We start from the raw sequence: 72,089 nt of genomic DNA, 5'->3' as shown, positions 1-72,089 counted from the left end.
ACGTCTCTGATCCCAGCAGGATACTATGTACTTGATTCCCTTAGATGATCTCACCCACAACTAAGAGTTACTACGACCCAAAGTCAAAGACTTTAATAAACAAATCTGTATCACACAGAAAAGTCTACGGTAATAGATAAATCCGTCTCCCACGAATATACCTACAAGTTTTATTCCGTATTTTGATAAATCAAGGTGAACAGGAACCAATTGATAAACCGGACTTATATTCCCGAAGAACAGCCTAGTATTATCAATCACCTCACAATAATCTTAATCGACGCAGCGAAAAAGATATTACGGAATCACAAACGATGAGACGAAGTGTTTGTGATTTCTTTTATATCTTGCCTATCGGAGATATAAATCTCAAGTCAATTATTACAATTGTACTCGTACGATAGAAACAACAAGATCAAATCACACAACTTCAAGAAAGTAATATCGGTCTGGATTCACAATCCCAATGAAGTCTTTAAGTCGTTAACCTGGTTTAGAAAAAGAAACCAAAGGTTAAAGGAAAATCGACTCTAGCTTAACACAACTAGTATCACACAGAAGGTGTGGGGATTAGGTTTCCCAGTTGCTAGAGTTCTTCCTTATATAGTCTTTCAAATCAGGGTTTGCAATCAATGTTAGCTTGGTAACAAAGCATTCAATATTCACCATTAGATGAAAACCTAATTAGATTCAAGCTAATATCTTTCCACCGTTAGATCGAAAACTAGCTTGTTACACACAAATGAAATGCACGTTTCTAGACTTGTGTAACCGTACCCAAACTTGTACATTTGTTGGTTCAACAATAGTCAACCAAATGGTTAGCCATATGATCACTTTCATATCAACCATATTCTGCTTCACCATAACTAGTTCAAGCGACTCAAATGAACTAGTTAGAGAGTTGTTCAATTGCAAGGAAATATTATGTAACTACGCAAGGCACAATTGAAGCAAAAACGATTTGATTCACTCGAATCGGTTCATGAACTATATATCCACTGTTTGCAATTTTCATTCCTTAGTTTATATAAGAATAAGTTCACAAACATCGTTTTTAGATATAACCTACTCAAGTTCGCGGACTGGGTTCGCGGACTTCAGTTCCCGGACGGAGTTCACAAACTCCAGCAGAATTTCTCGGGTCGAGAACTTCCGCCAGTTCACGCCACTATTCCGGTTCTCTTGATCAACAAAGCTCGCAAACTTCGGTTCAAGGAATAAGGACTTATACATATATGTGTTTCCACAACAATGCTTATATCCTCCAATGGTTATATAATCTAAACTCTCATTTCAATCATTGAAACATTCTTAGAGGACGTTGATATTCTATAGTTATTATTCACAAACTATTTTTCGTCAAAGTAAGCAATTTTCAAAGTGATTGAAACTTGTCATAACTTTCTTCACTAGGTAAAGATGAACTTGGATAAAGCGAAAGCTTACCAACACATATTTGAGAAATAGATAGGCGAGATAAACTCGACTCGAAATAGCAAATGTGTATAATCTAAGTATATATAGCAAAACGACTTTTGTCTCAAGATAAGAGATAAATAGAATTTTGAGTGATAGATAAGATCAAGTCTCCACATACCTTTTAGTCGATGAAGATCTACCGGTTCCTTGAGTAGTCCTTCGTCTTGTATGATGATTGTCGTGGAGTTCTTGAGCTCAACTACACTTTCTATCCTAGTCCGAATCCTTAGCTATAGTGGACTAGAAATCAAGACTTATGGTTTTTATCACTAACATTGGCAAACATGCCTGAGATAGCAACACATGCGAGTTCGACCGAGCAATGCTCTAACAATCTCCCCCTTTGTCAATTTTAGTGACAAAACTATCAATACACATGGAATGCAAAAAATAAATAAATAAACTTTTGTAGATCATATTCCATATGTCTAATCTTCAACATTACTCGAAATCTTCGTCACTTCCAAGTACTCGAATGATCCCCAAAGGTTGTAAGTTCAGCATCATCGTTGTTGAACATCCGTATCTATAACAACGAGAAAAAAAGAGTTCTCAATCATTGTTATACAATGTCATAGTATCATTACATATCGTCAAAGTTCAATTGTATCACAACTTCAACAACAATACTATGGTGATATGTATCACTCCCCCTTAGTCAATACTCCATCTCACATGGAAACCACTCCCCCTTACATAATGATCCGAAAACCATATGTATTTTTAGTGTGAACTACATATTAATTCTCCCCCTTTTTGTCAATAAAATTGGCAAAGGTACAAGAACGAGATTCTAATGAAATTTCTGAAAGAGATATTTCTTGACCAAAAGAAAGAAAAATATCAACTTATTTAGATACAATCATAAAGCCAAAGCTAAATGCATTCATCAAGGAGTTTATTAAGATACAAGATAACCCATATAATATTACACATCCACACTCCCCACAAAGATTTGGCAATTAAGCACAAGTTCAATTAAGAACTCTCCCCCATAAAATGCCATTTCCGAAAGATCAACAAGAGCGACCTTAATTTCAAAAGAAAAGAATGATTTATTTGGACATAACAAATCACATACAAGTATGAATTTGAATCCAAAATACTCAATTAAATTAAACACAAGAGAACCCATGATTAATTTAATCGAAAAATGCTCAACATAAGTGAACTTATGGAGACTCAAAAATATACAATTAGATTAATCACAAGAGAACCCATAATTAATCAAATCGAAATACACAACCAAACTAATCACAAAAGTAATCAATTTTTTTGGTCATGCTCGTCATAAGAAAACTTACGGAGCAACAACTAAATAACAAAAAAAGATGATTAATTTAGTTGAATATGCTCGACATAAAGTACCTCACGGAACAAAAACTAAGCTAATCATAAAAATAATCAACTTGGCCATTTTAGTGCTCAACATAAGACACTTTACGGAGCCTCACAATAATACATAAAATATGGATCAGGGAAGATCAATATTGCGGAATACACAAGGATTCATTCTATTTTCCATCACTATTCGCATAACGACATTCAATAGACATAATCCTTGGAAACAAAAGATTTTAACCTATCTTCCATCAATAATTGACACAATAGGCTTAACTTTTGTATTTGTAAAAAGTATATTCATTCTTTTATCAATACATGCATATCGACATACGAAAGACTTTACTTTTGACAAGGTAATTTGTACTTCTTGTGGATTCAACACAAATAGCATTTTTTATTGAAAGAAATAATCATCCGAGACTATTGTGTCATAAAACGTTATTACATCACAAAGACATAAACTTCAAATCCAACAAGAGAAGTTTAAACAGATAATCCAAAAACAGAAATAGAGATACTGGATATCAGTCACTCCATCCATAATGATCTCTTTCAATCTCATAGAATATATCCAGAAACTCTGGAACAACATTTCCAGCAAAGTCTACTTTCTCTCGAAGAACCACATTTTCCTCCCGTAGTTCAGCAAGTTCCTGTCGAAGGCGAGTCAAATCTTCAGCAGTTGGAGTCCTAGGAGATCTTGAGGCTACCCTGACTGTAGAGGGCCTCATTTTCTCAATGATTGACATACATAACACAGCTGGTCCTCCAAGGTCAGAACCAAAATCAGGAACATTAAAGTTAGCACAAATTCTAGAAATGAGACAAGGGAAACCTGGTGTCTTTCATGTGTTGTGTCTGACACTTATCATCTGATCAATGATGATTCCACAAAAGTCAATATTTCTCTCTTCAACAATGTAGTAGATGAACTCAGTAAGTCCCCTGGTCCAAGAGTTGATGTCTGATGAGCACACAAGTATGACGCATTTTCACCCATAAATACATTAGCAGGGACTCATTTTATCACTAATAAACTTGTTTGTAGGTGTTTTTGGGAAATACACATTTTTGGAAAAATCATCTCGAAAAGTTGTTAAAAGCACCTCCGGAGGGCATTTGATATTCGGACTCTACTGTTGGTTAATGGGCACCTCAATTACTAAGGGGAACCTTATTTGATAAGGGGCACCTTCTATTCACACTCCAGCACTCAGGATAAGGGGCTGTCCCATCTTCTTTGTTTAAAAACTCATATTGGCGGGAAAAATGAACTATCGTCTGCAACATTTTTCTGGATTGATTTTGACCGGGATTTTCTCGAATTTATTCACGGAAATTAGTTGGATTTACCATGTTTGGTCGAAACAGGATGGGGACGTGTGATTATGGGAGATACGTGAACTGTAAAAGAGGATTTTATTCTCTGGATTATATTCTATTGATTGAAAGAGATTTCTTTGCCAACTCAGAGACGTGTGGAAGTGTAGAACATAGAAGAAGATATATCGGGAATTCTTGTTGGCTTTGGAAGATTAAAGGGAAGTAGATAAACAGGAGATATTATGTTTTAATGAAAGGTGTTCTTTTGGGAAGTTGGCGTATAGCTGCTTTGTGTTTAACGTCATCAGAGACGAGTAATCAACGTGCTTGGAAGAATTCAACGAAAACAGACGCCTGAGAATCGAAGGAAGATGAAAGAACATGAAATTATTCCCGTATCTCTCTATGAAAGGAAAGAGGATTACTGTGAGTTATTGCGCCTGATTTTCTTATCCTGTAGAGTATAAAAGAGTTTGTGGAATCGAATAAAGGATTATCGAGTGATAGGGGTGAAGAACAGAGGGTTGCAGAGCAGATTTATCTGCTGCTGCAGAGAAGAAGAAGAAGAATTTATAACGTCCACAGACTGTCGCAGAAAACTGTCGTTTATAAACAGTACTCGTAACAGTCAGTTTGGCACGCTTATTTTGAATTTGCAACAACTCTTGTAACGGTGACTTCTGTAATGCCAATACAACGTTGCAGATTCATTATATTATTAGTTTTCTTTAATAAAAACACCATTTGAGCTATGAATTATATTTTTTAGTGTGTTTTCATCATGAGAATCTAAACCCCGACACTGGTCAACGGAGGAATCTGAATTTCTTACATGGGTGAATTTATTTTATTTTCTGTATGACTTTTGCACTAATTAAAATAGAATTATGATTTGAATTAATTAGTTATTATTTTATTTGATGGGTCATGCTTTCTTAGATGTTTGATGTCCCATGTTTACGATTTATAACTAATATTTTGAGAATCTACCTTGGAAAAAATAAGAGTCAATGTTATTTTATTATTGAGCGATAATTGTTGAGAATAAATAATTGAGCCCATGTTATGAACTCGGTGGAATCCTAGACCCAGTAACTCTCACTCTAATTTATTTATTCATTAAATCCTTAAATTTAATCTTCACAAGTCTTAGAGTTCGAATCTTATTTACTACAACAACTTTGAAATCATTTCAATTTTTGAGGACGACGCTTTTTCTGAGGAGACGATGGCTTAGATGACGCTTTTCAAATTATCAGGGACTTTTTGAGGATGATGGCTTTTTCTGAGGAGACGTCACCTAAGATGACACTGGCGGAATATAAGCGTAGAAATTCAAATTATCAGGCAACCTCATCTGAGATGACGCTTGGGGAATATATGCATAGGCAACGATATGGAGTTTTTGCTCCACATATGGTAAGTGATGAATCTCCTCAAATGATATATGAGAAGTATTACAAACACACACCACCTAGTTTGGAACAAAGACTGGGAATTCTGAAATGCCAAAAATTATTTAATGATGATGATGATCAGTCTTGTAGTGATTCTCTGTTCCAAAAAGAATTTGTAGATGACCCTGTGGATGATTGTGTAGATGATTTTCCTAATTCCATAGATGAATCTATCTCACAAGATAATTTACCGAACTTAGAGGTTGTTTCTAGTCCCCTAGACTTCCAAAAGTTACCTAATTTAGGGTTAGAATTGTATGCTTCTAAAATTTTGTTGGAATACTTTGCATCTAAATACCCAGAGGATTTGCCTATTTCTAATACCGTGCATGAGCCAATTGAAAATTTTCCCGTCCCAATAGTATCCCCATATTATGTTATTTACACACTTCCTTGTGTTGTAAAAACTTGGTTTGGAGGTAAGTCTCTGTTTTTGATAGTTTCAGTGTTTCTGCATCGTTATAACATAAGTGTGAAGCTGTCATTTGTAAATGTTGTATTTTGGGTTGATCCCCAAATTTTCAGGTTGTTAGTTCATGGGGATCCCTTTTGTATATTCCAGTAGGTGTATTTTTATTTTATTTTGTATATTTTCCTTTACTTTTTGCATCTTATGAATTTCCCATCTTAAGTTTTGCGTTGGATGACTCAATTACATTGAGGACAATGTAATGTTTAAGTGTGGGGGAGTGGTTAACTTTTTACTTTACTTTTATCAGGAACCAGCTGTTGAGCGGGTCGGGAAAAAAAAAGACAAAAAAATTTATTATAATTGTTAGGCTTATGATCAGCTGTGTAGCGGGTCTATTTTCATGTATTTTCTTATTATGACCAGCTGTGTAGCAGGTTTGTTTTCATGTATTTTCTTATTATGACCAGCTGTGTAGCGGGTCTTAAAAAAAAAAGAATGATCAGTTGTATGGAGGGTCTATAAAAAAATATATATTATGATTGTTAGAGTTATGACCAGTTGTGTAGCGGGTCTTTTTCTTTTCTTTTTTGCATGTGATGACCAGCTGTGTAGCGGGTCTAAAAAAAATAATAATAAAAAAATGATATGACCAGCTGTATAGCGGGTCTTTCTTTCTCTCTTATTATATGACTAGCTGTGTAGCGGGTCAATTTTCTGTTTTGCTCGTGGACTAGAAAAATGTAAGTGTGGGGGAATTTGATAAGCACACAAGTGTGACGCATTTTCACCCATAAATACATTAGTCGGGACTCATTTTATCACTAATAAACTTTTTTGTAGGTGCTTTTGGGCAATAGATATTTTTGGAAAAATCGGCTCGAAAAGTTGTTAAAAGCGCCTCCGGAGGGCATTTGTTATTCGGACTCTCACTGTTGGTTAAGGGGCACCTCAATTACTAAGGGGCACCTTATTTGATAAGGGGCACCTTCTTTACTAATCAGCACCTATTGCTATTCACACTCCAGCACTCAGGATAAGGGGCTGTCTCATCTTCTTTGTTTGAAAACTCATATTGGCGGGAAAAATGAACTATCGTCTGCAACATTTTTCTGGATTGATTTTGACCGGGATTTTCTCGGATTTATTCATGGAAATTAGTTGGATTTACCCTGTTTGGTCGAAACAGGATGGGGGCGTGGCTTAGAAACGTAAAGGAAGAAGATTTCTCGTGATAAATACTTGATATTCTGGCTTTGATTATGGGAGATACGTGAACTGTAAAGGAAGATTTTATTCTCTGGATTATATTCTATTGATTGAAAGAGATTTCTTTGCCAACTCAGAGACGTGTGGAAGTGTAGAACATAGAAGAAGATATATCGGGAATTCTTGTTGGCTTTGGAAGATTAAAGGGAAGAAGATAAACCGGAGATATTATGTTTTAATGAAAGGTGTTCTTTTGGGAAGTTGGCGTATAGCTGTTGTGTGTTTAACGTCATCACAGACGAGTAATCGACGTGCTTGGAAGAATTCAACGAAAACAGACGCCTGGGAATCGAAGGAAGATGGAAGAACATGAAATTATTCCCGTATCTCTCTATGAAAGGAAAGAAGATTACCGTGAGTTGTTGCGCCTGATTTTCTTATCCTGTAGAATATAAAAGAGTCTGTGGAGTCGAATAGAGGATTATTGAGTGATAGGGGTGAAGAACAGAGGGTTGCAGAGCAGATTTCCCTGCTGCTACAGAGAAGAAGAAGAAGAATTTATAACGTCCACAGACTGTCGCAGAGAACTGTCGTTTATAAACAGTACTCGTAACAGTCAGTTTGACATGCTTATTTTGAATTTGCAACAACTCTGGTAATGGTGACTTCTGTAACGCCAATACAGCGTTGCAGATTCATTTTATTATTAGTTTTATTTAATAAAAACACCATTTGAGCTATGAATTATATTTTTGCGTGTGTTTTCATCATGAGAAGCTAAACCCCGACACTGGGTCGACGGAGGAATCTGAATTTCATACATGGGTGAAATTATTTTATTTTATATATGACTTTTGCACTAATTAAAATAGAATTATGATTTGAATTAATTAGTTATTATTTTATTTGATGGGTCATGCTTGCTTAGATGTTTGATGTCCCATGCTTACGATGTATAACTAATATTTTGAGAATCTACCTTGGAAAAAATAAGAGTCAATGTTATTTTATTTATTGAGCGATAATTGTTGGGAATAAATAATTGAGCCTTATGTTATGATCTCGGTGGAATCTTAGACCTAGTAACTCTCGCTCTAATTTATTTTATTCATTAAATCCTTAAATTTAATCTTCACAAGTCTTAGAGTTCGAATCTTATTTACTACAACAACTTTGAAATCATATCACTGTCGCAAGTGCTAGGCATCATATTTGCCACAATAAGTTTAGCCGCAACTTTGAGAAACAATCATGCTCCTCTTACATAAACCTTACCATCATTTCGCGAGAGGTCTTTATCAATTAACCTGTTTGACAACACTTTTAGAGGAAGTCTAACAAACTCAGGAGGGGGATATCTATCACCACCAAGAGGTACATTAAGCAGGTCAGAGATAACAACACGATTCACAGTAAAAATGGTGCCTTTTACCATGGTTTTGAATGAGCAGAGAGCAGTGTCTTCATCATGAATATTAGCATAAAATTGAGCAACCATATCAACACGAATACTCGCTAAAGGCCTATGAATAATTCCCCAATCATGCTTATTGAAGAAACCTACCAGACCCGGAACATTTATTTTAGATGCATCATAGTACCTTTCACGAATGGGTGTTTTGTTTTTGAACACCAGGTACAGTTCACGAGCAGTAGGGTTGAAAAAACTAGCACCGATACTAGGGTCAAAGAAAGATTCATCTCTAGTTTGTTGGCTTGAGCTTCCTACATGCCTAGTTCTTATTCTACTCATGATTGCAAAAGTTACAAGAACAAATTAGAAAACTTACTTGGTTCGCGAACTGTTTCTAATGGTAAGGACGCAAACTGTTGAAAACCGCAAAAACCATTCGTAACCCAATGTACACGAGCTTCTCCTGATTTCAAAACTACCAACAAACTTCGAAATGATTAGGGAACGTGAATTAGATGGAGCAAGGGAACGAGAACTGTTAGAGTATCTCTTGCGTTTTTCGAACTGAAGGAACTAGAGAAAAAGGTGGAGTGAACGAGGAGATTTTCTTTCCCTTTTTGTGTGTCATGGAACAACTCTGACACATTTCGGAACGACACTCGTTCGTGAAGCGGTTCTAGGCTCCTCGTATGTGAACCACACGTGTGTCAGAGAAGGACTTGTTTGGTGCAAGTTAGGAGCGATAGCTCACACGTATTTGTATCAAGAGATTTTTTTTTTGTAATAACAAAAATGAGTCTCGCACACCATGACACCATGAGCGCGTTTCTTTCCAACAACACTTAATTCTTGCATTATTGGAGAACCACCAATGAATTGTTTCTATAAGTTTTTCAATGAACATCCAGAGAGTACAATAAGACTTGTGTTTATGATTTCTTATTTTTAACCTTATGAGAAACAATTTCTTCAGATAATTTTTAGTATTGCAGAGGAAAACTCTTTTGACAAGAGACATCCTTACCTTATTATGAAAAACAATACATTTATCTGGATAGAGTGTGTTATAATTCGAACAACAAATCAACCCACTTTTTGAGATGATGCATTCAGAAACCTGAGTTTTAAACTCCTCTTGTAAATCGTTTAGTTTGTTAAAACTAGATGAATTACACAGAGAAGAAGTATTACACTCACTGATTAGGATATCAATATCAACCTCAACATGAGAATCATTCATCATGACTTGATTTAGCCTGTCAAGAGATGCTTGTTCTTTCAGGAGAAATAAATCATCATCAGAAGAAAGGCTTTCAAGTTTCTTTTCTAGACCTGAAAACACTTCAAGGGATTTTAAACCTGGCGGAGGTTTAGATAGAATTTCTTTTACAGATTTAATTAAATCAGTCATGGAAGAGAATTCTGGAATCCCTGGATCTGGTGGTGCATTTATTGAGATAACACTTCCATCCATAGAGTCAGATTGCTACAAACACAGACTTGTAAGGTCTTTAACATGTTTGCCTGCTCTGATACCAATTGAAAAAGTGGGGGTACAACAACCACACCCAATATTTTTCTTAGCAATCTGTATGGACAAACTCCAATATACTTTCTAGAGAATCAACTAGACAGTCAGACTCAATCTAGATAAGAAGTATATCAAATAGTTTATATTTCAATCTGTTGATTTGATATATACTCAAGAAAATAGAAATTTGCGAGTCTTTATCAAATACTAGAGAGATAACTTGGATGGTACCAAAGACCAATATCCAAGTGTCAATCAATTTAAATCAACAACCAAAAGGTCGGATATTCTAATTGATTGAACAACGCACAACCTATGATATTTCAATTATATAACAAAATATAATGCGGAAAATAAATAACACAGACACCGGAATTTTGTTAACGAGGAAACCGCAAATGCAGAAAAACCCCGGGACCTAGTCCAGATTGAACATACATTGTATTAAGCCGCTACAGAAACTAGCCTACTCCAAACTTCGGTCTGGACTGTAGTTGAACCCCAATCACACTGATCCAAGGTACATTTATGCTCATAGGTCTCTGATCTCAGCAGGATACTACGTACTTGATTCCCTTAGCTGATCTCACCCACAACTAAGAGTTGCTACGAACCAAAGTCGAAGAATTTAATAAACAAATCTGTATCACACAGAAAAGTCTACGGTAATAGATAAATCCGTCTCCCACGAATATACCTTCGAGTTTTGTTCCGTCTTTTGATAAATCAAGGTGAACAAGAACCAATTGATAACCCAGACTTATATTCCCGAATAACAACCTAGTATTATCAATCACCTCACAATAATCTTAATCGACGCAGCGAAAAATATATTGCGGAATCACAAACGATGAGACTAAGTGTTTGTGATTTCTTTTATATCTTTCCTATCGGAGATATCAATCTCAAGCCAATTATTACAATTGTACTCGTACGATAGAAACAACAAGATCAGATCACACAACTACAAGAAAGTAATATCGGTCTGGATTCAAAATGCCAATGAAGTCTTTAAGTCGTTAACCTGGTTTAGAAGAAGAAACCAAAGGTTAAAGGAGAATCGACTCTAGCTTAGCAAAACTAGTATCACACAGAAGGTGTGGGGATTAGGTTTCCCAGTTGCTAGAGTTCTCCCTTATATAGTCTTTCAAATCAGGATTTGTAATCAATGTTAGCTTGGTAACAAAGCATTCAATATTCACCGTTAGATGAAAACCTGATTAGATTCAAGCTAATATATTTCAACCGTTAGATCGAAAACTAGCTTGTTACACACAAATGAAATGAATGTTTCTAGGCTTGTGTAACCGTACCCAAACTTGTACATTTGTTGGTTCAACAATAGTCAACCAAATGGTTAGCCATATGATCACTTTCATATCAACCATATTCTTCTTAACCATAACTAGTTCAAGCGACTCAAATGAACTAGTTAGAGAGTTGTTCAATTGCAAGGAAATCTTATGTAACTACGCAAGACACAATTGAAGCAAAAACGATTTGATTCTCATAAATCGGTTCATGAACTATATATCCAATGTTTGCAATTTGCATTCCTTAGTTTATATAAGAATAAGTTCACAAACATCATTTTTAGATATAACCTACTCAAGTTCGAGGACTGGGTTCACAGAATTTAGTTCCCGGACGGAGTTCACAAACTCCAGCAGAATTTTCAGGTCGAGAACTTCCGCCAGTTCGCGGACTTGGCTCACGCCACAATTCCGGTTCTCTTGATCAACAAAGCTCGCAAACTTCGGTTCAAGGAATAAGGACTTATACATATATGTGTTTCCACAACAATGCTTATATCCTCCAATGGTTATATAATCTAAACTCTCATTTGAATCATTGAAACATTCTTAGAGGACGTTGATATTCTATAGTTATTATTCACAAACTATTTTTCGTCAAAGTAAGTAATTTTCAAAGTGATTGAAACTTGTCATGACTTTCATCACTAGGTAAAGATGAACTTGGCTAAAGCGAAAGCTTACCAACACATATTTCAAGAAATAGATAGGCGAGATAAACTCGACTCGAAATAGCAAATGTGTATAATCTAAGTATATATAGCAAAACGACTTTTGTCTCAAGATAGGAGATAAATAGACTTTTGAGTGATAGATAAGTTCAAGTCTCCACATACCTTTTAGTCGATGAAGATCCATCGGTTCCTTGAGTAGTCCTTAGTCTTGTATGATGATTGCCATGGAGTTCTTGATCTCAACTACACTTTCTATCCTAGTCCGAGACCTTAGCTATAGTAGACTAGAAATCAAGACTTATGGTTTTTATCACTAACATTGACAAACATGCCTGAGATAGCAACACATGCGAGTTCGACCGAGCAATGCTCTAACAATCTCCCCCTTTGTCAATTTTAGTGACAAAACTATCAATACATATGGAATACAAAAAATAAATAAATAAACTTTTGTAACTCCTATTCCACATGTCTAATCTTCAACATTACTCGAAATCTTCGTCACTTCCAAGTACTCCAATGATCCCAAAGGTTGTAAGTTCAGCATCATTGTTGTTGAAAATCCGTATCTATAACAACGAGAAAACAAGAGTTCTCAATCATTGTTATACAATGTCATAGTATCATTACATAGCGTCAAAGTTCAATTGTATCACAACTTCAACAACAATACTATGGTGATATGTATCACTCCCCCTTAGTCAATACTCCATATCACATGGAAACCACTCCCCCTTACATAATGATCCGAAAACCATATGTATTTGTAGTGTGAACTACATATTAATTCTCCCCCTTTTTGTCAATAAAATTGGCAAAGGTACAAGAACAGGATCCTAATGAAATTTCTGAAAGAGATATTTCTTGACCAAAAGAAAACAAATTATCAACTTATTTAGATACAATCATAAATCCAAAGCTAAATGTATTCATTAAGGAGTTTATTAAGATACAAGATAACCCCGATAATATTCCACATCCGCACTGCCCACAAAGATTTGGCAATTAAGCACAAGTTCAATTAAGAACTCTCCCCCATAAAATGTCATTCCCGAAAGAACAACAAGAGCGACCTTAATTTCAAAAGAAAAGAATGATTTATTTGGACATAACAAATCACATACAAGTATGAACTTGAATCCAAAATACTCAATTAAATTAACCACAAGAGAACCCATGATTAATTTAATCGAAAAATGCTCAACATAAGTGAACTTATGTAGACTCAAAAAATATACAATTAGATTAATCACAAGAGAACTCATAATTAATTTAATCGAAATACACAACCAAACTAATCACAAAAGTAATCAATTTATTTGGTCATGCTCGTCATAAGAAAACTTACGGAGCAACAACTGAATAACCAAACAAGATGATTAATTTAGTTGAATATGCTCGACATAAAGTACCTCACGGAACAACAACTAAGCTAATCATAAAAATAATCAACTTGGCCGTTTTAGTGCTCAACATAAGACACTTTACGGATCCTCACAATAATACATAAAATATGGATCAAGGAAGATCAATACTGCGGAATACACAAGGATTCATTCTATTTTCCATCACTATTCGCATAACGACATTTAATAGACATAATCCTTGCAAACAAAAGATTTTAACCTATCTCCCATCAATAATTGACACAATAGGCTTAACTTTTGTATTTGTAAAAAGTATATTCATTCTTTTATCAATACATGCATATCGACATACGAAAGACTTTACTTTTGACAAGGTAATTTGTACTTCTTGTGGATTCAACACAAAGAGCATTTTTGATTGAAAGACATAATCATCCGAGACTATTGTGTCATAAAACGTTATTACATCACAAAGACATAAACTTTAAATCCAACAAGAGAAGTTTAAACAGATAATCTAAAAACAGAAATAGAGATACTAGATATCAGTCACTCCATCCATAATAATCTCTTTCAATCTCATAGAATTTCTCCAGAAACTCTGGAACAACATTTCCAGCAAAGTCTACTTGTTCTTGAAGAACCACATTTTCCTCCCGTAGTTCAACAAGTTCCTATCGAAGGCGAGTCAGTTCTTCAGCAGTTGGAGTCCTAAAAGCTCTTGAGGCTACCCTGACTGTAAAGGGCCTCATTTTCTCAATGCTTGACATACATAACACAGCTGGTCCTCCAAGGTCAGAACCAAAATCAGGAACATTAAAGTTAACACAAATTTTAGAAATCAGACAAGGGAAACCTGGTGTCTTTCATGTGTTGTGTCTGACACTTATCATCTGATCAATGATGATTCCACAGAAGTCAATATTTCTCTCTTCAACAATGTAGTAGATGAACTCAGTAAGTCCCCTGGTCCAAGAGTTGTTGTCTTATGAGCACACAAGTGTGACGCATTTTCACCCATAAATACATTAGCAGGGACTCATTTTATCACTAATAAACTTGTTTGTAGGTGTTTTTGGGCAATAGACATTTTTGGAAGAATCATCTCGAAAAGTTGTTAAAAGCAACTCCGGAGGGCATTTGTTATTCGGACTCTCACTGTTGGTTAAGGGGAACCTCAATTACTAAGGGGTACCTTCTTTACTAATCAGCACCTATTGCTATTTACACTCCAGCACTCAGGATAAGGGGCTGTCCCATCTTCTTTTTTTGAAAACTCATATTGGTGGGAAAAATGAACTATCGTCTGCAACATTTTTCTGGATTGATTTTGACCGGGATTTTCTCAAATTTATTCACGGAAATTAGTTAGATTTACCCTGTTTGGTCGAAACAGGTTGGGGACGTGGCTTAGAAACGTAAAGGAAGAAGATTTCTCGTGATAAATACTTGATATTCTGGCTTTGATTATGGGAGATACGTGAACTGTAAAAGAAGATTTTATTCTCTGGATTATATTCTATTGATTTAAAGAGATTTCTTTTCCAACTCAGAGACGTGTGGAAGTGTAGAACATAGAAGAAGATATATCGGGAATTCTTGTTGGATTTGGAAGATGAAAGGGAAGAAGATAAACCGGAGATATTATGTTTTAATGAAAGGAATTCTTTTGGGAAGTTGGCGTATAGCTGCTGTGTGTTTAACTCATGAGAGACGAGTAATCAACGTGCTTGGAAGAATTCAACGAAAACAGACGCCTGAGAATCGAAGGAAGATGAAAGAACATGAAATTATTCCCGTATCTCTCTATGAAAGTAAAGAGGATTACCGTGAGTTATTGCGCCTGATTTTCTTATCATGTAGAGTATAAAAGAGTTTGTGGAGTCGAGTAGAGGATTATCGAGTGATAGGTATGAAGAACAGAGGGTTGCAGAGCAGATTTCTATGCTGCTGCAGAGAAGAAGAAGAAGAAGAATTCATAACGTCCACAGATTGTCGCAGAGAACTGTCAATTATAGTACTCATAACAGTCAGTTTGGCACGCTTATTTTGAATTTGCAACAACTCTTGTAACGGTGACTTCTGTAACGCCAATACAGCGTTGCAGATTCATTATATTATTAGTTTTCTTTAATAAAAACACCATTTGAGCTATGAATTATATTTTTGAGTGTGTTTTCATCATGAGAAGCTAAACCCCGACACTGGGTCAACGGAGGAATCTGAATTTCATACATGGGTGAATTTATTTTATTTTCTATATGACTTTTGCACTAATTAAAATAGAATTATGATTTGAATTAATTAGTTATTATTTTATTTGATGGGTCGTGCTTGCTTAGATCTTTGATGTCCCATGTTTACGATTTATAACTAATATTTTGAGAATCTACCTTGGCAAAAATAAGAGTCAATGTTATTTCATTTATTGAGCTATAATTGTTGAGAATAAATAATTGAGCCCTATGTTATGAACTCGGTGGAATCTTAGACCTAGTAACTCTCGCTCTAATTTATTTTATTCATTAAATCCTTAAATTTAATCTTCACAAGTCTTAGAGTTCGAATCTTATTTACTACAACAACTTTGAAATCATATCACTGTCACAAGTGCTAGGCATCATATTTGCCACAATAAGTTTAGCCGCAACTTTGAGAAACAATCCTGCTCCTCTTACATAAACCTTACCATCATTTCGCGAGAGGTCTTTATCAAACAACCTGTTTGACAACACTTTTATAGGAAGTATACCAAACTCAGGAGGGGGATATCTATCACCACCAAGAGGTACATTAACCAGGTCAGAGGTAACAACATGATTCACAGTTAAAATGGTGCCTCCTACCATGGTTTTGAATGATCAGAGAGCAGTGTCTTCATCATGAATATTAGCATAAATTTGAGAAACCATATCAACACGAATACTCCCTAAAGGCCTATGAATAATTCCCCAATCATGCTTATTGAAGAAACCAACCAGACTCGGAACATTTATTTTAGATGCATCATAGTACCTTTCACGAATGGGTGTTTTGTTTTTGAACACCATGTACAGTTTGCGAGCAGTAGGTTTGAAAATACTAGCACCGATACTAGGGTCAAAGAAAGATTCATCTCTAGTTTGTTGGCTTGAGCTTCCTACATGCCTAGTTCTTATTTTACTCATGATTACAAAAGTTACAAGAACAAATTAGAAAACTTACTTGGTTCGCGAACTGTTTCTAATGGTAAAGACGCAAACTGTTTACAACCACAAAAACCATTCATCACCCAACGTACACGATCTTCTCCTGAGTTCAAAACTACCAACAAACTTCGAAATGATTTGGGAACGTGAATTTGATGGAGCAAGGGAATGAGAACTGTTTGAGTATCTCTTGCATTTTTCGAACTGAAGGAACTGAAGAAAAAGGTGGAGTGAACGAGGAGATTTTCTTTCCCTTTTTGTGTGTCATGGAACAACTCTGACACGTTTCGGAACGGCACTCGTTCGTGAAGCGGTTCTAGGTTCCTCGTATGTGAACCACGCGTGTGTCAGAGAAGGACTTGTTTGGTGCAAGTTAGGAGCGATAGCTCACACGTATTTGTATCAAGAGATTTTTTTTTTTTTTGTAAGAACAAAAATGAGTCCCGCACACCATGACACCATGAGAGTGTTTCTTTCCAACAACACTTAATTCTTGCATTATTGGAGAACCACCAATGAATTGTTTCTATAGGTTTTTCAATGAACATCCAGAGACCACAGTAAGACTTGTGTTTCTGATTTTCTTTTTAACCTTATGAGAAACAATTTCTTCAGATAATTTTTAGTATTGTAGAGGAAAACTCTTTTGACAAGAGACATCCTTACCTTATTATGAAAAACAATACCTTTATCTGGATAGAGTGTGTTATAATTCGAACAATAAATCAACCCACTTTTTGAGATGATGCATTCAGAAACCTGAGTTTTAAACTCCTCTTGTAAATCGTTTAGTTTTTTAAAACTGTATGAATTACACAAAGAAGAAGTATTACACTCACTGATTAGGAAATCAATATCAACCTCAACATGAGAATTATTCATCATGACTTGATTTAGCCTGTCAAGAGATGCTTGTTCTTTCAGGATAAATAAATCATCATCAGAAGAAAGGCTTTCAAGTTTCTTTTCTAGATCTGAAAACACTTCAAGGGATTTTAAACCTGACGGAGGTTTAGATAGAATTTCTTCTACAGATTTAAATCAGTCATGGAAGAGAATTCTGGAATCCCTAGATCTGGTGGTGCATTTATTGAGATAACACTTCCGTCCATATAGTCAGATTGCTACAAACACATACTTGTAAGGTCTTGAACATGTTTTCCTGCTCTGATACCAATTAAAAAAGTGGGGGTACAACAACCACACCCAATATTTTGCTTAGCAATTTTTATGGACAAACTCCAATATACTTTCTAGAGAATCAACTAGACAGTCAGACTCAATCTAGATAAAAAGTATATCAAAGAGTTTATATCTCAATCTCTTGATTTGATATATACTCAAGCAAATAGAAAATTGCGAGTCTTTATCAAATTCTAGAGAGATAACTTGGATGGTACCAAAGACCAATATCCAAGTGTCAATCAATTTAAATCAACAACCAAAAGGTCGGATATTCTAATTGATTGAACAACGCACAACCTGTGATATTTCAATTATATAACAAAATATAATGCAGAATAGAAATAACACAGACACCAGAATTTTGTTAACGAGGAAACCGCAAATGCAGAAAAACCCCGGGACCTAGTCCAGATTGAACACACACTGTATTAAGCCGCTACAGACACTAGCCTACTCCAAATTAACATCGGGCTGGACTGTAGTTGAACCCAAATCAATCTCACGCTGATCCAAGGTACATTTATGCTCCTACGTCTCTGATACCAGTAGGATACTACGTACTTGATTCCCTTAGCTGATCTCACCCACAACTAAGAGTTTCTACGACCCAAAATCGAAGACTTTAATAAACAAATCTGTATCACACAGAAAAGTCTACGGTAATAGATAAATCCGTCTCCCACTAATATACCTACGAGTTTTGTTTCGTCATTTGATAAATCAAGGTTAACAAGAACCAATTGATAACCCAGACTTATATTCCCGAAGAAGAGCCTAGTATTATCAATCACCTCACAATAATCTTAATCGACGCAACGAAAAAAGATATTGCGGAATCACAAACTATAAGACGAAGTGTTTGTGATTTCTTTTATATCTTGCCTATCGGAGATATCAATCTCAAGCCAATTATTACAATTGTACTCGTACGATAGAAACAACAAGATCAGATCACACAACTACAAGAAATTAGTATCGGTCTGGCTTCACAATCCCAATGAAGTCTTTAAGTCGTTAAACTGGTTTAGAAGAAGAAACCAAAGGTTAAAGGAGAATCGACTCTAGCTTAGCACAACTAGTATCACACAGAAGGTGTGGGGATTAGGTTTCCCAGTTGCTAGAGTTCTCCCTTATATAGTCTTTAAAATCAGGGTTTGCCATCAATGTTAGCTTGGTAACAAAGCATTCAATATTCACCGTTAGATGAAAACCTGATTAGATTCAAGCTAATATCATTCAACCGTTACATCGAAAACTAGCTTGTTACACACAAATGAAATGCACGTTTCTAGGATTGTGTAACCGTACCCAAACTTGTACATTTGTTGGTTCAACAATAGTCAACCAAATTGTTAACCATATGATCACTTTCATATCAACCATATTCTTCTTCACAATAACTAGTTCAAGTGACTCAAATGACCTAGTTAGAGAGTTGTTCAATTACAAGGAAATCTTATGTAACTACACAAGACACAATTGAAGCAAAAACGATTTGATTCACTCGAATCGGTTCATGAACTATATAGCCACGGTTTGCAAATTGGATTCCTTAGTTTATATAAGAATAAGTTCACAAACATCGTTTTTAGATATAACCTACTCAAGTTCGCGGACTGGGTTCGCGGACTTCAGTTCCCGGACGGGGTTCACAAACTCCAGCAGAATTTATCGGGTCGAGAACTTCCGCCAGTTTGCGGACTTGGCTCACGCCACTATTCAGGTTCTCTTGATCAACAAAGTTCACAAACTTCGGTTCAAGGAATAAGGACTTATACATATATGTGTTTCCACAACAATGCTTATATCCTCCAATGGTTATATAATCTAAACTCTCATTTCAATCATTGAAACATTCTTAGAGGACGTTGATATTGTATAGTTGTTATTCACAAACTATTTTTCGTCAAAGTAAGCAATTTTCAAAGTGATTGAAACTTGTCATGACTTTCGTCACTAGGTAAAGATGAACTTGGCTAAAGCGAAAGCTTACCAACACATATTTCGAGAAATAGATAGGCGAGATAAACTCGGCTCGTAATAGCAAATGTGTATAATTTAAGTCTATATAGCAAAACGACTTTTGTCTCAAGATAGGAGATAAATAGAATTTTGAGTGATAGATAAGTTCAAGTCTCCACATACCTTTTAGTCGATGAAGATCCACTGGTTCCTTGAGTAGTCCTTCGTCTTGTTTGATGATTGTCATGGAGTTCTTGAGCTCAACTACACTTTCTATCCTAGTACGATACCTTAGATATAGTAGACTAGAAATCAAGACTTATAGTTTTGATCACTAACATTGACAAACATGCTTGAGATACCAACGCATGCGAGTTCGACCGAGCAATGCTCTAACATTTTTAGTAACTCCAAAAATATAAAAACCTAAACCTAAAAAAGTTTCTATTTTCATCATAAACTTTCCAAATTCTCAAAACCCTAATCAATTTTTTTTTTGATCTTCTCCTCCAAGATCTTCGATCCAAAAAAGAAAAAGGTAAATCTCCATCAACCCATTATTTGCATTTATTGATTGATTTACATGTTTAAATCTTCAATTTTCGAAAATCAAAATCTCTGATTATATCCAGAATCGGTTTATGTTGACATATCGAATAAACTGATTCTGGGTTTTGGTTTCCTCCATGAAGAGCATGCACAGTAATCGGTTTATATGATTATTAACATCAACCGATTTTAGGGTTAGAAACGAAATATGAAAATACAGCACCCGAATCGGTTTATAAGTGCTTTAGAGATTCTGGAAACATTTTTTTCTTTTAATTATGCGATCCCATAATCGGGTTTTATGTGCCTGATAATTTACCTATTATGTTTGACTCTTCAGATTCCTTTTCATAATCGGATTTTATATATGTACCACATAAACCGATTACTAATGTTTCATAGGCCTGTATGTTTTTGTAGTCAGAATCGGATCACATATGTATGATTATGTACCGATTGTTGATTGTTGACTAGTTTTTTTTTTGGTTTCATATAGATATGGACTTCTCATACCTAGCATTTTACTCTCGAGAGCTCACATTGGAGGACATCCTTAGGAAACCACAACGAGTGCCAGAAAGAAGCCTCTATAAGTTTTCCTATGGGCATGAGACCCATCTCGAACAATCCCTCACATTGATTGACAAGCTTGCACTGGAGGATCTTTATGAGGTCATGAGGTTCACTAGGATGAGGAGAAACATGATTTAAGCTGAGAGGGAGCTCCATGCAGAAATGGAAGGTATGTGGGAACAAATGGCTCAAGAACAAGTTGTTGCTCCTGATGGTGCTGATGTTGGTGCTCCTGCTGATGATGGTGCTGCAAATGCTCCCGGTGGTGCTGCTGCTGCTGATGCTGGTGCTGCTGCTACTGGTGCTCCTGCACTTTATGTTTTTACGTTTAAGTTTTAGATATTAAAAGTTTAGGTTTATAAGACTTTTGGAGGTTTTAAGTTCTTAACACTCTTTTAAGGTTTGTATTTTGGATGATCTCTGTTCAACTCTTTTAAGTTCTTAACACTCTTTTAAGGTTTGTTCAACTTAATGCACTTGAAGTTTTAATTATAATTATGTGTTGCAACAATCGGTCTACTCGATATGGCAACATAAACCGATTGTGCAAGCTATTTTTCCTGTATGTTTTTCAAGCTAGAATCGGGTCACATGTGAATATATATAAACTGATTGTTCAAGCTATTTTTCCTGTACGCTTTTCAACCTATAATTGGGTCACATATGAATATATATAAACCGATTAGTTTCGGTGAAAATTCAATTTTTGTACATGTCTTTAATCGGTTTATGTTGGTCATAAAAAAGACTGATTCCTGGTGGCATTAAAACACAATCGGGTTATATATACCTTCTAGAAGACCTATTATGCCAAATTATTTCACGTTTTTCAAAAAAAAAAAAGTCGTTAGGGACTTTCTCTATAAATATAGACCTCACCCTTGGACCCCATTTGCCCCAAAATTTATCATTTTATTCCCCCTCACTCCATATACTCCACAACTACTCATTTCATACCTCTACATACAAGAAATGACATCATTTGATTCAAACGAAAATTTGACAATCACCAAAGCATGGTACGCGAAAACTCGAGTTAGACGTCAATCTTCCGTAAGGGTGGATTCCGTAACCTTTTGGGCTAGGGTACACTACAAATTTAGCCAAGAATTTGGAAATCCTAATGGAAGAAGTGTTCAACAAGTCCATGATAGGCACCTAGTCATCGAAAATGCGATACTTGCTTATTTAGCTATCCAACCTCAGATTTTTAACACTCGCCCCTTCAACTTGTCCATTGAACAATTTGTAAGTATTTTTGTGGTTTGTTTTACGTAACCCATGTTGTTTTATCTTCCAATGAAACACCACTAACAAATGTAAGTTTGTTTTTGTGTTTTTGTAGCACGAAGTCGTGAAAGCACGCTTTGGAGGAAAGGGGGAAGCATTCGCATTCGATGCAAGCTATCACTTCTTAGCAGGAAAAATCCCGGAGGATCACCCGGACTTCATGGATCGTGTATCGTCTTCAAAGGAAGATTGATGGCTTTAGAAGTTTTTGTATAGGTTTTGTGGGTAGACCTCTATGTAAACCCTCACGAGACTATGACCGCAGTCGTATGCGTCAAAAATAAATTACTTTATCGCTCAACTAGATATAAATATAGTATGTGATAAGAAAGAGTTCGTTCACACAGAGAGGATCTAGGTTGTCAATATGTTATGGTTTCATATGGGTAACAAGGGGGATTTTATGATTTTTCTAAAGTAAACTAAAATAAAAGCAAAACAAACACGGATGTGAAAATATTGGGTAAAGGTTTCATCTTCAATTGTAAACAAGTTTTGAATGTATGATTAGAGTTCGTATTTAATCTCGTTATCATCAAAAGCCAAAGAATACCTTATTGCAAGAATACTCCGCAAATTTCCTAAGTCATCAACACACACATTAGAGCTGCACATGTGAATTCTACCTAAAGCATAACCTAACGGCTTGCGCTGATTAAGTTCAATTCCTATGAGCATTAAATTTAAGAAAATGGATAATCAATGCAATTGTCATACATTGCGCATGACAATTCGGGCAAAGGTCAATTTCTACGTATGATTACAAGAGTGTATCACTACAAACCGTAATCATATCATGTTACTCGTATTCAAGGTTATCGCTCGATGATGAACCCTAAATAGCTATAGATATGGATGTGAGTTCAATCAATTCTAGACTCAACCAAACAAACATTCAATCATATTGCAATACATCAATCATGCAATTATTATACGCAGTAGAGATCAAACGATAATATTGAGAGAAAACTAATTCATAAAACTCATAACTTGGTTGCAAAATCCAACTACATCTTCAACCAATAACAAAATCAATTAGCTCATATTCATGTAGTTTATAACAAGAAGGAAGAGAAAACCTATCATGTTTCTAAACCCTCGAATAAAGTAGAAGACTCCCTAATGGAGATATCTAGGTTTTGAGACAGACTTTTCTATTTATATGCTTCTCTTGTTCCAAAATTAGGTCTAATCCTCAAATTTCATTAGATGAAAATCCACGTGGCCCAAAAGTGAGAAAAACCCATGTAGAAACTCTGCCGAAAAAACGTCGTCGGAACTGGCCGGAAATTGACCAGAAAAGTCGTCGGAATAGTGTCTCAGGTGACCGGAAAAGTCCGCCCGGTCACCGGTCAAAAGGGTCGAGTCAACGAGTCAGCTCGGTCAGGTCAACGAGTCAGAACCGAGTCAACCAGTCAAGGCAATTCAGCCGAATTGGTATTGGCCAAGGCCATCGCACTGGCTTGAGCTTGCTGATGCACAATGATTGTGCTTAATGGCTCCTCCTATGCTGCACAATCATTGTGCATAACAGCTTCTTAGCCAACCATATCATCTGCTGCACAATCATTGTGCAGCAGTCCATTTGCTCTTCCCTGTGACTTCAATTTAGCTGAAACCCGCCGCTCAATCACCACTTCAGTCGCCACTGTAATGCCCCTTCCAATAACACCAGACCAACACTGTCTACCTGCAGCTTCATTCTGCAAGTTCATACTTTCTTCTCTACAGACACACAATCCCACTGAACTTCAGTATCTTTCTCAGCTTCTACATTCCACCTGACTGCACCTACAACTGCAGTGCCATCACTGTGACCATGGAAGTAGCACCAAAATTACTCCACTGCATTCATTCTTGAAATCTCAGTAGCAAGCAATCATCAATGGCCCATTTCTTCCTACAATTTAAGTTCCTTGCACAACATCAACACAAATCTTTATCTCCAGTTGCAACTAGCTTCAATACCACCACCAACATAATCAAGCCACAGCATCTGCAATTGCTCCACAACTTCATTTCGGAACCGTTAAGACAGGTACTAACAACAGCTAGTTATTCCATTCATTTTTCATCTGCAATCCTAAGCATTCCTCCATAACTAACAGCATCACAGCAACATCCATTTTTCAGCTCCACACAACATCAAGCATTAGTATCAGTCCCTTGCATACAACCTCAGTTCATCCAAGACCCTTACACCTTGCTTGTACACAAACTGCATCTCTTCTATATTACACAACTGCGCCAGCCAATTCTGTCCAGCACCACCTGTGAATGCAGCTGCAACTCAAAAGCAATACATGCTGCAAACACAACCAGTAACTTCACACACCCATTCCTGCTTTACTTCATCGCCATTCTCCGACATCAGTGCCCTTTCTGCAGCCACCATCTACCACTATCACCTTCAATTCCACTATCCTGCAACTGCAGCAACTTCAGACTCATACCCATCACCATGGAAAAAACAACATCATTTCCTTACACAACCTCCTAACCTCTTGAATCTCAATTCCTGCAAATTCAACCCCAAACCCATTTCCATCTCAGATTCATTAGCAGCAGCAGCTTCTGATTCCTCTCGATTTGGTTCCAGCAAATACACTCATAATCTATCTCAGATTTAATCTCAAATCCGTTAACAGAAACAGCTCCATTACACCACCAGCAGCTCTCGGACTCATTTTACAGATCGAACCCATCTCTCAATAAACATAATCAACATCAGCAGAAAACATTAACCACAAACCCTAGCTCTTTCCATTTTCGACCAAATACAAATCCACCATATACAACACCACCACAGATCTCACGTCTTGGTTGATTTATGGTCTTGAAACTTCACTAAATTGCAACAGATTCGAGACCTATCAACCTTCTTCAGTTTCATCACTGTACTCATCAAACCCCAGCTAAAACGAAAATCAAAAGATTGAGGGAAATATTGAGCTTCTAAGAACACCTACAATCGAAATTGGCATCGGCTATAACACTCATTTCTCTGAATTTCTGTGTTCATCATTCCTCCTTCTGATTCCCATGGGTTCCTTCTCTCATCTTCATGACAACAGCCGCAACTTTTCTCATTCATCAGACAGCAGGAGGAACGAATGATAAGAGAAATAAATTCCAGGGTTGTGCAGGAAGTGGACTTGATACAGGCACCATCAAAATAGATAAGGGCTAACTTAAGTTATTTGATCTGTCAGTTCCGCGTAACCGACAACATAATTTCTTTGTTCATCTAAACTGTCACTTGTGGAGGACTGACAGTTCTTCACCTCCTTATTCTTTCGCAGCCTAGCCACCTGTGAATTGACTTTTTGCCATTTACACTCCAAATGGACGTGTTCTCCTTCTTTTGCTCATAATGACTCCATCGTGCCTAATAAACTCAATACCAAACATAAGATACATAATTTACAAGAAAACTCGCAAAGAAAGCATAAACAATAGATAAATATTACGGTGTTTTACAACACCTATCAAATTCCCCCACACTTAGACTTTGCTAGTCCTCGAGCAAATCAAAACAGAACAATTCAAAAACATACATACAACTCCGTCTCGTCGAGGCTACGGTTACTCTTAGCATGAATAACAGGCCTTTAAACCCCTAGTTGTCCCTAGTGGACGAGTTACAGCCTCGTGAAGGTTTACAAGAGGTGTACCTACAAAACCTTTTATTCCAAAATCCAGCTACTTGTGACAATTTAATGACACTAAACATTTTCTATTCGATGGCATACATTCAATGATTACAGGAGGAAGTACCCACTTTCGAATCCAATTCATTCATAATTTAGTAATATAGCTTTATCAGAAAGTTGAACACAACCACAATACTTGGAATCTAATCAACCACAATCACATGAAAAGATTAAGAAGATGAATATAGAAAATAGATGGTGGCGAATTGTTGACTAAGTTGAACGGTGTTTCCCATATTTGTCTGAAGGTCACTGCCAAAACAAACTTAAAAACCCTATTGGATTGAGTTACTGGTCCAAATACTAATATCAACACCACTGGCATATACAAGGGAACCAGCGGTCGACAAACTTAATTCTAGATCAATTCACTGGCATATACAAGGGAACCAGCGATTGATTTTATTCAACACAATAATATTTTTTCTTTTCTTTTCCTTTTTTCAATTTTTTTTTTCTGATGACATCATGATTGGATTTTGTGGATCCAAGCGCATGTTTCTTGTCAGCAGATTACATGATAGTTCCCTTGGATCCTGCACTCCACGCTTGCTTAGGCGACGGAGACAGGGAGAACACACAAATATTGCTGTATCCAAGTGTCATTTTTATTCCTTTTGGTCAATTGGTCGGTCTCTTTTTTTTTTTTGTAGCAACTCAATCACTCTATTTCATCCTAGCAGTGATAACAATTCGATGCTCGTGCCCCACTAATTCACTTAGAGAAACAATAGATAAATATGGAAAAGTAAAAATAGAACGTGATATGGTGATGACTCCGAGATATGGTGACAACTAACATATTATTTATGTTTATATTTTGTTCGTTTTCATATGAATAGACTCTACTAATGGGTTCCTCAACTCCTACAACCACGATGTTTCAAATAGTGTAATGCACAAGTTGCTAGACTTAGGAGTTTATCATCATTTTTTTTTTTTAGTTTTTTCTACTTTTTTTTTTTTATAAACACAAGGGAAAACTAACAAGGCTAAAAACTCTACATGAGAACACTCCCCCACACTTAAACTTTACATTGTCCTCAATGTAAATTGAATCGTCCAAAGAAAGTCAAGGTGGGAAATCTTATAACATGATATATATACACAACAAGACAATAAAATGCATAATAAAAACTCATAGCTATTGTTGAACAATACAAGATAAACACTAAACAAGCTATTTAGTTGGCATCTAATCTCAACTCAGCCAATATATAAACCTCATCGTCAAGAAAAAATTCCATCTATTTAGAAAGGCTAGTGTTTATTCTAAATTGTTCAAAAATCTCTAAAAATTGGAGTTATGATATGCAAATATCCACAATAAGAAAATAAAGATAAAAGACTTGAAAAATAAAAAGATAGAGATAGATACACAAAACCAGTGGGTTGCCTCCGTTTAAAGTCGTCAGCCCGACTTGCAAGATGAATTCCCCATACACCAACAATCTGAAAAGTTGGGGATCCACCCATAGAACCTGTTTTGCAAACACTAGCTTCGCACAAATATTAGTAATATAAAATAGAAACGAAGCTATTAGCCGATAAAAGTTTCCCCACACTTATTCTTTTTCACACTTGGGAGTGTATAAAGAATATAGAAGTCGGGTACTTCCACGGTTTCTTGTTCCAAAACCTGCATTGTTTGTGAATCAAGTATCTCTAATAGCGGAAATCGAGAAACAAAGTCATTCAACAATATTCTCGAGGCACATACATTCAAACCAATAAGAGGTAAATGAGAAGAAACAATAGGAAAAGGGTTAGACAAACCTTGCACAATCTCTTGTATCACAAAATCCTCTTCATCCTTGAAAAACTCAAGTGAATTACTCACCTCTTTTATATCATGGTCCTCTATCAAACCTTGCAACCATTCTTCATCCGTTTCTACCTTAACTAAAGTCTCGGCATCAACATCTTCATTACAATTCTTTGCAAGCTCAATTAGGTCTTCCATAATATTGGTCATAACGGTCTCATTGATACCGTTGATGAGGACGGAGGAAACGAACAAGCACCGGATCTACCACTATCAAGATAGAAGTCACACACTCCTCTCCGGATTCTTCAGATTGCCATAACACCAAAGGCTCTATTCCTTCAGGCAGAGTCACGATACCGTTGATTGTTACCTTTCTGTTATTTTCTTACTTTACCAGTAAAGAGACTCTTTGGGAAAGCTAATTTTAGTCTATTGATGTGGTTGGAGTGTTGACTTGGGAAAACTATTGGGAGCTGATGATATGGGGTACTGAATTTACCTATTTCAGATGTTTTATCAGACATTGATGTTCTAGTCCATTGTCTTTTTATTCTCTTATCATGTTCTCAATGTGCTATTTTGGTTATCTTTTGCAGTTTGGGGAAGACTTTACAGTCAATCGCATTGCTGTATACTCTTGTTCGGCAGGGATTTGATGGAGAGCCCATGGCTAAAAAGGCAATAATTGTCACTCCTACCAGCCTTGTAAGTAATTGGGAATCTGAAATTAAGAAATGGGTCGGAGATAGACTTCAACTTATTGCTCTTTGTGAGAGCACCAGGGATGATGTTGTTTCTGGATTAGACAGTTTCATTAGACCGCACAGTCCATATCAGGTAAGTCTAAGATTATCTGTCTTGATAAGCTATTACTTTTAGCATGGATACTGATTCATTCTATATTTTACAAGGTGCTAATTGTTTCCTATGAGACATTCCGAATGCATTCGTCAAAATTTGACAAAAGTGGATCCTGTGACCGCACAGTCCAGACACTAACAAATCGGGTACAATTATCATATATCTTTCCTTGTATTATCATGGTATGTATAAAATACTGTTTGTCTATCCTTAACTCGAAGATGGTTGTTTTGAATTCAGGCATTAGCTGGTCTTTCATGCAACCGACGCATATTATTGTCAGGGACCCAGATGCAGGTAATAGTCCTTAATCTATGTCTCTCTGATAACATAGTTTTACCTATGTTGATTTGTTTATTAATGGCAGAATGATCTGGAAGAGTTCTTTGCGATGGTTAATTTTACCAATCCAGGAATCTTGGGGGATGCTGCATATTTTCGATGATACTATGAGTTGAGTGAATTGCCTTTTTTTTGTATTCATTGTTATTAATAATCTAGCTGATAGATGCTGGCAATGTAACGTTTCATCTATTTTTGAACTCATCAAATGAAGTCACCGATCATTTCTGGAAGAGAACCTACATCAACAGAAGAAGAGAGAAATCTTAGCGTTGAGCGATCTGCTGAATTAAGCACAAAAGTAAATCAGGTAATCTTGTTTCAGTGTGTGAAACGGTTAAACATCCCCCGAGCTTGTGATATTCTGTTTTTATTTGTATGTTTCTACTATTGTGGTTTTGGAATAAGCAGCAGTTAACCTCGTCTTTTCTACTCTTGTGGATTTTCATTTCAGTTTATTTTGAGGAGGACCAATGCTTTGCTATCAAATCATCTACCACCAAAGGTAATTCAACAATTTCAGTCTACTTCATGTGTTATGCAATGCCATTTCGCCTTTGATAGTTTTCAGTTTTGCGATGTTACAAGATATTTTCGATACAGTTTGCACCCATCTTCACCTTTATGAGTTTGTCCTTAACATTACGTAGGTGGAGTCAGTGTAGGTTATACTTAGGGACACTATAAGAGTAAATAACCACCTGCATGACCCCAGCGAATCAGAAATAAGGTACAAATACACGCTTCGTGGATTGTACCAAGCAACATCATTGAGAAATCAGTGTTTCTTTGATTATTAAAGGCTACGCTATCTGTTCCGGGAACATCACTGGAATGTGAACGTTAACATATGATACTTAATCCCTTATCTTAATCATCACTAGAAATTGGTCACTTAGTCAGTTAGTCCCTTATCTTAATCATCTCAAATTCTCAAGAGCGGCATTTGTTTGATAACACAGTAATTCCTTGATCTGCTTGATACTAGTAGCCATAATGTATAAATTTCTTCATCTGAACTTGTACTACACCTGAAGTTTATTGCATTGAATTTGTCTGCAGATAGTTGAAGTTGTCTGTTGCAAGTTGAGTCCTCTTCAGTCAGAGTTATATAACCATTTTATACATTCCAAAAATGTAGGTCTTTTTTCTTTTCATTTGTCCATTTCAAATGGTTCAGAGAACCTTCTGGTAAATTAATGTAATTGATTTCTCTCTAATTAGTATCTTTTCTCGTTGGTCTCTTCTTTCAGGTTAAGCGAGCAATATCTGAAGAGGTGAAACAATCAAAATTTTTGGCATATATCACTGCTTTGAAAAAGCTTTGCAATCATCCTAAGGTAGGGTATCAGTGGAGAGTGCTCTCTTTGTTAGCAGCTGGTATTTGTTGTGTGCTCTTACACTTATGCTTCTTCTGGGGATGCAAAATAAGCTCATGTACTCTTGTATTGGTTGTGGCGTATTTATCATTCTCTATGATAATCCACAGATGTCCAGCTTTACACCATTAGTAAGCATTATTGAGAAGCAAGGTGTAGTCAAGTAGAGGTCAATTTCAAAGCATGAAATGTAGTTTAGTGCAACATAAAATTGTATAACTAATTTATTGATTTTCCTTCATCAGATGAAGTGTTTTTTTTTTGTTCCCATTTCAGATGATGGAAAACAAAGCTTAGAACTAATTAGTTTCCACTTCCTATCCTAATTTGTAGAAAATACTCCATTTGTTTGTTTCTCCAGCTATATTTATTCTTCAAGGCTTTTGTTTTTGCTTTAAAAGTATCATATATGTTATGTAATTATGTTACTCTGTTTTAGATTGTCTTTACTTCGATAATTAGTATTATGTTCACTTTAGACATCTTCTTTTCAGCTTATCTATAATACGATCAAAAGTGGGTCAGGAACGTCGGGATTTGAGGATTGCATTTGCTTTTTTCCTCCTGCAATGTTTTTTGGAAGGTATATATTCACCTTACTTTTTCTATCTCCTTCCATCTTCCGCGAAATATTTCTAATTTAAGTGTAAACACTGTAAATTTTTAGATCTGGAGCATGGACTGGTGGTGATGGGGTTTGGGTTGAACTTTCTGGGAAGATGCATGTTTTAGCTCGGTTGCTGGCCCAATTGCGTAGCAAAACTGATGACCGTATTGTTCTTGTTTCCAACTATACTCAGGTTTGTATTCATTCTAGCAACGTAACTTCTCCAATTATTGCATAAATTTTAGTTAACAGGAAGCCTCATTTTGCAGTAATTTGTCTTCATTGAAACCATCCTGCATTTACATACAACAGATGCTTTTCTATTACTTTATGCAAGTAGTTTCCACTATTAATTTACATCACGTTTATAGCAAGAAATCAGGTGGGCAGAAGTTAGCTTCTTATGGGCCTCCTTAGAGATGATTCACTAATTTTGGTTTACTCACCATGGAATCATCCGCACCGGAGTTCCCAATCTTCAAAAGCTGGGTGTTTATGAACCTCCTATTTCCATATATGTGGTGGCCGTTAAATCTTCAATTTGGTTTTAGTTATAATCGGCGTTTGTAGAGCATTGCATGAAGTAGAGAGGAGTTAAAGACATACTTGAAGAGCCCTCATCCGCTGGTTTTGGTAGGTTATTGGTTTGTTGGTTGCTTCGACGGCTTCTTTTTGAAGGAATTTTAGAAAAACATTTTTCCGAAACTCCATTGGCAGAAGTATCCATATTTGTTAAAGACATACTTGAAGAATCCTCATTAGCTGATTTTGGTAGGTTCATTGGTTTCTATATATATATATGGAATTGTAGACTGGGTTAAGCATCTTCTTACCCCACTCATTTGCTTTGATTTGAATTTGTTTATAATTTTCTTTTTCTTTTTTTTGATAAACTACTCACCCATTTGCTTTGAATTTTGAATAAGTATTTAATTCCCAAAAGAGGCAACAATTTGTCCCTTATTGGATCTTTTTCTGCACTCTATTTTAGTCAGAGAGGCAATAATTTGTCCCTTATTGGATCATTTTTCTGCACAATTTTTAATAGTGAGAGAGGCTTGGTTTTTCCCCTTATAAAGAAATTGGTTTTCACTTTTCAGGTACAGATGAGAGAATTTGAAGGGAATGTGGTCAATGTGTGTAAACATGGAAACATTGCCAGTAATAAGGGTAATTCCCAAGAATATTAGGAAAAGAATACTTTTTGACTAATTACAATTAGTCGAAAGCAGCGGCAAGAAAATTACTATTAATTGGAAAATATGAAAACTCCTATGCAGAGGGTAATTCCCAAGAATAGGAAAAGAAGACTTTTTGACTAATTACAATTAGTCAAAAGCAAGAAAATGAATTCTTTTTTGTTTTCTGTTAAACATGAGATGAGATGTGAACATGGGAGGCGCCAAAGTCGACATTGTGACTGAGCTTCCTTGCTCGTGAAACAACAACTTTGTGCGGCTGGTGATTTTGCCAAAGTCGACAGATTGAGAACTGGGTTAGCAGGACGCCGTGGTTGCCCACCTAGTGAGCATTTACCCTCTTGGGATAAGGTTGATTTCGTATATAGTGTAGTTTGTATTAAAGAGAGTCACTGGGTCGTAGTCTCCATTCAAGTAAAGGAGAAGGAAATTATAATTTATGATTCTCTTAGACCAAATCGTAATAATCGCTCAGGCAAAACTCACCCGGAAGTCGGTCAAATTCGTGATTATTTGGAGAAAGCATACAACCGCGGTCCATGGTGGTGTAGTTTTGACTTAAAAACCCCTATGCAAAATGATACATGAGTCTTACTTTAAATCTATTTTAAACCTTGAATTTTTAACCTTATATTTGGAGAATTGATCCATATACTAATTATGCAGTAACTCTTGTGGGGTGCTTGCCTTCAAGTTTATCGAGCATATGGTTAGGAAGAAACCTGTTTGTAAAGTCAAACCTGCTTTCGCGACTCGTTATCGATGCGAACTTGCGGTGCAGCTATTCAAGAAACAATTCATAGAGGTGAATGGTACAAGTGATGAAGAGTAACCTGTAATCATATGATTTTATAGTATAATTCCTGTCCAGCATGTTGGTCCCTGTTTTTCTGGATGTGTATGGTGGAAAAAGATGTCAGTTGTAGTTCTAGATCTAAGTTATGTATGTATAGCGGCTTGTCTTTGCTTTTAATGCTTAGATATTTTATCTACTTCATGTTCTTTGAAAGGAGTTATAAGCTTAGATATTTTATCTACGTCTTTGTTGTAAAAATATACAACAAAATAAAGGTTACAATAAAGGTTTTAGCTCGTGTAATATACGAACACAGGACTATAACCACTCATATAATCCATCCTCGGTTTATCCGAGTGAGAGACTGAGTGAGAGACTGATGCAGAACAAGGATAGTCAACAACATTCGAATAAATGCTAGATTTCTGAATCAGACCATATATTTATATCTTCTCCATTATTCACCTGCCAAACAACTCTTGGATTTTATTACTTCCATGAATAAAATCATATTGATTTTGAGAAATTATTTTGGGAAGCAAAGAATTTAATCTATGTGTTAACATTTTCGTGTAATATACGAACCCAGGATAATAAGAACTCATATAATCCATCTCCAATTCATCCGAGTGAGAGACTCGGGTCTAACTCGTGCAATATACGATCCCGAGATGATAAGAACATATATAATCCATCTCCAGTTCATCTGAGTGAGAGACTCGGGTCGTTATACCATATTTGAAGTTCGAATCGACCCCGAGCTTCATATTTATCGATTTTTATGATGTATCATGCTAAGTTTATAGTTAGAACCCTATCAAAGCTTCGTAGTTCATAGTTTGTATGATGCTATACCACATTTGAAGTTCGAATCGACCCCGAGCTTCATCTTTATCGATTTTGATGATGTATCATGCTAAGTTTGAAGTCAGAACCCTCCCGAAGCTTCTTGGTTCATAGTTTGTATGATGTTATACCACATTTGAAGTTCAAATCGACACTGATCATCATATTTATCGATTTTGATGATGTATCATGCTAAGTTTGAAGTTAGAACCCTCTCAGAGCTTCGTAGTTCATAGTTTGTATGCCGTTATACCACATTTGAATTTCGAATCGACACTGAGCTTCATATTTATCGATTTTGATGATGTATCATGCTAAGTTTGAAGTCAGAACCTTCCCGAAGCTTCTTGGTTCATAGTTTGTATGCCGTTATACCACATTTGAATTTCGAATCAACACTGAGCTTCATATTTATCGATTTTGATGATGTATCATGCTAAGTTTGAAGTCAGAACCCTCCCGAAGCATCTTGGTTCATAGTTTGTATGATGTTATACCACATTTGAAGTTCGAATCGACATTGATCATCATATTTATCGATTTTGATGATGTATTATGCTAAGTTTGAAGTTAGAACCCTCTCAGAGCTTCGTAGTTCATATTTTGTATGCCGTTATACCACATTTGAATTTCGAATCGACACTAAGCTTCATATTTATCGATTTTGATGATGTATCATGCTAAGTTTGAAGTCAGAACCCTCCCGAAGCTTCTTGGTTCATAGTTTATATGCCGTTATACCACATTTGAATTTCGAATCAACACTGAGCTTCATATTTATCGATTTTGATGATGTATCATGCTAAGTTTGAAGTCAGAACCCTCCCGAAGCTTCTTGGTTCATAGTTTGTATGATGTTATACCACATTTGAAGTTCGAATCGACATTGAGCTTCATTTTTATCGATTTTGATGATGTATCATGCTAAGTTTGAAGTCAGAACCCTCCCGAAGCTTCTTGGTTCATAGTTTGTATGAAGTTATACCACATTTGAAGTTCGAATCGACACTGAGCTTCATTTTTATCGATTTTGATGATGTATCATGCAAAGTTTTTATGCTTCTTGGTTCATATTTGAATTTAGAATCGACACTGAGCTTCATATTTATCGAATTTGATGATGTATCATGCTAAGTTTGAAGTCAAAACCCTCCCGAAACTTCTCGGTTCATAGTTTGTATGATGTTATACCACATTTGAAGTTCGAATCGGCACTGAGCTTCATTTTTAACGATTTTGATGATGTATCATGCAAAGTTTTTATGCTTCTTGGTTCATATTTGAATCTCGAATCGACACTGAGCTTCATATTTATCGATTTTGATGATGTATCATGCTAAGTTTGAAGTCAGAACCCTCCCGAAGCTTCTTGGTTCATAGTTTGTATGCCGTTATACCACATTTGAATTTCGAATCAACACTGAGCTTCATATTTATCAATTTTGATGATTTATCATGCTAAGTTTGACGTCAGAACCCTCCCGAAGCTTCTTGGTTCATAGTTTGTATGATGTTATACCACATTTGAAGTTCGAATCGACACTGAGCATCATTTTTATCGATTTTGATGATGTATCATGCTAAGTTTGAAGTCAGAACCCTCCCGAAGCTTCTTGGTTCATAGTTTGTATGATGTTATACCACATTTGAAGTTCGAATAGACACTGAGCTTCATTTTTATCGATTTTGATGATGTATCATGCAAAGTTTTTATGCTTCTTGGTTCATATTTGAATTTCGAATCGACACTGAGCTTCATATTTATCGATTTTGATGATGTATCATGTTAAGTTTGAAGTCAGAACCCTCCCGAAGCTTCTTGGTTCATAGTTTGTATGATGTTATACCACGTTTGAAGTTCGAATCGGCACTGAGCTTCATTTTTATCGATTTTGATGATGTATCATGCTAAGTTTGAAGTCAGAACCCTCCCGAAGCTTCTTGGTTCATAGTTTGTGTTGTGTTATACCACATTTGAATTTCGAATCGACGCTGAGATTCATTTTTATCGATTTTGATGATGTATCATGCAAAGTTTTTATGCTTCTTGGTTCATATTTGAATTTCGAATCAACACTGATCTTCATAAATTTTATGCTTCTTGAGTCTACTAGTGTGAACTAAAGCTACTTCATGACTTGTATGACTTGTTAAAATTCCTCTATGACTTGTGTGACTAGTCGAATTTTAAACCGGAAACACAAAGAGAAATCACAAAGAGAACACAAAGAAAACACATTTGTGTTGATCCGCATGACAATCTTTAATCAAACCCCTACCGTCCAAAGATATCCCTAATCCGTATCAGTTTTCTTAACTAAATCTGTATCGTTCAATTTTTTTATACAAAAACCTAAAGATGTTTTCTCCCCTCACTTCCCTTTTTCTCTTTCTTTTTCTCGGTCGGTTCTTCTCTCCAGCTCCGCCTCCAATGAAAACCCTAAGCTGCAAATTCTTCTGAACAAAAAGAAGACGATCTAATCAGTTGGAGCTATATCTGTTCAATTAGGTATAATCAGTGGAGTTCGATCTGTTCAATTGGGTGTTATGTTTTATTAAAACCTTCAACTGTGATAGTGATTCTTGAGTTGAAGGCTGATTTTACTTGCTCTTTCTTCTCATGTATTTCCATTATTACAATCGTTTCTTTTGCATAGGGTTCCTGTATTCTTTCTATCTTTATTTTCTCAATAGTTTTAGAGTTCTGAAACAAGATTTTTAAGGGGTTTTTGTAAGATTGATGACTATGAAGATCTTGTGTTGTTCTTGGTGATAACGTTGTATCTAATCTTTAGTTTTTGAACATTCTCTGTGGGTTTTTAGTTCGTGTTTATGTTAGTATAAATTTTCGATGTTTTCTAGGGCATTTTTCAGTCCATTTGCAACTTCTGATTTAAAGCTCAATTAAATCTAATTTCCCTTTAGTTTTATCACAAGATCATTGGGGGTTTGGATTAAAATTTTTGTTATTGGTGATTTTGGTATCTGGTAACAAACTATATTCAATTTGTAGTTTCAATTTCAATTTTTCTTCTTCATTTTTGTAATTTGATTTCTTGGGTTTTTTGATTTTGTAGGTCAGAGAAAAAATACCAAGTTGATGCTAAGAAGGAAATTGTGACCAATATTCAAATGATTGCAACTTGTCTTTCTTTTCTTAATCCGGAATACATAGCATAGTCTAGTAAAAGATTTGTACCATGGGGTTCATCAAGACCAGTGGTAATTGGAATAAGCAACCATACGGATACCCCAAGTGCTGAGAAAGACACTCCGGAGCCAAGTGTGACTCTGCCTGAAGGAATAGAGCCTTTGGTGTTATGGAAATATGAAGAATCCGGAGAGGAGTGTGTGACTTCTATCTTGATAGTGGTAGATCCGGTGCTTGTTCGTTTCCTCCGTCCTCATCAACGGTATCATCCTTTTCTGTTATTTTCTTACTTTACCAGTAAAGAGACTCTTTGGGAAAGCTAATTTTAGTCCATTGATGTGGTTGGAGTGTTGACTTGGGAAAACTATTGGGAGCTGATTATATGTGGTACTGGATTTACCTATTTCAGATGTTTTATCAGACATTGATGTTCTAGTCCATTGTCTTTTTATTCTCTTATCATGTTCTCAATGTGCTATTTTGGTTATCTTTTGCAGTTTGGGGAAGACTTTACAGTCAATCGCATTACTGTATACTCTTCTTCGGCAGGGATTTGATGGAGAGCCCATGGCTAAAAAGGCAATAATTGTCACTCCTACCAGCCTTGTAAGTAATTGGGAATCTGAAATTAAGAAATGGGTCGGAGATAGACTTCAACTTATTGCTCTTTGTGAGAGCACTAGGGATGATGTTGTTTCTGGATTAGACAGTTTCATTAGACCGCACAGTCCATATCAGGTAAGTCTAAGATTATCTGTCTTGATAAGCTATATTTATTCTTCAAGGCTTTTGTTTTTGCTTTAAAAGTATCATATATGTTATGTAATTATGTTACTCTGTTTTAGATTGTCTTTACTTCGATAATTAGTATTATGTTCACTTTAGACATCTTCTTTTCAGCTTATCTATAATACGATCAAAAGTGGGTTAGGAACGTCGGGATTTGAGGATTGCATTTGCTTTTTTCCTCCTGCAATGTTTTTTGGAAGGTATATATTCACCTTACTTTTTCTATCTCCTTCCATCTTCCGCGAAATATTTCTAATTTAAGTGTAAACACTGTAAATATTTAGATCTGGAGCATGGACTGGTGGTGATGGGGTTTGGGTTGAACTTTTTGGGAAGATGCATGTTTTAGCTCGGTTGCTGGCCCAATTGCGTAGCAAAACTGATGACCGTATTGTTCTTGTTTCCAACTATACTCAGGTTTGTATTCATTCTAGCAACGTAACTTCTCCAATTATTGCATAAATTTTAGTTAACAGGAAGCCTCATTTTGCAGTAATTTGTCTTAATTGAAACCATCCTGCATTTACATACAACACATGCTTTTCTATTACTTTATGCAAGTAGTTTCCACTATTAATTTACATCACGTTTATAGCAAGAAATCAGGTGGGAAGAAGTTAGCTTCTTATGGGCCTCCTTAGAGATGATTCACTAATTTTGGTTTACTCACCATGGAATCATCCGCACCGGAGTTACCAATCTACAAAACGCTGGGTGTTTATGAACCTCCTATTTCCATATATGTGGTGGCCGTTAAATCTTCAATTTGGTTTTAGTTATAATCGGTGTTTGTAGAGCATTGCATGAAGTAGAGAGGAGTTAAAGACATACTTGAAGAGCCCTCATCCGCTGGTTTTGGTAGGTTATTGGTTTGTTGGTTGCTTCGACGGCTTCTTTTTGAAGGAATTTTAGAAAAACATTTTTCCGAAACTCCATTAGCAGAAGTATCCATATTTGTTAAAGACATACTTGAAGAATCCTCATTAGCTGATTTTGGTAGGTTCATTGGTTTCTATATATATATATATGGAATTGTAGACTGGGTTAAGCATCTTCTTACCCCACTCATTTGCTTTGATTTTGAATTTGTTTATAATTTTCTTTTTCTTTGTTTTGATAAACTACTCACCTATTTGCTTTGAATTTTGAATAAGTATTTACTTCCCAAAAGAGGCAACAATTTGTCCCTTATTGGATCTTTTTCTGCACTCTATTTTAGTCAGAGAGGCAATAATTTGTCCCTTATTGGATCATTTTTCTGCACAATTTTTAATAGTGAGAGAGGCTTGGTTTTTCCCCTTATAAAGAAATTGGTTTTCACTTTTCAGGTACAGATGAGAGAATTTGAAGGGAATGTGGTCAATGTGTGTAAACATGGAAACATGCCAGTAATAATGGATTCCTTTGCAAAGGGTAATTCCCAAGAATATTTGGAAAATAATACTTTTTGACTAATTACAAATAGTCGAAAGCAGCGGCAAGAAAATTACTATTAATTGGAAAATTTGAAAACTCCTATGCTGAGGGTAATTCCCAAGAATAGGAAAAGAATACTTTTTGACTAATTACAATTAGTCAAAAGCAGGAAAATGAATTCTTTTTTTGTTTTCGGTTAAACATGAGATGAGAGGTGAACATGGGACGCGCCAACTATATTTAGTTGGCATTTTATTCTATATATGTTTGCCAACATAAGTATAAATGAACAACATTTTCATCTTCGTTTGTGCTTAGGGTAAAGAAAATCACTGTTATTAGGTACTTTTGGTTAATAAATATCTCAAACCATCCGAAAAATGGAAGGATCATCTCAACAGTCCGACGTAACTTCACTTAACTCAACTGCCCGAACAAGAAATCAATATACTACCATATATGGGAGGAATGGTGTTAAGGCGGATGGTGTTGAGTTTGTTGGCCGTAAAAAACCATTTGCTAAGCGTGTAGTAACTAATTTCTACATAACAAAAAATGGCAAGCCACAAACCTTTTTGCCACAGCCCACCGTTCTTTGATTATATCCCGTGCATGTTTACTCAAAGGATCTTGCCAATCAAGAGCTAGTAGAACCATTCCATAAGGAGCCTTCGAATGTAATCGACTAAATGGAAGATTGGAAGACCTTTAACATCAGCTATTCTTGAATTGAAAGTTTCACATGCGTTTGTAGTCATGAGAGTAAAACGACATGTTCTAGCCTTTACCCTGGCCCACATTTCCGGTCCAAGATCCACTACAGATTTTAAATCAGCGGGGCTGGCTAAACCTAGGTCTCTCATAGCAAGTTCATACTCATCATTGCTAAATGCTTTTGAAGCTCTTGTAAATGCCACCGAAGCCGCGATGCTGTTGTAAGTTTGTTTGATGTTTTCTGCAAGGTCAAACATTACAGGACTGACCTATAAGTACAACATGAAGGATGCATATATATATGTCTGAAATGTATCATACAGAAGGGTGGACAACAAAACTTGTTTGGACTGTACATATATATGTGACCACTATTGTGTGCATATATCCTATATGGTACTACTCTAGTACATTATATGTAATATGATGCTATTTTCATTGATCTGAACTACGTATCTAATGATACAAGGGACCAGATGCTATTGTCATTGATCTGAACTACGTATCTAATGATACAAGGGACTAACTAACTTCATAACTCTGTCTAGATACGTACATATAAAGATCTAAAGTATGATAAGCAACACTAAATACAAATCAAGGTTAACGTTATATCCATTCAGATAACTAACACAAAATCTATTTAAACAGAAAACTGGTGAATTTATAGTATATAATGTCTTGTTAAATACCTGAAAGGTGGTGGATGCAATATACTTGATTAGCACAAGGAAATGCCAACCTTATGGCTCTACAGATCGATTGATGCCTGTTTGTTGTCACAACAGCATCTTCATTCATAGCATACTTATCGCCAAGTAGTTCGGATAACTTTCTCATAAACTATTCCCAAGATTCATTATTCTCTGAATCAACAACAGCAAAAGCCATAGGATAGATCGACTCATCGGGATCCATTCCAACGGCTGACAGTAAAACACCTTGGCGTGGCCCTGTAAGATGTGTACCATCAACCGCAAAAGCGGGTCGGAAACAGTTTTTGAATCCTTCAATACATACTCCAAAAGCAAAGAAATAATATAGAAAAGAATCATCCGAATCAGTTACAATCTCGGTAACAGTACCCTTGTTACGAAAACCAAGCATGTGACTATAACCAACGAGGTGTTGGTACGATTCATCGGGGCTACCTTTGATCAGCTCCATACCGCGCTTGCAAGCGTTGTATGCCTGCCGGTAATTGATAACCACTCCATGTTCCCTTTTTAAGTCCTTAATCAGTTGTTTTGGTGTATAGGCCGCATCTAGTTCTTTGAATTTGTGCTTGAAAAGCTCTGCAATTCCAGCAGCGGCCGCTTTGGTTCTCAATTCAGGGTCAGTCCTTTTTTTGCTTTCACAAGTATGCACATCGTTCGCAACTGTGAGTTTCCACCACCCACAAGAATCTAAGGGAACTGCTCGAAGACGCCACTGGCATGTCTTGTCTTTGCATTTGGCAATAAACCTTTGGCTGTCGGATTTAAAAGCTTTGTACTCAAAATTTCTTTCTACTTTGGCTATTGCAAGAATAAGTTTCAGCACCTCCTTGCTTTTGAAAGTGTTACCCACACGTAGATCATTATACTTCATTTCCATTGGGAGTTCATGAATATCTAGTATTGGCGCTGGAGTTGATGGCGCATCATGAAGACAGCAGAGTTTCTTGGCTGATGAAGTCATTACTGGTTCAAGAAATCTCCTAGCCTTTGGACCACTAATACGCGCTGATAAAACAAAACATTCAACATTACTGTGACAATTTGGTCAGGACAAACATAATACAAAAATACAATACTAAGAGGGACAAATTAACGTGCCTTTAACACCACCATCTCCCTTGGCGGTTTCATTCTTGGACTGATAATCCTCACTGGAACTCGACGTCAGATTGTTAAGAGGGGTCAAGGGAGTGTGGGGAAGCATCTTGGATCCGCTGTCATCTCCAGTAGTTGTTTTGGGAGTTACGGGAGAAATATCTACTTTTACTTCTTCTCCATATTGGATTGTGTAAAAGCTTGGGACTCCACATGTCTGGTCAACATAAAAAATCAAAATTTCTTCGCTAACACTCTTAATCCTTTGCTTAAATGCGGTTTCCGGGACATCTATGAGGCCATACACATCAAAACAAGGTTGGTGCAAGAAACCTAGAACATCCATTGCCGTCTTCTTCACATCCTCAAAAGTGTACTTATCAGGTACCCCTGCAAGATGTGTCATACCTTTGTAGTTATCATTACCTTCTTTGTGCACCCATTCTCCATCGTAGTGGATGAGAACAACTTTGCTTATCATTATGGCGACGACAAATTAGCAGCTGCATTTCACAAAACATAACATACTATCAGTTATATGATCATCATGTATCATGAACCCTACATAAATTAAGTAACCAAACCACAAAATTAAAGATGACCCATACCTTATTTCATTGTACATATTCAAGAACCGCAATACCTTATTTCACTGTATTGGATTCGAATCCCCAATACATATTCAAGAACCCTAACTTTGAGTTTGAAAGTAACCCAAATTTAATATTGAATTTGAAAGAGCTAAAAGTTAAGCTCACCTATAGATCCTTCCTTCTCTATCTCAGTTGGATGATTAGCTTTCATGGTGTAGCAGCTACCATGAAAAAGAAAAAAAAGATGAAAGAAGGAAGAAGAAGAAGATGAACCGCTAAAAAAAAGAATGAAGGTGGGTTATGTAAGGAAAAGAGGGGTGCAACGGGGGCGTAAGGAAGGTGAAGCATTAGGGTCCCGTCAAACGGTAGGGTCCCGACTTAGAGAGTCTTGACCCTAGTAAAAATGTTATCACTTCGTTCATCCCTGTTGTCACCTACATTTCACCTACGTGGTCGACTTGAGAAAGGTCCTTAGCCAAGGGTCCCGACTTCTTAACTAAAGGTCCTGACCCTGGTGCAAAAGGTCCTCACCTTGTTCGTTCTACTTGTCATCTACATGGTACCTACATGGCGCTTAGGTGGTCAAGTTAAAAGGTCCTTAAACTAAGGTCCATATGGTCCAGTACAGAGTCCCGACCTTCTTGAAGGGACCCTGCATACTTAAGTACATCAAAAAAAAAAAAATCTAATATTTTTTTAATATACGCCTAGGATTCGGTAAAGAGTCCGGACCCTGTATATAGGACCCTGGCACTAAAAAACCACATAAAAAATAATTATTTTAATTTTTGAAAGTTGGAAATAATATCAAACAACTAAGAATCCTGTACTATTAGGGGCATAAATGTCATATAGTGGCATTTTTGGTAGGTTGGGGTTAGGGGTGGCACTTTTGGAAACCCATTTCCAGAAGTGGCATTTCCACCAATTGAGGAGCTCTCATGAAAATCTCCACTTTTGGGTTATCATTTCTCTTCTTTGAATTATTCAAAACAGGCTGAAACTGATTCATGGAAGAAAACATCATTTGCTTTTCATTGACTTGGGCAAGTGACGCATTGTTTTGAGTTCCTGTCAGTGTTTCTTTCTCAGCATTAGCTAGTGCGCATAGTTCGTTGCTTTGGGTAGTTAGGATTGTTTTCGCGTTATTGTAAGCCCTATCCAAGAACCATTTCACCTCATTTTCAATAAGAAGTCTAGTTTCAGGGCTCATACTCTTCCCATCATCCTCGTAAATTCTGAGTGACGAGCCCAACTTGTTTGCTCATTCCATATTTTGTGACTATCGGTCTTACTAAAGATGTTGCTTGTCGGAGATCTGAAGATGCACCAGAAGTAACTTCATTTTCTCCACTACTCGTCTACCCGTGAAAACATCTAACCTAGCAAGCATTTGCTTGCAAGATTCCCTAGTCTCATCTTTCTCGGGCAATTGAGCTACTAGTATTCCAACCTCGTGGAACTATTGTTGCTTTGTGAACTGGATGAGCAAGTGGGATGTCATAAACTAGGCCTGAAAGCTAACACATGTTAAAGTAGGATCTTAAGTTTCCTTGGGAAAATACTAGTAATACTGTGACCCTGGTTCGTCTCAAAATTACTATTCATGCCACAGATCCCATTTTATTTTTGAGTAGGCTGGGTGAAACTAAATTTAAAATTACAGTTTCTCACTATAAAGTGCTGCAAAGGAGGTGAAATATAAGACGCACCACAAAATGAAGGAAAAAAAAAGATAAAACGAAGGCAACAACAGCCTAAAAGTATTAGACTATTGGCCACTTCTTTCCCTGATATCCACTTCTTCCTTCCTTCCCCAGTTTCGGGTTATCCAAAACAGGCTGCTTAAACCTCTCATTTGCTCTTTTCCAAGTAAAGCATTGATTTGACTTCCTGTGAGTGTCTCTTCCTCAAGTAGAGCATTAGCTAATGCGTGGAGTTCGTTACTGTGTGTAGTTAAAATTGTCTTTGCGTTATTGTAAGCCCTGTCCAAGAGTTGTCTCACCTCGTTTTTAGTTTCAGTGTCCATACCCCTCCAATTATCATCGTAGTTGTCAGCTACGAGCCCAACTACTTTGCTCATTCCATATTTTGTGACCATTGCTCTAGCTAAAGATGTTGCTTCTTGGAGATCTGAAGATGCGCCAGAGGTAACTTCATTTTCTCCAAATATAACTTCCTCCGCTGCTCGTCTACCCATGCAACATCTAGCTTAGCAAACAGTTGCTTGCGGGAAGCACTAGACTCATCTTTGTCGGGCAATTGTGCTACGGTTCCTAGAGACATTCCTCGTGGAACTATTGTTACTTTGTGAACTGGATGAGCTCCGTCTGTCTGGATGGCTACTAAAGCATGACCACCTTCACGAAAAGCTGTTAATTTTCGAGTTTCAACAGAAATTACAGCTGATTTGCGTTCTCTTCCCATCATAATCTTATCCTTTGCATATTCTAAGTCAGTCATGCTAACTGCATTTGCACCATCTTTTGCGGCTTTGAGAGCTGCAACGTTTACCATATTCCCAAGATCTGCACCTGAGAACCCAGGTGTTCCTTTAGCAATGATACTTAGATCAACATGTTCTCCTTTGGGAATCTATCAAATGGCATAGTTGGTGTATTAATGTTTTATGCATTTAAACATTACACAGCTAAACAATCTGAAAGATTAACCTGAGAGGTTTTATAAGTTACCAAAGCAGTAGAAGATTTTACAGACGAGCTAATATACCTTTGACATGTGAGATTCCAGTATGTGTCTCCGTCCTTCAACATCTGGATTGGGCAAAACAACATTCCGATCAAAGCGTCCAGGTCTTATGAGTGCTTTATCCAAAGACTAGGGGAAGTTGGTTGCAGCAATAACAATAATTCCATCATTCTGTTGAAAGCCATCAAGCTCGACAAGAAACTGATTCATGGTCGCGTTGGCATGCTTAAAATCTCTGAGGTTACGCTTCCCTCCAAATGAATCTATCTCATCAATGAAAATTATACATGGAGAGCACTTCTTTGCTGCAGCAAATAGATCCCTCACTCTCCTTGCTCCCAGTCCGACCCACACTTCGTCATATTCGCTCCCGCTTTTGAAGAAGAACGGTACACCAGCTTCTCCCGCCACCGCTCTTGCTAACATGGTTTTACCTGTCCCAGGTGGACCACAAAGCAATACCCCCTTGGGGAGTTTAGCTCCTAGACTTGTGAACCGCTGAAACTATTAATAAGAAGATATTGCTAAGACAAATCAACATAATGACTCGATAAGAACTTTGATTCACAGATCATAATTGGAGCAATTGGTGATACCGGGATCCTTTGTTGCCTAGCTCACCTAGGCGTCTAGCTAATAAAACGACAAGGCGCAAAACAGTGAGCAACTATTATTTTTTATTTTTCTTCCGGGCGCCTAAAACGCCTTAGGTGCTCCTAAGCGCTAGGCGATTGGTTTGGCGCCTCGCCTCGCCAAGTGCCTGACACGACATAGCTGGGATCTATAATGACAAATATGCTTTTACCTCTGGATTGCGAAGATAGTGGATAATTTCTTCCAGCTCCGCTTTGGCCTCATCAACACCCTGAACATCACTAAATTTTGTACCGGACTCTGTGCTAGGAATAGGTTGAACCACTGGATCACTTGATACCAGAGATGAAAAAAATTGTGTACCGGGCTTCGTGCTAAGAGTAGGTTCAACCACTTTATCACTTGATCCTTTCAATTGTGTAACGGGCTTCGTGGTAGGAGTAGGTTCCACCACTTGATTACTAGTTTTTTTACTGGACTTCGGAGAAGGTTCCACTACTTGATCACTGAATTTTTTACCAGAGGTTGTCAGTTGCCCACTTGGTGGTGGTCCCGCAGCTGAAAGAAAAATAAATCAAAAGAAAAGAAAACTTCAGATTTTGTCTGAACATCTTAAAAAGTACCTGTTTTTGTTCAGTTGTATTCTTTGTAAACCAAAAAAGAAATTACCAGCTCCCAGACAAATCATGCCACCAATGCATACAATAAAACCCAAAGAAGCCCATATTAACTTGTTTTTGATGGATTGCCCTGGTTCTGCTGTGACAATGGGAATAGAAGCATTGGACATACCTGAAAACATCCCTTTGTTAACACAATGAATCAAATCTATTATAAAGCATTGGACAATGGTAAACCACTAATAACGTACGCAACAAGTAACAATTACCTCTTTGCAGTGTTTTGAGGAATTCACTTTCCTCAAGCTTATCAACTTTCACCAAGGCTTTCATATAATCAACAAGTGCTGTTATGTTAGAATGTAGTGCAGGCTGACTTTCAAATAAGCTTACGACTCCTTCAGCATCCTTTGTAACATCAGTTAGACACTCTGAAAATATTGCATTTTTGCCGTCAGCCAAATCGAGACATCTTTCTGGCAAACAATTCAACCAAGTTGAGACATTCTACGATAGACTATCTCAATCAGCTTTAAGGTCTACTCCATAATAATCATCACGAACGTACCATCTTTTATTTTAGAAGACAGGGAGAATGCTTTGTTCAAAAAGTAAAGAAATAACTTAAATAGGAAGCATGATAAATTGCACATTAGAGAGAAATATCAGATGAATTTGCTAAATACTTTCGAGTAATCTTAATTCTACACTAAATTAAATATTTATGCAATCCGTGTGTTCGCTTCTGAATTTATATAGAAAAACTGAACAATGAGGATACATAAAACCTTGACCATGAAAATAAAGACCAACTAATGAAAATAAAAATTATCAAGGTGTTTAAAACGAATAACCTGGAGTGGGAGCTCTCATGAAAGTCCCCACATTGGGTCATCATTTCTCTTCTTTGAGTTATCCATCGAAGAAAACATCATTTGCTTTTTATTGACTTGGGAAATAACGCATTGATTTGAGTTCCTGTCAGTGTTTCTTTCTCAAGTAGAGCATTAGCTAGTGCGTAGAGTTCGTTGCTGTGGGTAGTTAGGATTTTTTTCGCACTATTGTATGCCCTATCCAAGAACCATTTCACCTCATTTCCGATAAGCAGTCTAGTTTCAGAGCTCATACCCTCGTAAATGTGAGTAACGAGCCCAACTTGTTTGCTCATTCCATATTTTGTGACCATCTCTCTTGCTAAAGATGTTGCTTGTTGGAGATCTAAAGATGCAGCCGAATTAACTTCATTTTCTCCAAATATAAGTTCCTCCGCTACTCGTCTACTCATGAAAACATCTAACCTAGCAAACATTTGCTTGCAAGATTTCCTAGTCTCATCTTTCTCGGGCAATTGAGCTACCTTTCCAAGAGACGTTCCTCGTGGAACTATTGTTGCTTTGTGAACTGGATGAGCTCCGTCTGTGTGGATGGCTACTAAAGCATGACCACCTTCACGGAAAGCTGTTAATTTACGAGACTCGTACGAAATAACAGCTGATTTGCGTTCACTCCCCATCATAATCTTATCCTTTGCATATTCAAAATCACTCATGCTCACTACATGCGCTCCATCCTTTGCGGCTTTGAGAGCTGCAACATTCACCATGTTTGCGAGATCTGCACCTGAGAACCCTGGTGTTCCTCTGGCAATGACACTTAGGTCAACATCTCTGCCTTTCAGAACCTGTCAAATGGTATATTTGGTGAGAAAACCCTACAAGTTAGGGACACAGACACACAGTTATTCTGCAATTAGACATTGCATGCGACAGGGCTGAATATTTGAAACTATATGAAAGGTTCCCTTGGTATTAATTCATAAGTTAGCAACGCTGTATCAGATTTTATATGCCAAGATATATCCATGTTTTACTGAAAATATATATACGAGAGCTCATAGTCCACGTACCTTTGACATGTGAGATTCCAATATATGTCTCCGTCCTTCAACATCCGGATTGGGAACAACAACATTACGGTCGAAACGTCCAGGTCTTGTAAGTGCTTTATCCAAACACTCGGGGAAGTTGATTGCAGCAACCACAATAATTCCATCATTTTGTTTAAAGCCATCAAGCTCGACGAGAAACTGATTCAAGGTCATGTTGGCGGCTTTATAATCATGGGGGTTACGCTGCCCTCCAAATGAATCTATCTCATCAATGAAAATTATTCATGGAGGGTACTTCTTTGCTGCAGCAAATAGATCTCTCACTCTCCTTGCTCCCACACCAGCCCACCGTTCATCAAATTCACTCCCACTTTCAAAGAAGAATGGTACTCCAGCTTCTCCCGCAGTGGCTCTTGCTAACATGGTTTTACCTGTCCCAGGTGGACCGACAAGCAAAACCCCCTTAGGAAGCTTAGCTCCTAGACTTGTGAATCGCTGAAATGATAAGAAGGCATTGCTAAGAAAACTCAACCTAATGACTGGATAAGAACATTGATTCAATGGGGAAAAAGATTCAATATAGTGGCAAAATTGTTAGAAGTGTGTGGGCTTCCAACTCAAAATCAATTGGCAATGAGTGGAGTGGCTCCACACCTTATATATTAAGATCTAGGCTAAGGAGTTTGCAATGTGGGACTATCTGATAGTTTCTCCAACATGCTCCCCCTCCACGTGTAGGGCGGAGTAAACCATTACAACGTGGACCTTTGTACGGGTGGACGGGCAGCCCTTTGGGCCTACTTCTCATTTCACTCTCATACGGGCCTAGCTCTGATACCATGTTAGAAGTGTGTGGGCTTCCAACTCAAAACCAATTGGAAATGAGTGGAGTGGCTCCACACCTTATATATTAAGATCTAGGCTAAGGAGTTAGCAATGTGGGACTATCTTATAGTTTCTCCAACATGATCAAGTGAATCTTATCTTGGAGAGTGAAAAAAAATCAATTTTTACCCATTAATTCAAAAAAATCAGCAACATTTAAAATTCTCAAAAACTAGATCCAAAAAAAGAAAAACTCAATTTCTTCAATCAATCATCAACCAAATCAATGGCAAGTAGTAGGAATTCAAGTTTATACATTCAAGTTTATACATTCAACAACCATCAATACCTCTTTTCCATGGAGAAAATTATGATTTTTGGGCCATCCAAATGAAGACCTTGTTCATGTCACAAGATGTGTGGGAGATTGTAGAAAGTGGGTATGATGAAATTGAAGATACATCAAACTTAGATCAAGACCAAAAGGATTTACTTAAGGAGAGTAGGAGGAAGAATGCAAAAGCATCCATGTACATCCAACAAGGAGTTGGAGACACCATTCTACCAAGAGTAATCCATTCTTATAAAGCTAAAGAATCTTGGGATCTTCTACAACAAGAGTATGGAGGCAATAAGAAGGTAAGAGGATTAAAATTACATTCATATAGAAGAGATTTTGAGAATCTTATAATGAATGAGAATGAATGTTTAAATGATTTTTCATCTAGAGTAGTTGAAGTTGTTAATAATATGATAATGTGTGGTGAGAAGATGGAGGAAAGAAGAATTTGTGAAAAGATATTGATGTGCTTTCCGGAAAAATTTGAACCCATTGTGGCGGTTATGGAAGAGACTAAAGATTTTTCAACATTAAAGTCACAAGAGTTATGGGCTTCCTTGAAGGTGTATGAGCAAAGGTTGTTAAGATACTCCGAAAAGTCAATTGAGAGTTCTTTTCAATCAAAATTCAACTTGGATTCAAAAATTCAGCAACAAAGAAAAATGAGTACAAGGGAGAATCAATATCAAACTTCAAAGGAAAAGGAAAATGGAAGAAAGGAGGAGCTAATTCCAACAACTATACAAAGAGTAATTCGTCTCAAGTACCAAGATGGAATTTTTACAAGAAGAATGGTCACTTGGAAAAGAATTGTTGGAACAAAGGAAAACCACAATGTCGCAATTGCAAAATGTATGGGCATTTGGAGAAAGATTGTAGATACAAAGAAGATGAAGAATAAGCCGGTAGAGCCGAAGAAAAAAAGGATAAACAAAATTTGTTTTATGCTTGTCAAAGTGCCATGGTGACTTCCAAAAGTGAAGTTTGGTTTGTGGATAGTGGATGCACAACTCATATGTCCGGTGAAAAAAGATTGTTTGTTGATATGGATACATTCATAAACTCTCTAGTGAAGATGGGTGATGGAAATATGGTTCAAGCTAACGGAAGAGGTTGTGTGCAAACTATCAATGGATCAAAATACATTAGAGATGTGTTATATGTTCCGGAATTGGCACAAAATTTGCTTAGTGTTAGACAACTTGTGGAACTTGGGTATGCGGTTCATTTTGTAGAACTTGGATATTGCACCATTTATGACAAGAAGCACAACAACAAGAGACAAGTCATGAAGAGTATCAAGATGGAGAAAAATAGAAGCTTTCCAATTGTGTTTGAAAAGCAAAAAAATGTTGCATTGAGGATGAAAACCATTGATGAAACATGGTTATGGCATAAAAGACTTGGGCATTTGAATTTCAATTGTCTCAAGGTGCTTTCCAACAAGAATATGGTGCAAGGACTTCCACAACATATCAACCACAAAGATGGAGTGTGTGAAGGTTGTGCACTTGGGAAGAAACATCGCCAACAATTCCCAAAAGGTGTAGCATGGAGGTCAAAGGAACTTCTTGGTTTGGTACATACCGATGTGTGTGGACCAACGAAGACACCAACTCATGGAGGTAATAGATACTTTATTTTATTCATTGATGACTTTACTCGTATAACTTGGGTGTACTTCATGAACAAAAGTCCGAAGTTTTTAGCATCTTCAAGAAGTTCAAGAGCCTTGTTGAAAATCAAAGTGGTCACTACATCAAAGTTTTGAAAAGTTATAGAGGCAAAGAATATAACAACAAAGAGTTTGATAAATTTTGTGAAGATGAAGGCTTGGAAAGGCAACTAACAGTGGGTTATACTCCTCAAAAAAATGGTGTTTCCGAGAGAAAGAACCAAACCGTGATGGAGATGGCGAAGTCCATGCTTCATGAGAAGGGTATGCCTAGAGAGTTTTGGGCTGAAGCCGTTAACACCGCCGTCTACTTGATGAATAGGTGTCCAAAAAAAGTCGTATGGGACAAAACTCCTTTTGAAGCATGAAGTGTGAGAAAGCCATCGGTAAGACATCTCAAAGTTTTTGGTAGTGTGTGTTATTCTCAAATTCCAAAGGTGAAGATAACAAAGCTTGATGAATCAAGTGAGAAATGTATATTTCTTGGCTATAGCCTCCAATAAAAAGGTTATAGGTTGTTTAGTTTGAAAAACAACACAATGATCACAAGCCGTGATGTCTTGTTCGATGAAGGTGCTTCATGGAATTGGGAAGAAGGTAAAATTGAGAAGAGAACCGCTATTGTTGATGAAGAGCAAGAAAATTCAGCAACAAGTGAAGTTGGAGAATGTGAATAAGAAGGTGAAGAACTACCTCAAACACCCCCAATGCAAGGTTTAGAGCATCTCCAAGTATGTCTCCAAGTACTAGTGCATCAACATCACCACCATTGGCACCAAATAAGATGCATAGGTTGAGTGAAGTGTATGAAAGATGTAACTATTGTACGGTTGAACCGGAAAATTTTGAAGAAGCATCAAAAGAACCGGTTTAGATAAAAGCTATGGAAGAAGAAGTTGTTGTCATTAATGAGAATGACACATAGGAGAAAGTAGCAAGGCCAAGCGACAAAGAAGTTATTGGTGTGAAGTGGATCTACAAGGTGAAGTACAATGCGGATGGGTCACTTCAAAGTCACAAAGCAAGGTTGGTGGCAAAAGGATACTCTCAACAACCCGGCATCGACTACAATGAGACTTTTGCACCGGTTGCTCGTCTTGACACAATTAGATCTCTGAATTCTATGGAATCTCAAAAAGGTTTGTCACTTTATCAACTTGATGTCAAATCGGCATTTTTGAGTGGAGAACTCCATGAAGAGGTCTATGTAGAACAACCACAAGGTTTTGTGGTGGAAGGTGAAGAAGATAAGGTGTACAAGTTGAAGAAAGTTTTGTATGGCCTAAAGAAAGCACCAAGAGCTTGGTATAGTGATATAGATGGATACTTCAAAAGGAAAAACTTCAACAAAAGCAAGAGTGAGCCTACATTATATGTGAAGACAAAAGGTACGTCTATTCCCATCGTTGCCTTGTATGTTGATGATCTTATCTTTACGGGTAATGATGTTCATATGATTGAACAATTCAAGAGAGAAATAATGATGAAATATGAGATGAATGACATGGGTTTGCTCAAGTACTTCCTTGGTATTGAAGTTCACCAAAGTGAAGATGGAGTGTTCATTTCTCAAAGCAAGTATGCCGAAAATGTGTTGAAGAAATTTGGTATGCTTGGTTGTAACCTCACATCTACACTACTTGTAGTGAATGAGAAACTCAAGAAAGATGATGGAGAAAGAAAAGTTGATGAGACTTATTATAGAAGTATTATTGGAAACTTGTTGTATCTTACACATACAAGACCCGACATCATGTTTGCTTCAAGTATGCTTTCTAGGTTCATGAGTTCACCTAGTCATCTACATTTTGGCGCGGCAAAGAGGTTGTTGAGGTACATACAAGGAACAATGAATTTTGGAATCATGTATTCTAGAAATTTGGATGTCAAATTAGTTGGCTATTGTGATAGCGACTTGGGAGGGTGTATTGATGACATGAAGAGTACATCGGGGTATGCTTTTTCTCTTGGTTCGGTCATATTTACTTGGGCATCGAAGAAGCAAGAAACCGTAGCTCTATCCACGGCGGAAGCGGAGTACATTTCGGCATCAATAGCTACATCTCATGTTGTATGGCTAAGAAGAATCATGGAAGATATTCAAGAGAAACAAGAAGAGTGCACCGAAATTTTTTGTGACAACAAATCCGCAATTGCTATGTCCAAAAATTCGGTTGAGCATTGTAGAGCAAGGCACATCAAACTCAAGTATCACTTCATTAGAGAAGCCGTTGAAGATGGTGAGATAGAACTCAAGTATTGCAAGACGGAAGACCAATTGGCAGACATTCACCAAGGCACTTCCCAAAGGCAAGTTCCAAAACTTTAAGGAATTACTTAGAGTTGTAGAACATCACATTAAGGAGGAGATTGTTGAGTGTTAATGTAATGTTCAAATGTAATAGGAGTGTAAAAATATAAGTAGTAGTAGAATTATATGGACAATAGATGTCAACATGTCATCTTATCTCTATAGTCTTATATTAACCATGTGTAGAGAGAGAAATTATTATGAAGAAAAAAATCAAAGAAAATAGAGTGAGTAGAATCTGATCTTGGAGAGTGAAAAAAAATATCTAACAGAAATTAAGGTGTACTGTGTAGTGTGTACATATGCTACTTGCTGAAGTTTCAACATACATGCAGAAACGAGAAACAGGATTCATAGTCACTGATCATGATTGTTATATAATGACAATTTGCTCTAATATTTTATACTCCATTTACCTTAGGATTGCGAAGATAGTGGGCAATATCTTCCAACTCCGCTTTGGCCTCATCAAACACCCCTAATATCCAATATTGATTTTGAGTAACAGTGCAGTTAAAATAAACATATGTTGGTATGGAATTTTTTTCTTGTCAAAGCAGCAACATTATACGGGGAAAATTTAAGAAGAACCTGCTCTTAAGTAAAAAGTGCAAATTTTCTGCAACAGGAATGACTATCAGTACATGCTGTAGGGGCAGCACCTGACACCACTACTAATTTTACAGTTAAAAGTCATTCTACATGCATTCAAAAATCAATATTGGAATCAGCCCTAGCTCACTACTTTACTGAATAACAAATTAAATGAATAAGGCCCCAGTTTGAGTCATTTCCAACTAAAAGCAAAATTGTACTAGTATTGTCTAAAATCTTCATTACTACTTGTGAAACTGTTGATTTGAACCCAGAAAAAAATCGAATACTACAGAGAACATTTAGTTACGCTCAGACTCACTATAAGAAAACAGAAAGTTGAAATACGCCACGTCTCCAATAGGAAGCAAGTGGCGAGCGAGTCACGTATTTTCTACCATATTTGTAATCTCAGTGAAAGTAGAAAACTTCACATAATCAGTGTAAGAAACTCTTAGTCAGATTAATATTCACATACCAATCCAATCGCTAAAAGATAGAACATTTTTTCAATAATGGATGGATACCAAGATTTATGTTGGACATAGGTCTCACGAAATTAAATTCACTGAGAAGGTGCACACAATAGAGATGTGATGATACTAGCAGTTCAAGTACGAACATGCATTATGGCAAGGAATGCACCACAAAACAAGGTTTAGCATTATCAAACATGAAACCTACCATGAAACATTCCGGGATCATACACATTATCTCAACTTGAGCAAATATTAAAGAAGATAACAGAAATGTTAAAGAAACTTAACTTCACGTTAGTGATGAAGGCTTGAACCAGACAAGCTCTTGAGGAGTAGACTTTGACCAATTGGGTTCAATCCAAGTGCAGTTTCTAAGCCATCCTTTTGTGCCATAAAAGTTCTTAGCAAAATGCTGAGTCCCGCCGAAAGGGTGATAACTACCTGATTCAAGCGAGTAGAATAAAACCCCTTCACCATTCAAACATAGTCAGGGTGATAACTACCTGATTCAAGTGATGCCGCTGATGAACAACATATGCTTCCCCAAACTCTCAACTTTAACCCATTCCATTTTAGAAAAATCCATTCTAAAGATTCTAACTGGCATTTCAAAACATCCTAGTTTCACTAACAAAAGATCATCTCCGCACTCCACCAAAAAACTTGGATACGAGTCCTCAAATTGTTGATAGGGTTTCTCAAGAACCTCACAATTCAAATTACCATTCTCTAAATTAAAATTTGCTAAAGCTCCATTGTAACCTACAGAATAGAAGTCCCCACCAAACGAAGTTGGAGTATTACGTAATGGCGAGTACAATTCCTCATTTAAGTCAAAAGAATCCCAATCTTGTTCCCCCCTTCTAATGCAGTGTATGGAGATCTTATTGTCATCATCTTCATCTTCATATAACCCACTTTCATCGATGGCGAAAATAATACAGCTTGAAGAAGTCGGAATAGAGGAGAAAGAAATGTCAGACGTGTCATAACACCCTGGATAATCTGGAAGTATGATGATCTCTTTTGTGAAGGGATTGTAGAAGAATAATTCATCCTCTCTTGACAATAGCAGCCAACCCCCTTTTTGAAAACGTATTGTGGCACCTAATAGCAATTCCGAGAAGTTCATGAGGTATTCCTCGTTATTATGCATCGGGTTCACAAAATTGTAGACAGTGGAGCTGTTATCTGCACAAAACAATAGCCATGGGGATAAACATGTGGTTTCTAAGACCTGGTTAGAAGTAAATGAAGACCGTACTACAGGCATTATCTGTCGATTGGCTTTACAAACTGAACGAAAATGCACGTAATCCAATGGGTGCAGATAGCTTGCAATCAACACCACCATGTCTTGGTTAAGAACACCCCAAGGTCTTTCTTCTTCTAAATCTAGTGTGTTGAATTTTACAAACCGCTTGGCGCTCTCATTCTCAGAATCATTATAACTAGATATACTTATTTTTTTCTTCCCCTGCCTTTAAGATGTAATATTGGGGTTCTTCACTAATACTCAACTTACCTTCCTTCCTTCTCTGTCCATCAGGGATCATGATCCAATCAGGTGCGCACAATGGTTCCGGCAGCCTTAAACACGGCGAAATGTCATAGTCCCCAGCACCTTCAACTTCAAATTTGTACAACCCCAACCCCAGATCTGCAGGAGAGATTCGGGATCCCATTGGAAGGCAGAACTGCTCAAGTTTTCGAGAAGGATGAGTGTAATACAAACAACCCTTTGCAAGTCCCAACTTAGCAGCTGAGAAGCATACACTGTTTTTCCTGCCAACAAACAAAACATCATCACCTAGACTATTCACCAACTTCCACTCCTTTAACATGAAATCCAACCTGGTTATACATACTGAGACTATTACCCTCTCAGATCCTCTATCATTGAAACCTATATAAATCATGAATAGGTCATCACGGCCTTCCCCAAAATATGTCCAGCCCCAGAAAGTGCCACTTTTTTTTTTTTTTTATTGGAAGAGAAATTTTATTAAGATTGAAGAATATACACACGAAAATATAAAATGAAAACCCAGAACATAAATGCTTATTACAAAACAAGTTGTAAATAAGCTCCCCAAATGCTAATCACACTGGTTGTAAAAAGCTTCCCCAAGTAACCCATATCAAGAATTGATAGCTCCCAAATATGTTAAAAAGCCCAATTAAAAAAGCCTAACCCAGAAAAATTAAGTACAGTAAACGAAAAAACCAACCAAAACCCTAGCCCAAAAGAGCACAATTGGTGACACTGACTGTCACATTCCGCCACCGTGGACACCCTATGGAACCACCACTTAATTCCATCACCATTTGTAAACCCTAACCCAAAAAAACCACAATCTGTTAGTGACACTACCATGTCACATTCCTTGATTATGTCACAGAGAAACATATTTGATTCCGGCATCACTCAACCACAGTGTAAATCTATCGTAGTTGATAAAACCTCGAGTCCATGATGATGTCGAGGATTTGAAGAGTGGTGGTGGATAAGTTCAGGAAATATTTTATGGATATCCTAATGGTGAGTATCCTGAAACAAGATCGAAAGTGAATCTTCCAAACCTCGATAGATTCTTCCCAAACACCTGAAACAAGATCGACCACCACCAATACAGGATCGACTTTAAACAAACAACCTCACTGGTCTCCTCCATAATCCATAGATCGAAAACACCTACACCATCTACAAACTTCTAAAAACCAAAAAAGAGATAAAACCTTGAACACCATATTGTGATGGATTCCAACATCATTAAAACATGGTTCCCCAACCTGGTTATCTCTTCCCATCGCGTGATAAATGGTAGAACGTCGCACCAACACAAAACGTTCTAGTGCAACAGCTCCAACCCTCGCCTCTATTATCCACCAAATGGAGGAGAAAAGCCCCAAATCTGAGCTAGAACCCTAGGGAAAAAAGAAAATAAAAAGTATTAGGGATACCCAAATATAAATCTAAATCTAAAACACCTCTCCTCTGATCTTGTCAGAGACAAAATCAGAGGAGAGAAGGGGAAGCGGCGCTAGGGTTTGGAGGAGGGGGCGCTAGGTTTGAAGGAGGAAAGGAAAGAGAATGAGGCGCTAGGTTTGAGGAAAGGAGCTTTGGGAATCATCATGACAATCAGAAAGTGTCACTTGCTCCACTCAACTGCAAAGAAGTGTGGTTATCTACATGGAACGACTTAATAGATAGAGACACAGTATCATCAATAGGTCTTTGATGTTGTTTTTCAATCTCTAGGCAATCCCCATTGACACCGATAGCATATAACTTATTTTTAAGACAATGGAGGTCTGAAACCTCACAATTTTTTCCATCAATTTCTTCGGAAAAAAGTTGGGTTCTCCACTGTTTTTCTCCAGGGTGACAAAATAAGAAAGTGTATGCGCTAAAGTCTGACATGGATTGATAAAGAACTAACACTAATGGATCATTATCATTACCATCAACACCCACATTAACATTTGCACTATTAGCAGTGGTTCTAGGAGGTGATGATAACATACAATCAATTATATACTCACCATGAGGCTCAAAAGTAATCCATTTCATTAGACTTGGTAATTCAATGGTCTCTGATGTTAAAGGGTTCCACAAAAAACAATCCCCATATTTGCAATTTGGCATTGAATTGTCATCTTTAACATCACATAACACAATCAACCAACCTTGATGAGAGGGTTTCTGCCAAAAAGTTTTTCCACTCAACTCAGGTATGGATTTTCTACTAGTTCTATTATCATGAGGTTCCCAAATATTATAAAGAACATGATTTTTCTTACCTTCACCATATGGGAAAATAAGCCAAGGTGCTTCGTTTGGTGATTCTAATGATGCTGCCCCTTGGTCCATCAAGCAAATAAGGAGAGACCTTTACTCTGAAATCTCAATTACTGAAATTGGTGACTATGGGAAGAAAAAGGTAGTTAGTTGGAATTTTTCTTCATCCCCCCATGGAAGAGAATTGTAATAGTGAAACTGAGAGATGCTTTATTGTTTTCTAGGGTTTTCTTAGGAAATCGGGTGGCATCGAAAATAACGAATGTTTTTTTGGAGAAAAGGCCATGTATTAACTGATATTTAACGCTTCGTAACGTTTTATACACTGATCGGAAACGGTCATAGCAATGAATTTATTTTGTTTTTTGAAGCATGAAATTTATTAAACTATCGAAGGACTATTACATGAGGATATATAATACCCCAAGATTCATCAATTACACTCATATTGATAAGCCAGAATTCTACAACATGATATTGGAGCATAGCAGCAATTTTCGAATCAGAGTTGTATCGGTGGAGAATGTTGGTGTCGAAAGTCGAAAGGCCCTCGGTCAATGCTTTCCACAAGAAAAGCTGTATTTTTGGTGAACACGACAGTGTCCATAGGAACTCGGGCAGAGGTAGAGGTGTCTGATGCAATTGATTGAAGTTTCCAGTCATGCCTTTGTATCTTGATGCTGCGGTTAACTTCCCGAACGATATGCGTTTACTCCTTTATTTTTCGACTTTATCCATAACTTTAAAAAAATCTTTAAATTTTGATCGAATCTTGAAGTAGAATTACTCTCTTCCCTTGAAGGAAGAACTGCTAAAGCTAATAAAGCTATTACAAAAGCTACTAAAATTATGACTGAAAACTAAATTATAACCAAGAACCAATGCTGCCTTATAGATGCAACTTATACTATGACTCGGATTAAGAGAACCAGGTAGAAAAACAATCTATATATGCTAGACCCCTAATTGCTTTTAAAGACCGTAAACTACAACCTTAATATAGGATTACAACTCTAAAAAAAACCAAACTACAGATAAAGTTTACACTACAAATTAAATACCAAAGTAAAGTAATGGGTATTTTGATAAAGTGCTCCTGTTTTGAAATACACTAATAAAAGTGCCCCCATTTTTTTTTGAACTTTTCAAAAGTGCCCCTTCTTTGACTGTTTTATTCAAAAAGCGGCTAACGGCTTGTTAGGGCCGTTAAGTTCCGGTTGGCACCTGATAAAAGTCTTAAAAGCCCTCAATAGAGTTGGCCTGAATAAGGCTGACTTGGCTGAGTCACCGAGTTAGGGTTCACCGAGTCACTGAGTCGACCCACTGAAGAATAAATCTGGCAGGGTCTTGTCTGCTTCTGGTGCTATTCCGGCCATTTTCAGGACTGTATTTCTTCTCACCTAGACAACCTAGCATACATATAATTCACAACTCAAAAGCCTCTCTTGCAATTCCTGCAAAGCCAACTCCATTAGAATCTGTAGCAACACATAATTCAACCAACACCACTTCTCAATCACTTCCCGTTCTAGCTTTCTGCTCAATCTATCTCCCTCGGTTCATTCCTAAGCATACATCTAATCTGTTGCATCTTCAATCACCATTTCCATTATCTTTTTTTATGTTGAACAACACACATCATACTCAGCATCATCTACTGTAGTTCATCTCACCACCAACTATCAGCTGCACCTACCACTTCTTCCTTGGGCTCAAACAAATCCTGCAATTGCACCTACACAACACCAACCTGCAGCTTCACCACCACCAGACTTAAACCAAATAGGGTATGAACCTGCACAACACGCACGTTCATAATCCACCTGAACCCACAAAAACTACCTAGTCTCCTCTATGAGCTCAAATTGACATAATTACAAAGAAAACATTTATATATAGATTGCAACCATTCAATCAATAAAACAAAATCATTGAAAAATTAAATAAATCAAAACAGTAAAGCTATGAAGAAGCCAGCTAATTCCAGAAATTTCTAAAATTGAATTAACAGAAAGCTCAAAAGCTCTATTGGATTCATCATATTAAACCCAATCAGTACGAACCCCTAAAATTATTCTTAATTTCACTATTAACAAACCCATTTGATTTCAGTTAACCACCATATTCGTACCAAATTTCTTATGATTTCTTTCACCCAAATTCACCGTTTATATAATTTACAATTCCTAACTCATGATTACATTCCAAACCTTCAAATCTATTAGCAACAGATATAAATCCATATCACTATCAGAATAAAACCTATATCAAACCCTAACTTTATTTTTAACTTCATCCAGAAACACTAAACTGAAAATCAGATTCAAACCGTAGCAGAGAACCCAACACAAACACCATCAAATACCCAAATTACCGTTCACAAACCCAAATTGATCAAATATAGTGAAAACAAACACAAATAAGATGAATTAAAACAAATCCATTATCTCAAATAGACAGAACTTCAAAGCGACAATACAAATTTGATTCATTAATCATTAAACAATAAAATTTATCTTACTGCTATACACTGATAAATTCACAACAGCTACTCCATCCATTCATATTCTTCTTTATCTTATTTTTCCTTCAAGAATAACAGATTCACATTCACCACCATAATCAAATCAATTTTCTCATAATTTCCTCCAAACAAACCTCAGTTTTAACGTCATTTGTGTACACATATATCTCACTATCAGACACGTGTATATAAAAAGATACGTGGAAAGCATGCAGGCCAAAACATCAAAACATGATGCGTCACGAAACACCAAATAAACCCCGAGGAGTTACTTTATCTCATCCCCAAAAGAGAAGCTAAGATCAACGGTGGAGAGAAAGTTAGCTGACACGGACTGACAGGGGCAGAAGACACTTGTCTGACACGATCAGACCCCTCAACTACCCGCAGTAAACACTCTGAGCAGTGTACGTGTCGACCAACCTGTGGAACGAGCGAGGATGCTTCTGCGGGATCAAGGGGCAAACACAGACCTCCGCGTGATGGACGCAAGGACACAAGAAAATAAGGTTCCAACGGTCTTCAGAGATGGGTCCCATGTTCTAACCTTATAAATACCCAATCTCCACCAAGAGGAAGGGAGATCGGAAAAATCAGGGAGAGAAGGAGAGAGAGAGATTGCAAGGGTAAGTTAATCACTTAGAAGAGAGAAACATGTAAACCCAAAAGTCATTCGACTATTCATGTAACCGTGAAGAACATAGTAAAACAACAAACCCCGTGGATGTAGGCCTTAGTGCTGAACCACGTAAACCTTGGTCTTATTTATATTTCAGCACTTTACATTTATTTAGCTCCATGGATGTTTACTTATATGTTTTGTTTTCCTTAATACTTATATCCCATGCGCAAACGCCTCGCATGGAGTTGTTAGATGAGGCCATGATAAACCCGAAGGTTTTGAGCCAATGAATCAACACCAGGATATCATCATCACAATCTCTTTAGATGATAATGATTGATTGTGAGCGTTCGGACCCCCTCGCAGGTTTGTGTGCTCACAATTTGGCGCTAGAAACAGGGACTTCGTCCCGGTAAAAGATTTATCTTGTCCTGTGATTTCATTTTAAATTGGCATATGATTGCTCTGATTTATCAGCTCGGACCGTATAGATCATTCGTTAACTGTATTATGTTCAAAAACCCACCTTTTATCTTCGATAAGAGTTATTGTTCTAATCCGTCGGATTTACAATTTTCGTAGTTTTTATACTAAGGATCTCCTTTAATAAAACTTTAACCCGTATATTATAACTTGTGTGTATTAATTCTCTCTTGGAAGATTGTATTTCGCCAACTAACCCGCTTCACGCGGATATTCCCGTTTTTGTTGTTTGAAATAACTTATGCAGAAAGAACGTATTGTGAGTAAAGAAGGCAAGTTTCGACGAGATTTCATTATCAACAAAAGGGCACGTGATGGAAAAGACGCAGGAAGCAGGAAAATCCAAAGCTTTGTCAAAAGAAACACCCAGGACAACCCCGGTCATCACCCGAAGCAAGCAGAAAGGAGATAAACCTAAAATGACCAATCGAAGGCAAGATACTGCGGAAATCACTTCACCTATGAACGCTAATTCAGTTGCAGCGGCGGCTCTCAGAGCAGCAACGACAAAGTATGGGGAGGCTGCGGTAGTCCCGAAGGCTGCGGAGGCTAGCAATACCTTCGCCATGAGTCAATTTAATCAACCAAGAGAAAGGGTGGATGAATCCATAACATTCCAACCCGCGCACCTTCTAACTTTTGGAATGCCACTAACAAATGATCAGAATCAAACCATACCGGCGGCTCTAGCACCGCAGAGGGGCGCTCACCCCAATTTGGAAATACCAGCAACCGAAGCTGAACCCCTGCCACCTTTAGTACAGACCATGGAGGAGGGCGGCACCATGGCTGTAGCAGCACGCGCTGGGACTCCCAATCAGGGGTCCAACCAATCACACCGACTAATGGCTGAGCTTGAGGAACTGAGGAAGAGCCAGCAGGTTTACGCAGAAGCTGTAGCTCTGTTGGCCAGAGAAAATCAAGATTTAAAGGAGAGGATTGCTCTAAGCACGAAGACCAGCCAACAACTTGATGAAGCAAGCTCCAAAGCACCAGAGCCAAACCGAGACTGTAGAGTCGTCATAGCGGCTAATGAAGACGCGACAAGGAGACGTAGCGTATCCGACCCGGATTATGACGATGGAGAGTCAGACGGTAATGAGCCGAAGAATTTAGAGCACCAACGCGCAATGGAGGAACTACGAGATGAGATGATGGCCGAGATCAGGCAATTAAAAAATAAACAAGGCGGGGGAAGGTTAGAAGAGGTCATGAGAGAAGCTAACTCCACGCCCTTAACTCATCGCTTGGCCAACACCCCTATTCCACTGAAATGCCCTGTCCCAACGTTCGAATGCTATGATGGATCCAGCGACCCTGCTGCACATATTCGGTACTACAACCGTGTCTTAGCTAGATGGGGTCAGAACGACGCCGTACTCTGCAGATACTTCCCGTCAAGCCTGAAGGGATCGGCGTTATCATGGTTTGATAATATGCCACCAAACTCCATCCACTCATACGACCAACTCGCAGAGAAATTCTTAAGAACATACATGTACAACAAGACTGTAAACACCGGGATGGATAAGCTCTTTTCACTAGCAATTGGCTACAAGGAAACCACGAGGGAGTACACTAACAGATGGCACAAGATCTTCCAAGCCATAGGGAGCGTGGACCCAGTGGTAAGCATCAACTGCTACAAATGGGGCTTAGACCGAATGAGTCCCCTATTTGTTGAAATTCATGGGAGCGTGCCCAAGACAGAGGGAGATCTTCGAATAATTATCGAAAAGCACGCTCGACTTGAAGAAATTCAACGGGAAAACCCGAGGGCATATCCGCAGAGGTCTCACCGCACCAATTCAGCGGAACAAACCAATGAGGCCAAAAGGAGTTGCTCAGGGGAGAGACCTCACGAAGATAGGAAGGAACGGAGGGATGAACGAAGAACAGGCGACCGAAAATTCGAAGATCAAGTTTACACGAAACTCAACGCTAGCTATGCTCGTATCCTACGAGAGATCAAAGGGAGGGAAAACTTAGAGTGGCCATGGTCTAAGGGAAAGCAGCCCCCGAGATCCGAGAAGTCTAAAGATTACTGTGAATATCACTGTTTCAACGGACACCAGACCGAAAAGTGCAAGAACCTTAAAATAATGATCCAAAAATTAATTGATGCGGGAGAGCTCAAACATTACATACGAAAGGATGTTACCGAGGACAGATCCAAACGAACCAAACCAGTCCAACTTCCGGAAGGAAACCGAACAATCAACACCATCTCGTGTTCCGAAGCCACAGGACCCTCACTCACAGCGCAGATTGGAAAAAGATTACGGAAGCAATTCGAAGACCGCTACGAGTTATATAAGGTCGATGGGATAGCGGTTGACGAACACGAAGAGTGGATGGAATCTCCTATCATCTTCGATGCCGAGGATATCGAAGAAGATATGGAAGACCATAACGATCCCTTGGTCCTAACATTACCAGTAGCTGGATGTAACCTCAAAAAGATCCTCATAGACGGGGGAAGCTCTGTAAACGTCCTATTCTATGATGCATTCAAACGGATGAAGCTCCATGATGAACAGTTAATGACCTCTTATCACACCATCTACGGATTCAATGGAGCAGCCACGAAGCCCTTGGGAGACATCGTGTTACAGGTTAACGCAGGGCCCATGAAACTGGAAACCCGATTCAGTGTGGTGGACACCCCTTCCCCCTACAACGCTATTATTGGACGAAAATGGGTACATAAGCTCAAAGGAGTTGCGGCAACATACCAACAATATCTCAGATTTACAACACCTGAGGGAATAATGGAGATCAAGGGAGATCGGATCACTACGTGAGAGTGCCAGGCCACTCAGGATCATATCAACAATGAGCAAGAAGAGCAGCGAAAAATCCGAAGAGTAAAAAATCAAGAAACCGCGAAAGAGAAGGCCGTAGACCTGTTCCTTAAGGAAACTACAGGAAAGGGCTTGACGAAAGATGGTAATGTCCAAAGCACGGAAACAAGTACCTCAACAACCAGCGAAGAACAGAAACACGCTAAATAGCAATTAAAGAGCGTCCCAGTCCTCGGAAACCCGAAGCCTGTGTTCACACCAGTAGAACCCGTAAAGGAAATCAACATAGGAACGTAAGAAGACCCGAAGATGATCAAAATCGGGACCATCATGGACGAAGGAAGAGAACATTCCTTAACCAAATTACTTAAGGAATATGCGGATGTGTTCGCCTGGAAGTTAGGAAATATGCCGGGGATTGACCCAAAAGTAATCCAACATGAACTACGCATCAAACCTGGCACGCCCCCGTTCAGGCAGAAAATACGAAAAGTGGCTCCAGAGTATCATGAGGCAGTAGAAACAGAACTTCGGAAGCTACTAGACGCAGGATTTATCAAGGAAGTCAAGTACCCTACCTGGATCTCCAACATGGTCATTGTTCCTAAGAAAAATGGAGGGGTTAGAATATGCATCGACTTTACTAATCTCAACAAGGCATGTCCAAAGGACAGCTATCCCCTACCGAGCATAGACCAGCTGGTAGAAGCAGTCGAAGGATACGAAGAACTATCATTCATGGATGGACATTCTGGATACAACCAAGTAGCCCTGGCAGAAGAAGATCAGCCACACACAGCGTTCTATACCCCACATGGCCTTTATTGCTATACCAGAATGCCTTTCGGACTTCGAAACGCAGGGGAAACATACCAAAGGATGGTCGATGCTATCTTCAAGCCATGGATTGGAGGAACCCTAGAAGTCTACGTGTACGACATGCTCGTCAAAAGCAAGCTGCGTAAAAATCACCACCAGGACCTGAGGAATATCTTCGAAGCAATGAGACATCATCACATGAAAGTGAATCCGGAGAAATGTACTTTCGGTGTCACCTCGGGGAAGTTCCTCGGGTATCTGGTAACAAAAAGGGGCATCGAGGTAGACCCAGCAAAGATTCAAGCCATAGTAGAGATGCCGTCCCCAAAGAATCTAAAGGAAGTGCAGAAGCTCAATGGGTCTATAGCAGCGTTGGGCATATTTATTGCACGGTCTTCGGACAAATGCAAACATTTCTTCAATATTCTCAAAAAAGGGAGCAGGTTCGAATGGACCGCTGAATGCGAGGAAGCATTCCAAAAAATCAAAGAACATCTAGCCTCAATCCCGATCCTGCAGAAGCCAGACCCTGATGAGGTTTTGGCACTGTACATAGCAGCAACGGAGGACGCAGTCAGCGCGGTATTAGTCAAAACCAATACAAAGGTAGAACAGCCTATCTATTACGTCAGCAAGACACTCAATTCTGCGGAAAGAAATTATACTAAGATTGAACAACTCATCCTCGCACTGGTATGGGCTACCCAAAAACTGAGAACCTACTTCCTAACTCACCTCGTCAGGGTACCATGCAAAGCACCATTGGAAGCAGTCCTCAAAAGCACGGGAAAAGTGGGCCGAATAGCCAAATGGAACACCCATCTGGACCAATTCAACATCATTCATGAAATTCAACATTCTCAAAAGTCCCAAGTTCTGGCAGATTTCTTAGCAGACCTCCCCCTTGACAACGACGAAGAGATTAAGGGAATACCAGAAGCCGAGGAAGAAATCAAGGATCCAATGGATATCCTCGAACCTACGAGTCAAATACAATGGGAAGTCTTTGTCGACGGATCTAAAAATAAGGAAGGAGCAGGAATAGGCATTGTCATTATCACCCCAACTGGAGAAAGGATTATACAGGCACTTAGATTGGAATTCAAAGAGCATACCAACAACATTGTTGAATACGAAGCTGTCGTACATGCCCTACGTATAATAATAGAGATGGGGGTAACCGATGTAAGGCTGACAAGTGATTCGCAGCTTGTCATTCGGAAAATAGGGCTCGAGTATAATGTGTACGATGACACCCTTTCAGCTTACATGGCCTTGGTCCAAACATTGGCATCACAAATCCCGAACATTAAGTTCCGGCACTTATGCAGAAGGGATCTCAGGCACGCGGATGCCCTAGCATATATATCATCCATGCTGAGGGATAAAAATGCCGAAGCTATTAAAATAGCAAGGGTATACGAGCCTTCGATTGCATCTCAATTCTCCTTCGCTACCAATCAAGATACGGTGGAAGAAAATATCGAAGACCAGGTAGGAGAAGACATCCATAATGACTTTGACGAAGAGGATATCCTGTCAAGAGAAAATCAAGACGAAGACTTCAGCAACGAAGATGACTGGAGGGTGACAATACATGCCTTTCTCGAAAAAGGAAGCTTACCTGCGGATCAGAAACAAGCTAGGAAGATACTCTCCAAAGTGGGAAGATATGATCTTCGGGATGGGGTCCTGTATAGGAAATCCTTCCTTGGACCATTACTACGCTGCTTGTCCCGGAAAGAGGGGCATCGAATTCTAAATGATATCCATTATGGTGACGCGGGGAATCATAGCGGCATGAGATCACTAGCTGACAAAGCAAAAACGCAAGGATATTACTGGCCGACAATGATACAAGATGCCGCGAGGATGTCCCGACGATGTGAAGAATGTCAGCGCTTCGCAAAAAAGATCCACGCGCCGGTAACAATGTTAAACTCCGTCAATAGCCCGTGGCCATTTGCAAAATGGGGCGTATACATCGTCGGGCCTTTCATCGAAGGATCAGGGAAGAGACGATTTTTGATAGTAGCCACGGACTACTTCAGTAAATGGGTGGAGGCTAAGGCCTTGGCCAGGATCAGAGACGCGGATGTGTTCACTTCCATATTCCAGAACATCATTTGCAGATTTGGTATACCTGCTGAAATTGTATCTGATAACGGCAAGCAATTACAGGGGAAAAATATAGACATGCTCTTCGATACTTTCAAAATAAGAAAGAACAAGTCCACCCCCATATACCCTCAAAGCAACGGACAAGCGGAAGCTACCAACAAGACCCTCGCCCTTATACTCAAAAAACAATTAGACGAGCATAAGGGAAGATGGTGCGAACAACTGCACAATGTGTTATGGGCATGCAGGACAACACAAAGATCCGCCACCGGGGAATCCCCGTTTCTTCTAACTTATGGAGCTGAAGCAGTCATACCTACGGAAATCCTCATGCCAACCACGAAGACCGAAGCTTGGGAGAAAAACCTCACAACAGATATGATGTTAGAAAGGTTGGACGACTTGGAAGGAAGAAGGGAAGTAGCATTGCAAAAGATGGAAAATTATCAACGAAGACTAGCAAGGGAGTACAACAAAAAGCTAAAGCTACGGAATTTTGTAGAGGGACAATATGTGTTGAGAACAATCCCACGGTATCAGCAAGAAAAGAAATGGGGAAAGTTAGCACCTACATGGGGAGGACCTTTTATAATACACGACGTTGCGGGTAACGGTTCCTACTACCTTCGTAATCTAAAAGGCGAGGTCCTCCGGCATCCTTGGAATGCTAAGTGGCTCAAACCATACTTCCCATAGGAGCAACGCAGATTTGAATCTGCTTGGAGTGTACCAGAAGAAGAAGGGAGCCTGACCGCTCCACATGTTTCTATCTCTGGAAGAGGAATTGCAGGCCTCAACTTATCAATCAAACAAGCTTTCAAATTATCAAGTCAGTGGAATCTACCGACAATATTGGGGAAAGTAGTTAATCTACAATCTCTCAGGGCTCCCCCATCAGTGTCCATAAGTGTAGGACCAGGGGGAAGGCACCCAGCAGAAAGAGATACCCAATCAATCTTAAGGCAACGGGTCGACGGAATGGGTGTGTAAATATTTTAATCCCATATCCTAGAACGTTGCCCCGGCCCCCACCGTCTGGGAATCCTCTGGCCCAGGATTCGCCAGCGGGGTGACAAGTCTCAAGACGATCACGAAGGTACCGTCCTTCAGTATCGCACCCAAACACTTAAAAACTTTTGTTTTGTTTTTTCACAAATGCTTAAAATAAAAACAAACCAACATTGCAGGTATATCAAGAAAAGGATTCATTTCATAAAGGATGATTACAAGAAGTGAAAGGCCAAATTCAAGGATACACAATCAAAAAAATATTCCTTTTACAGGATTATCAGCAAAAAATATCCTTGTTACATGATTACAAAAAGTGAAAGGATAATGATACCGCGGACCCTACAGAATGCTGCGGTCTCTACCTAGATGGCGGCCCCATCGGCAGGATTATTCCGAAGACTTGATGGGACGCTCCCACCAGAAGAGGGGCCCGAGGAGCTGGGCAAGGCAGAAGGAACGGGACGACGAGGATAGTTCTTCACGAGACCATGTCCGTTCCTTAGGCCAAGTTTTATCCTCTCCAGCATCTTGTTCGTCTCCTCAGCCAATTGACAACGAGCCTTGTGCTTAATAACTGTTGTCCGTTGTTGGGCTTGGGATAGTAACGAAGATAGCCGATTCACTTCTCTAGAAGCAACACCAACGGCCTCCTCGCGGGTTGCTTCTAAATTCTTGAAGTGATTGGTCTGTTCTTCCTGCTGCGCTAAGGAAGATTGAACCTTTTCAAGTTTTTCATTTGTGACGCGAAGGCGTCCCTCGAGCTCTGAAAAAGACAACACCACGGAGTTAGCGTAGAAAAAAAACATGGTCACACTCGATGAAATGGGATTATACCTTCGACACAAGCCGAAGCCTCTTCATACTCATTAACAACCGCATCTCGCGCTTCATCAAGATGGTCATATTCCGCGGATAATTTCTTATAGTCTAGTTGAAGGTTGGTGAGAGTAAATTGACAGGCATCTAAATCTACCTGCTTCATCGAGTCCATATGACGAAGGTGGTCGACCTCTTTATTTATCTCTGAGACCCCTTTGTTGAGTCTGTACATGCACACTTCAAGATTCCTCTCAGACTCAGCATGACGAGCTACGTCGGCACGGGACGCGGAAAGAGCATTGCTGAGAGCGTAGACTTCAGCACGAGCATCATCTCTTTCTCTGGCAAGACAGAGCATATTATCCTGGACCCCTGAAAGAGGAATGGATCGAGCCGTCTGTAATTCTTCTTCCAGCAGCTGAATCCTAGATTCCAGCAAGGAAGTACGCTCACGGGCTTCCCGCAGATTATCACGGGTCCACAGCAATGTGCCATTAAATAAAGCACGATCATGGTTGTACAGATTTTGCATGTCGACCATCTGAACATGCCGCGCGCGCCATACCTCAACCCGATCATCCCATTTCCTAGCTTCACTCTTAATTTTCTCAACCAAATCTCTAATACGAGATTTTTGCCGAGCTCTTTCGTTTCGAAACCATATCAGCTTGGGGACGCCACCCACTGGAGATAGGGTGGGGAGACTCAGACAGAACAACTAAGAAATAGAAGAATGACGACTTACGGCGAGGGAAAAGAACCAAACCTGTGAAAGTGGAAACTTGGCTACGAGTTTGCTCTAACTCAGCGCGCACAGCAACAAGTTCTGAACGAAGACCGGCCTCTGCTTCACCCAGCTTTTCTTTCTCCTTAAGGCTTTTCTTCAGTTCTTCTATTTCCACCTCAGCCGCAGATAATTCCTTTTCTCGGTGACGAAGCTTAGCCTCGAGTTTCAGATATTTCGCTTTGAAGAACTGATACAGCACGTGGTTACAATGCTCACTCCTCATCATCTACACATCAAGATGACAAAACATTATTTCACCGAAGCATTTGATCGTCACGTAGAAGTATGTACGAAAATTTACCTCCAGCACACGCTGCTGCGGAAAGCCATATTGATACCCGTCGGCGATGGCCATCATATCGGCAACGGAAGTAGGAGGCTCCGGCACAAGGGTAGCTTCGGGAATAGTCAACCTTTTTCCCCAGGCTTCAGACACCCGCGCCTTAGAAGACATCTCCAATATGCGACGGGTATACGCGGTTGATTCCTTTTCCCCAGCAACAACAGGAGCGGGATGAGAGACAAATAGAAGATTCTTTTCCTTGAACCAATCCATGATGGCGTCCTCACCCTCAGACGTCGGCGACTGGGGAAGATTATCAGCAAGCGCATCAATGACAGATTTTCCCTTCTCTGACACGACCCCCTCAGCACAAATGTTGGCATGCTCCTCCGCGCCTACATGCACAGCAGGCTCCTCCGCACCAACATCTTCTACAGTAGCGTCTCCATTACCATCACCACCAAGCACATACCAATCATCATTGGGGGAAAGTAAAGAGAAGTCCTCGGGAAAATCGAGGGCTTCGTCAAAGAACTCCCCCGTGGAGTACATCCGATCAAAAAAAATTCTTGAGAAGCGGGAAGGGTATCCGCGGCATCACCAGCAGGGACGGAAACATCCCCGATAACAACGTCATCAGCCACCACGGCTTTGTTCCTTCCTTCATCACCATCATGACCAGCGAAGACCTCTTCTTCGACATTGATAGGGGAGGTACCAGTACGTTCCTCCCCATCTGTAATCTCATCCTCAGCAAACTCTCCGTTCACTGGACTAGTAACTTCTTCTTGGGCTTCAACCTCGCCCATCACAGTAGTAGAAGACTGCTTCGGCCTAATCTTTTTCTTCTTCAACACCTGAAACCAACACCACAAAAAGAATTATTTTTCCCGACTGATGGAAGTTCTAAAAAAGAAGCGCAGCTAGAATCCGCGTACCTGAGCAGCTGAGGTATTCTTCGGTGGGAGTATAGCACCGGAACCTTCCTCCTCGTCTCCCTCTACGACGTCAAGGGCATAAGGAAAATTCATACCCGCAAAGTTCAGACGCCAGGGACAGAAATCTCCATAGAGAACAGGAGGAGACTCGCGCGGCTTACTATTCTCGGTAGGCCGCCAACCGCGGGGACCAGGAATCCAACCGTAAGCCCACGGACCAACTATCTCAATAACGGTGGCATGCCACTCGTAGTCATGATCGCGCTTGATCCTCTCTCGCGCGGGGAAGAGTTTCCGATGACTAGACGCCTCCGTGCCAGGAACATACTTCAGCTTGGCATCGCTGACCTCATTTAACAGACGAATCTCGCCCCGAGGAGCAGGGAGATTCCGAAGGCTGACACTCCACGACTTGCGATTCCTACTATTGACGTAATCACCGAAGGAGTTATTGAAATTCTCAGGAGTATACCATTCCTTCTCCATGGGATTGGGGACGTAACAAGTCATCGACGTTTCCACCTTACTCCGCAGATAGCATTCCTTCAGGGCGCGGAGATAATTCCCCGATAGTTGGGATACGGAACGGCTGTGAGTATTGGTGGAAGAGCCTTCACGACTAGCGAGCACGTCATAGTAGAAGGAATCACCTGATTTGTACAACGGCAGCATAAGACCAGCTTCGAATGCTCCAACCGTCGTTAACAAATGAAATTCATCGAACTCATACTTGGAGATAAGATCATACGTAATATCATCCTCAGGGGCATAGAAACGAACCCC

At 38.3% G+C, this 72,089-nt stretch overlaps 2 protein-coding genes and 2 pseudogenes across 2 annotated transcripts; 2 read left to right on the top strand and 2 right to left on the bottom strand.

Annotated features, from left to right (window-relative positions):
- Positions 1-28,378: 28,378 nt before the first annotated feature.
- Positions 28,379-31,408, top strand: LOC113351190 (protein CHROMATIN REMODELING 25-like). Its single transcript, XM_026595220.1, has 11 exons — positions 28,379-28,588; positions 28,663-28,758; positions 28,853-28,909; positions 28,980-29,006; positions 29,169-29,264; positions 29,409-29,459; positions 30,017-30,091; positions 30,208-30,294; positions 30,828-30,916; positions 31,001-31,133; positions 31,312-31,408. The coding sequence occupies exons 1-11, from the start codon at positions 28,418-28,420 to the stop codon at positions 31,369-31,371; spliced, it is 942 nt and encodes a 313-aa protein (XP_026451005.1). The 5' UTR covers positions 28,379-28,417; the 3' UTR covers positions 31,372-31,408.
- Positions 31,409-32,845: 1,437 nt separating this feature from the next.
- LOC113351189 (protein CHROMATIN REMODELING 25-like) lies at positions 32,846-39,219 on the top strand. The gene is made up of 7 exons (XM_026595219.1): positions 32,846-32,967; positions 36,859-36,898; positions 36,962-37,194; positions 37,430-37,670; positions 37,833-37,921; positions 38,006-38,138; positions 39,050-39,219. Exons 1-7 carry the CDS (start codon positions 32,846-32,848, stop codon positions 39,170-39,172), a joined length of 981 nt encoding a protein of 326 aa, XP_026451004.1. The 3' UTR covers positions 39,173-39,219.
- Positions 39,220-42,145: 2,926 nt separating this feature from the next.
- LOC113351188 lies at positions 42,146-47,054 on the bottom strand (annotated as a pseudogene).
- Positions 47,055-47,112: 58 nt separating this feature from the next.
- On the bottom strand, positions 47,113-56,212 carry LOC113351187 (annotated as a pseudogene).
- Between the last annotated feature and the right edge of the window lie 15,877 nt (positions 56,213-72,089).

Source organism: Papaver somniferum, chromosome 2, assembly GCF_003573695.1.
Source record: "Papaver somniferum cultivar HN1 chromosome 2, ASM357369v1, whole genome shotgun sequence".
Lineage (NCBI taxonomy): Eukaryota > Viridiplantae > Streptophyta > Magnoliopsida > Ranunculales > Papaveraceae > Papaver > Papaver somniferum.
This window is presented reverse-complemented; position numbering and strand designations above follow the sequence as displayed.

Excerpts from the sequence above, each read along its gene's own strand:
- LOC113351190 (XM_026595220.1), top strand. The coding sequence starts at position 28,418 with ATGGCTAAAAAGGCAATAATTGTCACTCCTACCAGCCTTGTAAGTAAT. Across the intron at positions 29,460-30,016 it reads CAAATCATCTACCACCAAAG|ATAGTTGAAGTTGTCTGTTG; the intron begins GTAATTCAACAA and ends ATTTGTCTGCAG. Across the intron at positions 31,134-31,311 it reads TTGTTTCCAACTATACTCAG|CAAGAAATCAGGTGGGCAGA; the intron begins GTTTGTATTCAT and ends TCACGTTTATAG.
- LOC113351189 (XM_026595219.1), top strand. The coding sequence starts at position 32,846 with ATGGTTAGGAAGAAACCTGTTTGTAAAGTCAAACCTGCTTTCGCGACT. Across the intron at positions 37,922-38,005 it reads CCTGCAATGTTTTTTGGAAG|ATCTGGAGCATGGACTGGTG; the intron begins GTATATATTCAC and ends GTAAATATTTAG. Across the intron at positions 38,139-39,049 it reads TTGTTTCCAACTATACTCAG|GTACAGATGAGAGAATTTGA; the intron begins GTTTGTATTCAT and ends TTCACTTTTCAG.